We start from the raw sequence: 72,089 nt of genomic DNA on the forward strand, positions 1-72,089 counted from the left end.
TCAGGTCCACAGTAGAGGCAACATTGTATTCGTAGGAATATTTTTTCTTCCAATCTAAAGCGGCAGTGGCTGGTGGCATGCACTCATGGTACTTCCTCCTGGACTACATGTCCCAGCAACATCATGCGAGAGGCATTCAAGTCAAACCAATTTATATAATAAAAAAAAAACAAAAATTTCATGGAGTAGAAACTGCATTTATTTTTGGAGATACTCCCCTGCTACATTTATACACTTATGCTGGAAAGCTTCGGCACAGAAAGATTTGTCAGTACGCCTGAACCATCCTAGGACAGCCTGTTTCACGTTGTCATCTATGTGTTCAGATTTCCAACAGAAAATTTGTCTCTTGTGCAATTTCACAACAGGTTATGAGTAGATTATCCAGGATCAGGTGTTCCACGTGCTGAGTGTTCACAGGAATGACTGCTGTGGGCTGGGAATCACCACGGCTGAGATTGTTACTGACAGATGTACGGCCATCTTTGAATGTTTACACCATTGAAATGTAATACTGCAGCAGAGTGTCTGATCACTGTGCTGTGCTTGGAGTCTTCTGTAGATATCTGCGGTTTTACGCCTTCGTTCACAAGAAACTTCAAATACCACACGCTCTTCCATGCACACACTAACACTGTTGTCTTCCATCTTGATTAACGGTCTCTGGACTGGCCCGCGACATGTGCGCCGCCTATCAGTAATTGGACACACTTGCCACTAAGTACTGCCTGTAGTACCTCCACGCTGGCATACTTTTTTATACCTGTAAAATTAAAAGTCCCTGTTTGACTTGAACGCCCCTCTTACATCATAGAAAGTGCCGACACAACCAGGTCCAAACGTCCCTTGAAAGTGCCGACACAACCAGGTCCAAACTTCCCCTGAAAGTGCCGACACAACCAGGCCCAAACGTCCCCTGAAAGTGCCGACACAACCAGGCCCAAACGTCCCCTGAAAGTGCCGACACAACCAGGCCCAAACGTCCCCTGAAAGTGCCGACACAACCAGGCCCAAACGTCCCCTGAAAGTGCCGACACAACCAGGCCCAAACGTCCCTTGAAAGTGCCGGCACAACCAGGCCCAAACGTCCCTTGAAAGTGCCGGCACAACCAGGCCCAAACGTCCCTTGAAAGTGCCGGCACAACCAGGCCCAAACGTCCCTTGAAAGTGCCGGCACAACCAGGCCCAAACGTCCCTTGAAAGTGCCAGCACAACCAGGCCCGAACGCCCCTCGTACATCACAGAAAGTGCCAACACAACCAGACCCAATTTTAACATTGGGGGAGATGGTGACAACGCTGCTGGAATTTCAGCAATATTGCTGCAGCGTTGTCAGCCCTCTTTAGGAAATTAGTACTGTGCTGAAAACAGGCAGAATCTAAGAGAAAAAAAAAAAAAAAAAAAATAGAATAAAAGAGTTTGCAAACTTCAGAGAAGACAATCTGACAAATTTGTACTTTTTACATTTTCAGGGATAGTCCCAAGTTTAAGGATTTTTATTGGAAAAAAGTTCCCTAGTCGAGTCCCTGTTTACACTGGCAGAGGACGCATTTTCCAGACGTCTGCTTTTTTTCTTCTCGAACGTCTAAAGCCGCTAACCATCCACAGCTACCAGAACAGTGACTGCATCTGATTGGATACAATAAGGCCTCGTTCACACAAGTGGCCAGGGGGTAGTAAAATCAGGAGTTAAGCTGTGGTTTACCACCCGCTGACTGCCCACCTGAATGAGGGCATGCAGCTGCTCAGAGCTGTACATATTCCATGCTAAAAGTTAAACAGGATGCTGCTTTCGCCAATGGTACCGCCATCAAACACGACCCATTACAGTGAATGAAACCATGCAGTTGTGGCACGGTGTGTGTTAAAGCAGGTGTTGAGGAAGTGACATATTGCCTCCTTACCGCCTGTCAAATGCCCTCTGAAAAGTGATCCACTGCAAATCCTCTTTTTAAAGAAAGAAGCGATATTAGCTACACATGGGAATGAGCCCTTGCTGCTACAATAGTTTTCCCATCTGGCTCAGTTGATTTTTAAATCCCTTTTGTAGAACTTGGTGGCGATGGCAAGACTATCCGCAACTCGAATTTTCTGCAGGAATTTTTTTGAAAGATCACCAAAGTTTCTGCAACATTTCAATGACCCAAATGCCAATCTGAAAGATCCAGGTACAGAAATGGCTGATGACAGACAGAAATAGCAAATATCATACGAGATGATTCTCCACCTCGCACCGCTCTCTGCGGACAGAGATTTCAAGAACTGCGATCAGCACAAAAGAATGTCACAAACCAATGGCAGTCACAATGTTTGTTTTCTTTGTTTTGGAATGAGGAAAGGATAAAATATGACTTTTTATCTGTGTTCTGTGCTCAGATCGGGAAATTCTCACCACCATGTCCTGTCAGTGAAAAGGGATTTATGAAGTGGGGACAAACGCCGCAACAAAAATGAAGAAAGTTTGCAACCTCTGTCAGGTTCGTATTAGGACCCACGGGTGAGGTGTGTTAACGCACAGCAAAAAAAAATGCATCAACGCACAAGTGGTAATTTACATTGTGCAGTCCAATTAAAATGAACGGACTGCCAGCACACCAAAATGGTTCATTGCACGTCCGTCAGCAAGGTGTAGTCAGCTGCTATTCAGAATAAATGGCAACGCATTGAACCAACACATGTACCAAGCACTGCCGTGTCTTGCCGCAACCCAGAAGTGTGAATAGGCCGTCGCTGTGTAATTCCTTCTTTTCCTCCTTGTGCTGGGTGCCTTTTCATATATTGACTGGGACCGAGATTCAATGATTGAGCAGGCTGTACTTTGAGCCTAGGTTCACATCTATACAGGTTGCGGTTTGACGAATTTTTGCCAGTAGGAAAGAATGACAGTTTTGGGTTTGCGATAGCCATTAAGGTTAGCCATAATTGTTAGGGTTACAACACTAACCATTGGGGTTAGAACCCTAACAATTACTAACTCGAACCCGCTGTAGTAAACCGCACTTGGAAGGGGAAAAAAAAAAAAAGAAAAGTTTACTACTGCCACTAATAAATGATGGCATTGCAAGAGTGTCATGCAATTTTCTCACGTTTGCAGAAATGCATCTGAATGCAGCTGCCTGATTGCCCCAAATTGCTCCTCTGAATGAGGCCTCATGCCTGGTTCACACCTGTGCATTTTTTGGTGCTTTTTGCGGAAACGCACTAAGGTCCATTCAACCTGGTTTCCTATGGGACACGTTCACATCTATGGTTTAATAGACTTCAATGGAGACACTGAAGAAAAGCATGTAGTGATGCTGCCCAACAAAAAATTTACCAAAAAAAAAAAAAAAAAAAAAAAAAAAAAAAAAAAAAAGGGAAGAATAGAAACGGATCATAAAACTCATCAAAAACACATGTGCGAAAAACGCAAAAAATGCACTGCGCCAAATCTTGGGCCCAGTTCCTAGAAAACCTATGCAGTTTGCTTTTGATCCATTTCTGCAGCGAGTTATGCCTTTTTGCACACAAGACACAAAAAAGTGTCAAACACGAAAAAAAAAACCCCACAGAAACATGCACTACATGCTTTTCTGCAGCACCGCCATTTAAATCTATTGAACCAAAAATACACAGTTTTGCATTTAAAAAAGTCCCTGTCCCTTTTCAAAAAAGCAGCAGCTGAAAATAAAAGGGATAGATATGAAGTGTCCAGTAGGAAACCATGTTAAATGGATTTTAGTGCGTTTCTGCAAAAAGCACCAAAGAACGCACGAGTGTGAACCAGGCCTAAAGCTTGGTTCATACCAACGTAGTTTGCTTTAGAGCTATTTCTCCAGTCGTTTAGCAGGGCATTTTGTGTTTTTTATTTTGGTGAGTTTATGCTTTTTTGGGTCAATTTGTTGATGGATAAAAAAAAAAAAAAAAAAAAAAAAAAAACAAATGCTGTAAAAACACACATTTTTTCTGCAGCTTCTCCATTGAAGTCTATTGAACTAAAAGTGCACTGTTTTGTGTTTAGTCCCTGTCCAAAAATGCAGCAGTTGGAAAAGAAAAACAAAAATGAAATAAAAACAAAAAACATAGATGCGAACGTTTCCCATAGAACACCATGTTAAATGGACTGTAGTGCGTTTCTGCAAAAAGCACGCATGAGTGTGAACCAGGCCTAAAGCTTGGTTCACACCAATGCAGTTTGCATTTGTGCAGTGGTTTCGCAAGGAGTTGTTTTTTTTGATGAGTTTATGCTTTCACTGGTCGATTTGTTAGACAGATTAAAGAAAAAAAAAAATATATATGCAAAACGTGGCAAAAACACACTACATGTTTTTCTGCAACATCTCCATTGAAGTCTATTGAACCAAAAGTGCAGTTTTGCATTTAGTCCATGTCCCTTTCCAAAAACGCAGCAGCTGGGAAAAAAACAAAAACAAAAAAACACCACAGATGCAAACGTATCCCATAGAAAATGATGTTAAATGGACTTTAGTGCGTTTCTGCAAAAAGCACCAAAAAAAAAAAATCACATAGGAGTGAACCTAGACAGCGGTAAAAGAGGGGACCACATTTGAAGATTTTCCCTATATTCCTGTTCTGGTGACAACGACCGAAGTCACAGGACATATAGAGAATCTCTGTATTGGGCAGCAATAAGACACTGACAGAGGATGTAACCCCTCACCACAAAGTTAAAAGGGAAAAAAAAAAAAAAAGTTTTAGCTTTAGATACATTAATGAAATCTTGTAAATGTGTCATGTGATGTTTTATAGTCCCTGGTAGTGTGTGCTATGTACTGAGTGCAGTGTCACACCTCTGATTGTCAGGGAGGAAGGGTTAAGCCAGGGTGATCAGAGGTGTCACCTCCCTGGGTGGGGTGTGGGAGTAGCTGGGGCAGTGACAGGGCTTTGGTCGGACCCGTGATCTGGAACAGCCTGAAACAGGAAAGAGCACACATATGCCATTTGGAATGTATGACGCAAACTCCAGCCTTGAAACAAAGAAAAGGAAACAAGTCTCCTGGCTGAGCAGCCCAGAGCACACACAGCCCTCACTGAGCCATATTCATGAGCAGCTGCACTCACATTATACAGCCGAGCGGGTGGAGGTGTTTGCTCTATGGGTGTGAATAACAACAACAGCTTTAGAAGCAGGAACAGCCCTGTTTACAAATACATGAAAGCCGCCAGTCCTGGATGGTGTGACTAAGGTCCCAATCATACCAGGAACCATTCATTTCTTCATTAAAAACTAATTATGGGCGCACAGTCCTATTAACCTGGATTGGCTAATTGCCGCTGAATTAGAAAAGTGATCATAATAATACCGATACGCTAAATGTAGAAACACATCCTACAACCACCTCATTTAAAATTTCAACCCATTTTAAAATGATTTCGCCAACCACCAATATTGCAAATTGGGGAAAAAAAACAAAAAAAAAAAAACACACTACCTGTCAGGTTACTGAATAATCATGCGGAGGTTCTTTCAGCCTTGTGAGCTTACCACACTCTGAAAAGCGATCCACATCAGATCTCATCTCTTCAGAGGGCGGTATAGAGTGGCTGAGAGGCGTTCAGGAGGCACTACTGTCACCTGCTGAATGCCTGCTTTTTCCACACATTTATTTAACTTGCAGAAAGGCAATTTTGCAGGGCTGCTATGTAACTGAGCATCGGGCTCACGGTTGTGGTGTGCCCACATTGAACTCCATGGGTGAATGACAGGCAAGTTACAAATCATTGCAGCCACAGAATGTGTACAGCCCTGTCTGGCTGCATTGCTACAAATCAGGTGGGCATCTAGAGGATGGTAAAACAACAGCTCAACCAGGGATCCAGGGAATATCCGATTGCCTCTCGGGGGATCAGGAAGGAATTTCTTTCCCCTGCAGAGAATTGGATAAATTGGATCATGCTTTGCCAAGTTTTTTTTGTCTTCCGCTGGATCAATTGTGGGTATTGGATTATAACTCTTTTGTGTTGAACTGGGTGGACTTTTGTCTTTTTTTTTTTTTAGCCAGACTAAGGCTGGCCATACACTACAATTTTCTGTCCAATTTCCTTTAGATTTACATTCAACTGTGTAGTGCAAGGGCCTGCCTAATTGGATACAACTGAAAGTGTTTGGGTTTGATATCATATTATATGGTTTTTGGTAAATCTAAAGCAAAAACCTCAAGAAAGCTGTATAGTGTATGGCCAGCCTAACTGGAACTATGTAACCTACCCCACCCCCAGCCACCTGTCTGAAAAAGCACTAAAGGGTCCTTTACAGTAGCTGCAGCCCCTCTGTAAAGTGATCCACAGTGGATTGCTTTTTGGTAGGTAGTTGGGAGGTAATACGTTGCCATCTCAACCGGTTTTAACCCTGCAGGACAGTTGTAGCGGAGCTCCCTTCACTTGAATAATTTTCACCAACTGAAGCACACCACCACTGGTAAAAGGTCCAGATATGACTTTATTCCAATAAATGTCAGGGGGACAATCTATATTTTTGGTTCCCCCCCAACCTTTTTTTTTGTTAAATAGTCACATCTGGGCAATTCAGCAGTGGTGCAGCATTTCAAATTCCATTTTTGGCTATTGTATTCTGACAGTCAAGGCACCTACAGCTGTCAAGAGTACCATTGCCTGCAACTGATTGGATGTAGGTGCCGTTTGGCTGAGAAAATTCTGCCCGGCTCCTTCAACAAAAGTTTATTCAAAAATCCTGTTGGGTGGTGCGAATGGGGCCACTAACAGAAGGAAGTTCAGCAGGATTTACTGCATTTAGGGCCAGCCTATCTAATCAGGATGGAGTAGAGGAGTGGAAATGTTAAATATAGAAATCAGCTTAATTGCTTCTTTCACAAAGCCAACTGCTTTGTATGCAAAGAACAACGGACACACATTGCATGTAAAAGGATATAGGACATTCCACCCAACAAAAGCACACACAGAGTTCACACTGAACAATCAGCTGTCACAACTGCCAGTGTGACACAGAACGATGGAAGCCTCAGTGACGGGTCTCACATATTGGGCGAGATTTCCTGAAACTGGAGAGTGCCTGGTAGCCAATCAGCTGCTACCTTCAGCTTGTTAAGTTTTGACAATAAAACCTGGAAGCCGATTGGTTTCTGTGCAGAGCTGCATCAGATTTTGCACCTTGCAGTTTTAGTAAAATCAACCCCATAAAGTCCAGTCCAGGGGAATAAAGACAGGACTGAACACGGGTGAGCAATGATGCACTTAGATAAATCGCTGCAAGTGCCACAAAGTTCGGTCAGTCGCAGGGATTCCTACATTGATTCAGATGATGAACAGCATGCAAGGTAAAATAAAGCTATCCTGAGAGGAATACATAGGACTGCCATTGCTGATCTTTCTGAAAATGCTAATGATCTGGCAGCCATGCTGCTCGTCATAACATTTCTTGGAGGTTGACCTATAGCAATTAAGCATGTAATCCGTTCTTAAGGCTCCCTGCACACGGGGCATTGTGATAATGCTGGTAACGTTAGCTGTGTAAGGTCACATTAAAAACGTGCGGTTTTCAGTTTTGCATTAGCATTTAGCTGCGTTTTGCCACGATTAGCGTCGGTTTTTAACCCAGAAAAAATATTTTTTGGGTTAAAGGAAAAAAAAAAAAAAAAAAAAAAGTCCAAAAACACCGTTGTACCACATTTTGCCACATTAGGAGCATTTTTACAGCTAAAAAACTCCTGTAGAAACCCACTAGTCCTGGGGTTTTTTTTTCCTGGCACAAAAACTTTGATTCCAGTCTATGTGTGCATGGACACATAGGATAACATGCGGGGGGGGTTTACTGGCTATAGAAAAAAAAAAAAAAAAAATGTCAAAAGCCAAAAACAGCAGCTGTAAAAATGTCCAGTGTGCATGAGGACCAATTCTTTATGGTTGGAAAATCAGAGCCAGGCAGGCAGCATTTTCACAAGGTTCAGCAATGGCAGCCTCCGCATTGCCCTCAGCCCTTGGTCCTGGACGCCTCCTTTGCACGGTTTCATTTTTATATAAGAGATGCTATTGTGTCCAACGTAATCATGTCCCCATAAAAACAGTGCCTGTTCCCATCTCAGCAGGGTTTTTTTTTTTCTGCATGTTGTGAGGCCCATAGAAGTCAATGGCAGCGCATCTAAACGCATAAAATGAGTTTTGATGCGTTGACAATAGGTATTAACAAGCCTTGGCCAATGGCAGTCAACCCTATCCACTCCAAGACAACAAGCCCCCACCACCAAGCAACAAATCAAAAAGTAAATTGCACAAAAACATACATCAAAAATACACCAAATAATGCAGGAAAATTGAGCCATAAAAAGGGGTGAACCTAACTAAAGTGTTATGATATGGACAGTGCCTGCAGTGGGGGTGAATTATAACCATGGGGGGGACGACGACAAAAATCACCCTGCTGTAATCTCTACCCGTCTTACCATCTTTTTTATTGGAATCCCCTAGCAATCCTCCAGCTTTGGCATTTCCCATTTCAAAGCCCTATAACTGCCATCCAGCTTGGTATAATCACGTTCAGATATGACCCGTACTCGGCCCACCAGACGTCTGTGAATTAAAAAGCCCCCAATGTGGTCTCCAGGCTGGAGGTGTATCATCGCCTACAAAGCCAAAAGCGCAACACAGCGAGACAACAATCTGAAATCATCTCACAAGAGAAAGACAGAAAGTCCACTTAACCCCTTCCAGTCTGGGTAGTGCATGTTCCTCATAGATGGGGGTGGGAACCTTCCCCCCTTTAAAAAGTCCTTAGTAGCTTGGGGTGATGATCGATGGTATGTACTAACCCTGAGATCAGTGATCAATACACCAGACACTTGTACTGCCAGGGAAAGACATTTTTCCAATCTCCTGCATGTGGAAGGAAAAGGATTCAGTGCCGCTGTTCTCGGGGCACTGAAAATGACGGTGAACACACACACACACACACACACACACACACACACACACACACACACACATGGATGTGGTCTATACAGTGCAGGCTCCATGCTCCTTGTACCAGTGCTATGGCCACATCTGCTCCCACCAGTGCCCCGCTCATGGCAGACTGAAGGGCAGGCTGAGGACAAAGTTTGCTTTTTTTTTTTGTTATGACAGCACGTCGACAACTCCACAATGGGAAAGTCATCAGCAGATCCAGGGCCACGATTAATAAATCCAGGCAAAAAGCAAACGCTAATGTGCAAGTAACCCATCACAGCCCAATTAAATCAGTATACAGCATTCAAAGCAGTAACATCAGTCCAGGGATTCTCCTGATAAAAAGTATAGGACAGAACCACAACATCTGACATCATAAACACCAAACTTGTCCTCAACAAATCCAGAAGACCATACAAAACTCAAAGCAACCACTTATGATCAATCATAAAAACTGGTCATACCCTATACAATCTGACTCCTTTAAGATGACCATATACTATACAATCTGATTGTACAATCTTTTTTTCATCTACCATCATCTATGTACAGCCACGGGTATGTTTCACTGGATACAAATGGAATTGATTCCATAGTTTTGGTAATCCTAAAAGGAGATTTTACAAACATTGTATCATGTAGGGCCAGCTTTAGATTTATCAAAATTACCCAAACCTGAACAATCTGTTAAATTTGTATCCATACAGGAGGGCCCTTGCACTACACAGTTGATGTATATCTAATGAAAGTTGTACAGTCAGATTGTATAGTGTGTGGTCAGTTTTATATGGATCTGACTTCAGCAGAGTGATCCTGATTGGTTAATACGGACCAATGACACCAAGAAAAAAGGGTCCACTCACCTCAGAAGGCATGTGTCATGCTTGTGTACAATGCATGCTCACAGGTGTCTGGTGGTGTGATGGGTGTTACAATGTAGAATTTTTTTTTAGCTTAATGTCACAAAATCTAACCTGCTCTTACTTTTTATCAGCACATCGGTAGAGAAACGGTGTTCTCTATGAGCTGATCAACGCTGGCCGGCCAGCCAACCAATAAAACTGGTGTGAATGAGAGCCAAGAGTTCCATATGGAGGGGCCACACCACCCCTACCGGCCACCAGGGGCTGCGCCACACCACCCCTACCGGCCACCAGGGGCTGCGCCACACCACCCCTACCGGCCACCAGGGGCTGCGCCACACCACCCCTACCGGCCACCAGGGGCTGCGCCACACCACCCCTACCGGCCACCAGGGGCTGCGCCACACCACCCCTACCGGCCACCAGGGGCTGCGCCACACCACCCCTACCGGCCACCAGGGGCTGCGCCACACCACCCCTACCGGCCACCAGGGGCTGCGCCACACCACCCCTACCGGCCACCAGGGGCTGCGCCACACCACCCCTACCGGCCACCAGGGGCTGCGCCACACCACCCCTACCGGCCACCAGGGGCTGCGCCACACCACTGCACAGGAATCCTGGAAGGGTTACTCTTCATGCATCCAACATAAAGAATTGATCTCCTCTCCCTGGAATTAAAGGTCCTACACAGCTGTGTACACAGCCACAATCTCCTGTTATCAGGATGGACATGGGAATATGTGTATACCGATAACATCCCAAGGTAGACTTTTACCATGATATTCCACAATCAGTCCTTCAACTATGCCAGACTAAAAATTTATAAATGGCACACTTTTTTTTAATTACTATATTATTGTTATTTGTGAAAAAATAACTTCTTAATAAATTATTAAAAAAAGACACCAAACACAATAATAACAAAAAAAAAAAAAAAAAACTACTACTACCACCACCAAAAATACTAAAACAACATTATCATTGTTCTAGAAGAAGTGACATCTCAGAAGTGCAGTCAGAGGACAATAAGTAGAAGTCTGGGGGAGTCGCAGTGGTCCCAGCAGTGATGAAGGAACTCCCACAGAGCAGATTTGCTGGGACCAGAACTGGTGATCAGGCACAGACAGTCCCCGGTATAGGACACATCCCCCCTCCCAGTACAGGACATGCTCTCCCTGCTATAGTACAGTTGGTCCTGGATGTCAGGATATAAAAGGTGATGAAGAAATGTAAAAGAAATAGAAGGAATCCCTGTGATGACTCCACCATTGTGTCCAGATCTGCAGAATTGGTCCAAAACTACTGTGATGTCTGTGTGGGGGGGAAATGACACAAAGCTCTATACAGGGAGAAGATCCATGGATAACACACAGGAGATACCCATCCATACCATGTGTCCTCCACCACCAGGACAATCCTGCCTGTGTGTATGGAGGGGGGGGGGGGTATTAAACAATCACACACACACTGATCAGAAACACCAGCAGAGGTAGGTGGTAGAGAAGATGGGAGGTGCAGAGGGGGTGAGTAGTGGTAGGCAGAGATAGGCAAGTGGTGGTAGAGATGGGTAATAGTAGCAGAGGTAGGCAGAGTGATAGGTAGGTGGTGGTAGAAGGGATAGGTGGCAGAGTGGGTAAGTAATGGTAGGTAGTAGTAGGGGGTAAGTGGCAGTGGTAGTTAGGTGGTAGGGTAGGTGGCAGAGGTAGCCAGTTTGGTAGGTAGTGGTACAAGTAGGTAGTAGTAGTAGAGTAGGCAGTAGAGTGGCAGAGTAGTAGTAGTAGAGTGGCAGAGGTAGGTAGGTGGTTGTGGTAGAAGTAGTAGTAGAGTAGGTGGCAGAGGTAGGTAATGGTAGTAGTAGAGTAGGTGGCAGATGTAAGTAGGTGGCTGTGGTAGAAGTAGTAGAGTAGGAAGAGGTAGGTAGTGGTGGTAGAAGTAGGTGGTAGCAGTAAAGTAGGTGGCAGAGATAAGTTGTGGTAGGTAGGTGGTTGAAGTAGTAGTAGAGTGGGTGGGAGAGGTAGGTAGGTGGTGGTAGAAGTGGGTAGGTGGCAGGAGTAGGTAGTGCAGTGTGCTCCGGTGTCCCCAGCAGTCAGCGCTGTACCGGCTACACAGAGCGATGTCCCGGGATTGGAATGGCCGCAGCCAGGTAATCGCTCCTAAGTCCATGGACAGCCCCGAGGAGCCATCAGAGTGCGGAGATCGGAGGCCGCTCCCCGGGAGAGGAGATCACTTACTGTTCGGGGCTCCTCCTGGCTGAGGACGGCGCGGATCCCAAAACGGTGTGAGTGTAGAGACGGTCGGGGCTCATTTCACGGCCAGGATGGGAGGTCTAATCAGCGGCACTCAGCCGGCAGGGTGGGGCAGGGCCGGGCACGCCCATTGGGTGGAGGATGGAGCTGGGTGGAGGCTGGGACCAGTCAACATTGACACTTTATAAATATATATTTACAGAGAGCCGCCGGCCATCCCCCCTCCTCCTCCTCCGATCTGTCTTCTCCGCATCACACTGCCCTATACACTGCACAACCAGGGGGACTACAGATCCCAGCAACACCCCAATACCAGAGCACGCTGCCCTATACACTGTACAACCAGGGGGACTACAGATCCCAGCAACCCCCCCCCCCAATACCAGAGCACGCTGTCCTATACACTGTACAACCAGGGGGACTACAGATCCCAGCAACACCCCCCCAATACCAGAACACGCTTCCCTTATCTACTGTACAACCAGGGGGACTACAGATCCCAGCAACAACCCCCCCCCCCCCCCCCAATACCAGAGCATGCTGCCCTATACACTGTACAACCAGGGGGACTACAGATCCCAGCAACACCCTCCCCAATACCAGAACACGCTGCCCTATACACTGTACAACAGATCCCATCAACACCCCCCCCCCCCCCCAATACCAGAACACGCTGCCCTATACACTGTACAACCAGGGGACTACATATCCCAGCAACACCCCCCCCCAATACCAGAACACGCTGCCCTATACACTGTACAACAGATCCCAGCAACACCCCCCCCCCCCCAATACCAGAACACGCTACCCTATACACTGTACAACAGATCCCAGCAACACCCCCCCCCCCAATACCAGAACACGCTACCCTATACACTGTACAACCAGGGGACTACATATCCCAGCAACACCCCCCCCCCCCAATACCAGAACACGCTGCCCTATACACTGTACAACCAGGGGGACTACAGATTCCAGCAACAACCCCCCCCCCCCAATACCAGAACACGCTGCCCTATACACTGTACAACCAGGGGGACAACAGATCCCAGCAACCCCCCCCCCCCCAATACCAGAACACGCTGCCCTATACACTGTACAACCAGGGGGACTACAGATTCCAGCAACACCCCCCCCCCCAATACCAGAACACGCTGCCCTATACACTGTACAACAGATCCCAGCAACACCCCCCCCCCCCAATACCAGAACACGCTGCCCTATACACTGTACAACCAGGGGGACTACAGATCCCAGCAACACCCCCCAATACCAGAGCACGCTGCCCTATACACTGTACAACCAGGGGGACAACAGATCCCAGCAACCCCCCCCCCCAATACCAGAACACGCTGCCCTATACACTGTACAACCAGGGGGACTACAGATCCCAGCAACACCCCCAATACCAGAGCACGCTGCCCTATACACTGTACAACCAGGGGGACTACAGATCCCAGCAACACCCCCAATACCAGAGCACGCTGCCCTATACACTGCACAACCAGGGGGACTACAGATCCCAGCAACACCCCCAATACCAGAACACGCTGCCCTATACACTGTACAACCAGGGGGACTACAGATCCCAGCAACACCCCCAATACCAGAGCACGCTGCCCTATACACTGTACAACCAGGGGGACTACAGATCCCAGCAACACCCCCCCCAATACCAGAGCACGCTGCCCTATACACTGTGCAACCAGGGGGACTACAGATCCCAGAAACACCCCCCCAATACCAGAACACGCTGCCCTATACACTGTACAACCAGGGAGACTACAGATCCCAGCAACACCCCCCCAATACCAGAACACGCTGCGCTATACACTGTACAACCAGGGGACTACAGATCCCAGCAACACCCCCAATACCAAAGCACGCTGCCCTATACACTGTACAACCAGGGGGACTACAGATCCCAGCAACACCCCCAATACCAAAGCACGCTGCCCTATACACTGTACAACCAGGGAGACTACAGATCCCAGCAACACCCCCCCAATACCAGAGCACGCTGCGCTATACACTGTACAACCAGGGGGACTACAGATCCCAGCAACACCCCCAATACCAGAGCACGCTGCCCTATACACTGTACAACCAGGGGGACTACAGATCCCAGCAACACCCCCAATACCAGAGCACGCTGCCCTATAAACTGTACAACCAGGGGGACTACAGATCCCAGCAACACCTCCAATACCAGAGCACGCTGCCCTATACACTGTACAACCAGGGGGACTACAGATCCCAGCAACAACCCCCCCCCCCCAATACCAGAGCACGCTGCCCTATACACTGTACAACAGATCCCATCAACACCCCCCCCCCCCCAATACCAGAACACGCTGCCCTATACACTGTACAACCAGGGGGACTACAGATCCCAGCAACACCCCCAATAGCAGAGCACACTGCCCTATATACTGTACAACCAGGGGGACTACAGATCCCAGCAACACCCCTCAATACCAGAGCACGCTGCCCTATATACTGTACAACCAGGGGGACTACAGATCCCAGCAACACCCCTCAATACCAGAGCACGCTGCCCTATACACTGTACAACCAGGGGGACAACAGATCCCAGCAACCCCCCCCCCCCCAATACCAGAACACGCTGCCCTATACACTGTACAACCAGGGGGACTACAGATCCCAGCAACACCCCCAATACCAGAGCACGCTGCCCTATACACTGTACAACCAGGGGGACTACAGATCCCAGCAACACCCCCAATACCAGAGCACGCTGCCCTATACACTGTACAACCAGGGGGACTACAGATCCCAGCAACACCCCCAATACCAGAGCACGCTGCCCTATACACTGCACAACCAGGGGGACTACAGATCCCAGCAACACCCCCAATACCAGAGCACGCTGCCCTATACACTGTACAACCAGGGGGACTACAGATCCCAGCAACACCCCCCCAATACCAGAACACGCTGCGCTATACACTGTACAACCAGGGGGACTACAGATCCCAGCAACACCCCCAATACCAGAGCACGCTGCCCTATACACTGTACAACCAGGGGGACTACAGATCCCAGCAACACCCCCAATACCAGAGCACGCTGCCCTACACACTGTACAACCAGGGGGACTACAGATCCCAGCAACACCCCCAATACCAGAGCACGCTGCCCTATACACTGTACAACCAGGGGGACTACAGATCCCAGCAACACCCCCAATACCAGAGCACGCTGCCCTATACACTGCACAACCAGGGGGACTACAGATCCCAGCAACACCCCCAATACCAGAGCACGCTGCCCTATACACTGCACAACCAGGGGGACTACAGATCCCAGCAACACCCCCAATACCAGAGCACGCTGCCCTATACACTGTACAACCAGGGGGACTACAGATCCCAGCAACACCCCCCAATACCAGAACACGCTGCGCTATACACTGTACAACCAGGGGGACTACAGATCCCACCACCACCAACACCCCCAATACCAGAGCACGCTGCCCTATACACTGTACATCCAGGGGGACTACAGATCCCAGCAACACCCCCAATACCAGAGCACGCTGCCCTATAAACTGTACAACCAGGGGGACTACAGATCCCAGCAACAACCCCCCCCCCCCCCAATACCAGAACACGCTGCCCTATACACTGTACAACCAGGGGGACTACAGATCCCAGCAACGCCCCCCTCCCCCAATACCAGAGCACGCTGCCCTATACACTGTACAACAGATCCCATCAACACCCCCCCCCATACCAGAACACGCTGCCCTATACACTGTACAACCAGGGGGACTACAGATCCCAGCTACCCCCCCCCCCCCCAATACCAGAACACGCTGCCCTATACACTGTACAACCAGGGGGACTACAGATCCCAGCAACAACCCCCCCCCCCCAATACCAGAGCACGCTGCCCTATACACTGTACAACCAGGGGGACTACAGATCCTAGCAACACCCCCAATACCAGAGCACGCTGCCCTATACACTGTACAACCAGGGGGACTACAGATCCCAGCAACACCCCCAATACCAGAGCACGCTGCCCTTTACACTGTACAACCAGGGGGACTACAGATCCCAGCAACGCCCCCCTCCCCCAATACCAGAGCACGCTGCCCTATACACTGTACAACAGATCCCATCAACACCCCCCCCCCCCATACCAGAACACGCTGCCCTATACACTGTACAACCAGGGGGACTACAGATCCCAGCTACCCCCCCCCCCCAATACCAGAACACGCTGCCCTATACACTGTACAACCAGGGGGACTACAGATCCCAGCAACAACCCCCCCCCCCAATACCAGAGCACGCTGCCCTATACACTGTACAACCAGGGGGACTACAGATCCTAGCAACACCCCCAATACCAGAGCACGCTGCCCTATACACTGTACAACCAGGGGGACTACAGATCCCAGCAACACCCCCAATACCAGAGCACGCTGCCCTTTACACTGTACAACCAGGGGACTACAGATCCCAGCAACACCCCCCCTATACCAGAACATGCTGCGCTATACACTGTACAACCAGGGGGGACTACAGATCCCAGCAACACCCCCAATACCAGAGTACGCTGCCCTATACACTGTACAACCAGGGGGACTACAGATCCCAGCAACACCCCCAATACCAGAGCACGCTGCCCTATACACTGTACAACCAGGGGGACTACAGATCCCAGCAACACCCCCAATACCAGAGCACGCTGCCCTATACACTGTACAACAGATCCCATCAACACCCCCCCCCCCCCCCAATACCAGAACACGCTGCCCTATACACTGTACAACCAGGGGGACTACAGATCCCAGCAACACCCCCTCCCCCAATACCAGAACACGCTGCCCTATACACTGTACAACAGATCTCAGCAACACCCCCAATACCGGAACACGCTGCCCTATACACTGTACAACCAGGGGGACTACAGATCCCAGCAACACCCCCAATACCAGAGCACGCTGCCCTATAAACTGTACAACCAGGGGGACTACAGATCCCAGCAACAACCCCCCCCCCCAATACCAGAACACGCTGCCCTATACACTGTACAACCAGGGGGACTACAGATCCCAGCAACACCCCCCTCCCCCAATACCAGAGCACGCTGCCCTATACACTGTACAACAGATCCCATCAACACCCCCCCCCCATACCAGAACACGCTGCCCTATACACTGTACAACCAGGGGGACTACAGATCCCAGCAACACCCCCAATACCAGAGCACGCTGCCCTATACACTGTACAACAGATCCCATCAACACCCCCCCCCCCCAATACCAGAACACGCTGCCCTATACACTGTACAACCAGGGGGACTACAGATCCCAGCAACACCCCCTCCCCCAATACCAGAACACGCTGCCCTATACACTGTACAACAGATCTCAGCAACACCCCCAATACCGGAACACGCTGCCCTATACACTGTACAACCAGGGGGACTACAGATTCCAGCAACAACCCCCCCCCCCCCAATACCAGAACACGCTGCCGTATACACTGTACAACCAGGGGGACTACAGATCCCAGCAACACCCCCCTCCCCCCCCCCCAATACCAGAACACGCTGCCCTATACACTGTACAACCAGGGGGACTACAGAGCCCAGCAACCCCCCCCCCCAATACCAGAGCACGCTGCCCTATACACTGTACAACCAGGGGGACTACAGATCCCAGCAACACCCCCCAATACCAGAACACGCTGCCCTATACACTGTACAGCCAGGGGGACTACAGATCCCAGCAACACCCCCCAATACCAGAACACGCTGCCCTATACACTGTAAAACCAGGGGGACTACAGATCCCAGCAACACCCCCAATACCAGAGCACGCTGCCCTATACACTGCACAACCAGGGGGACTACAGATCCCAGCAACCCCCCCCCCCCCATACCAGAACACGCTGCCCTATGCACTGTACAACCAGGGGGACTACAGATCCCAGCAACACCCCCCAATACCAGAACACGCTGGCCTATACACTGTACAGCCGGGGGGACTACAGATCCCAGCAACACCCCCCATTACCAGAACACGCTGCCCTATACACTGTACAGCCAGGGGGACTACAGATCCCAGCAACACCCCCAATACCAGAACACGCTGCCCTATACACTGCACAACCAGGGGGACTACAGATCCCAGCAACACCCCCAATACCAGAACACGCTGCCCTATACACTGTACAACCAGGGGGACTACAGATCCCAGCAACACCCCCCTCCCCCCCCCAATACCAGAGCACGCTGCCCTATACACTGTACAACCAGGGGGACTACAGATCCCAGCAACACCCCCTGCCCCCCCAATACCAGAACACGCTGCCCTATACACTGTACAACCAGGGGGACTACAGAGCCCAGCAACCCCCCCCCCCCCAATACCAGAGCACTCTGCCCTATACACTGTACAACCAGGGGGACTACAGATCCCAGCAACACCCCCCCCCCCCCAATACCAGAACACGCTGCCCTATACACTGTACAACCAGGGGGACAGATCCCAGCAACACCCCCAATACCAGAACACGCTGCCCTATACACTGTACAACCAGGGGGACAGATCCCAGCAACACCCCCAATACCAGAACACACTGCGCTATACACTGTACAGCTAGGGAGACTACAGATCCCAGCAACCCCTCCCCGCTGTGATTGGCCAAAGCATTGCACATGACCAGTGCATTGTGGGGCGCAGTGCATTGTGACCAATCGCAGTGCATTGTGGGGCATTGTGACGAACGCCCTTATGGTTCGTAATTTGTAATTAACTTACATGTATCAATTACCAGGTGCTGACAATATAGAAATCACACCGGCAACCAGTTAAATTGGTGAAAAATTTACTCAACCTTTCTGTTGTGTGACTCTGTGTGCCACATGGAGCTTAGAGAAGAGAAAGAGCAGCAAATAATTGAGGATTTGAGAACAAAAATTGTGGAAAAGCATGGACAATCTCAAGGTTACAAGTCCATCTCCAGAAATCTTAATGTTCCTGTGTCCACTGTGCACAACATTGTCAAGAAGTTTACAGCCCATGGCACTGTAGCTTATCTCCCTGGATGTGGACGAAAGAGAAAAAAAAAAGATCAAAGATTGCAATGAACGATTGTTTGAATGGTGGAAAAAGAGCCTCGATCAACTTCCAGACAAATTCAATCTGACCTTCAGGCACAGGGTACAACTGTGTCAGCTTGCACTGTACGTTGCCATCTGAATGAAAAGGGATGCTATGGTAGGAGACCCAGGAGGACCCCACTGCTGACACAAACATAAAAAAGCCAGACTGGAGTTTGCCAAAACTTACCTGAGGAAGCCAAAATCCTTTTGGGAGAATGTGCTGTGGACAGACGAAACAAAATTACAGCTTATTGGTAAAGCCCATCATTCTAGTTTTCAGGAAAATTAATGAGGCCTTTAAAGAAAATAATACATAAGAATGTTTCAGGCACTGGATGTCTTGACTGTGCATGGCATTATGAAATCTGAAGACTACTAAAGAATTCTGGGGTACAATGTAGGGCCCAGTGTCAGACAGCAGGACAATGACCCAAAGCACATGGGACAAAGCACCTAGAAATGGTTTCAGACAAAGCACTGGAGAGTACGGAACTGGCCAGCAATGAGTCCAGATCTCAATCCCATAGAGCACCTGTGGAGAGAACTCAAAACAGCAGTTGGTAAAAGGAACCCTTCCAATCTGAGAGACCTGGAACAGTTGGCGAAAGAAGAGTGCTCCAAAATTCCAGGAGAGGTGTAAGAAACTCATTGATGGTTACAGGAAGCCATTGATTTCAGGGTGTGCTACCAAATATTAAATTGAGGGTGCTAATAATTTTGTCCAGTCCATTTTTGGGGGTTTGCGTGGAATGTGGCAGTTTTGGCTTTTTGTTTCTCCACTTTTTTTCTGTCTTACCAATACAAACAAAAGAAATAAACATGAGAATGTCTAAACATTTGTAATTGCAACAATTTTCTGGGCGAAATGGTGCATTATCTGATAGAAATCTGACAGTCATTCCACAGATCTTCAATGGGGTTTAAGCCTGGGCTCTGACTAGGCCATACAAGGATATTCACCTTTTTTCTCCTTCAATCACTGTGTGAAGGTAAATCTTCTTCCCATTGTCAACTTTCTGGCAGAGGGCAGCAGATTTTCTTCAAGAATTTTATGTTATTTTGCTCCGTCCATTTTTCCTTCTATTCTGACAAGTGCTCCAGTCCCTACTGTAGAGAAACACCCCCATAACCGGATATTGCCACCTCCATGCTTTACTGCAGGAATGGTATTATTTGGATGGTGAGCTGTACTGGATTTCCTCCAGACATATTGTTTAGTGTTGAGGCCAAATAATTCAATTTTAGTCTCATAGGACCAGAACACGTCTTTACTTGTGACCTCAGAATCTTCAAGGTGCGTTTTCGCAAAGCTCAGTCATGACTGCATGTGGCCTTTCTTGAGGAGTGGCTTTTTTCTTGCAACCCTCCCATACAAGCCACATTTGGGGAGAATTCATGATATTTTTGACACATGCACATCTCTTTGTCAAACATTCCTGCAACTGCTTCAGAGTTGCTGTAGGCCTCTTGGTAGCCTCTCCGACCAGTTTCCTCCTGGCTTTTTCATCCAGTTTGGAGCAATGTCCTGATCCAGGGAAGGTCTGTGTACCAAATACCTTCCACTTCTTAGTAATAGACTTCACTTCAACTTTATTCCAGAAATCGTTTGACAGTGCCTTGCCACTCATAGTTGATTGTTTGCTTCGGTTGCACTATCAAGGACTGAAATGCTCCAGGAAAGCTCCTTTCATGCTGAGCTAATCAAAATAAACACAATCACAGCTGAACGTCATATGGCATTGTGTGCCATTAGGAAGGTGTTTAGCTACACCTGATTGATTTTACAAGTCATTTTTAGGAGGGGGGGGTCCTTTTTCCAACTTAGTGATTCTGTTTTTGAATTTTTTTCTGACTTGTTGGTGTTATATCTTTCACTTGGATGTTGTATGTTGCACTGAAATACGGCTGGATATAGCAAACACTGTCTGACTTCATTTCAGACTGCAAAGCTACAAAATGTGATTACTTTAAAGGGAGCGATTCTCTTCTATACCCACTGAATGTGTGTAATGTGTGTGGGTGGTGGTGGTATCATTGTATATATGTGTGGGTGGTGATGGTATCAGTGTATATATGTGTGGGTGGTGGTGATGGTATCCGTGTATATATGTGTGGGTAGCAGGGGCGGACTGACCATTTGGAAACTCAGGCACTGCCCGAGGGCCCGGTGTCAGTAGGGGGCCCCATGAGATGCCCCTGGTACCTTTTTCATAGGCTTTTTTGAGTTTGGGCAAGGACACAGGGGCCCCATGATCCCCTATTGCCCGGGGGCCCCATGAGTTGTCAGTTCGCCCCTAGTGGGTAGTGGTGGTATCAGTGTATACAGTATATGTGTGGGTGGTGGTGGTGGTATCAGTGTATATATGTGTGGGTGGTGGTATCAGTATGCATGTGGTTCATGATGGTTGGACTATCATTGTGTATGTGTATGGGTGGTGGTATCAGTATACAGTTGCAAGAAAAAGTATGTGAACCCCTTGGGATTATGTGGAGTTTTGCATGAATTGGGCATAAAATGTGCTCTGAACGTCATCTAAGTCACAACAATAGAAGAACACAGTCTGCTGAACATAATACTACACAAACATTAGATGTTGCCATGGTTTAATTGCACATAACATGTAAACATTCACAGTGCAGGGAGGAAAAAGTATGTGAACCTTTGGACTTAATAACTGATTGACCCTCCTTTGGCAGCAATAACCTCAACCAAACGTTTCCTGTAGTTGCAGATCAGACCTGCACAACGATCTGGAGTAATTTTGGACCACTCCTCTTCAAAAAACTGTTTCAGTGTAGCAATATTCTTGGGATGTCTGGTGTGAATCACTCTCTTAAGGTCATGCCACAGTATTTCATTCGGGTTGAGGTCAGGACTCTGACTGGGCCACTCCAGAAGGCGTATTCTGTGCTGTTGCAGCCATTGTTTTGTTGAATTACTTGTATGCTTTGGGTCATTGTCCTGTTGCATCACCCGTCCTCTGCGGAGCTTCAGTTGGCGGACAGATGGTCGTAAGTTTTCCTGCAAAATGTCTTGATAAACTCTGGAATTCATTTTCCCATCAATGACAACAATCCATCCAGGCCCTGAGGCAGCAAAGCAGCCCCAAACCATGATGCTCCCTCCGCCAGGTTTTACAGTGGGGATGAGGTTTTGATGTTGGTGTGCTGGGCCTTTTTTTCTCCACACATAGTGTTGTGTGTTCTTCCCAAACAACTCAATCTTGGTTTCATCTGTCCACAGTATATTTTGCCAGTAGTGCTGTGGAACATCCAGGTGCTCTTTTGCAAACTTCAAACGTGCTGCAATCTTCTTTTTGGACAGCAATGGCTTCCTCCGTGGTGTCCTCCCATGTACTCCATTCTTGTTTAATCTTTTCCTTATTGTAGATGTGTCAACAAAAATGTTAGCATGTGCCAGAGATTTCTGTAGGTCTTTAGCTGACACTCTGGGATTCTTCTTTACTTCATGCAGCATTCTGCGCTGTGCTCTTGCAGTCATTTTTACAGGACGACCACGCCTAGGGAGAGTAGCAACAGTGCTAAACTTTCTCCATTTGTAGACAGTCTGTCTTACCGTGGACACATGAACATCAAGGCTTTTGGAGATACTTTTGTAACCCTTTTCAGCTTCATGCAAGTCAACAATTCTTGATCGTAGGTCTTCTGAGAGCTCTTTTCTGCGAGGCATGGTTCACATCAGACAGTGCTTCTTGAAACCAGTAAACCCAAAACAGGTGTGTGTTTTATAAGGGCAGGACAGCTGTCAGCAACACATCCAATATCATCACACTGATTGGAGTCAAGGTTGGCTCACTCCTGGCTTCAATTAGCTCTGGGAGAAGTCCTTAAGCTAGGGCCTCACATACTTTTTCCTCCCTGCACTGTGAATGTTTAAATGTTATGTGCAATTAAACCATGGCCACATCTAATGTTTGTGTAGTATTATGTTCAGCAGACTGTGTTCTTCTATTGTTGTGACTTAGATGACGTTCAGAGCACATTTTATGCAAAACTCCACGTAATCCCAAGGGGTTCACATACTTTTTCTTGCAACTGTATATGTTTGTGAATAGTAGTGAGGTATCAATATATATGTATGTGTGTGTGGGGGGGGGGTATCAGTGTATATGGTGGTAGAATCAGTGTGTATGTATGTATGTATGTAGGAGGTATCATTGCATATGTGGATAGTGGTGGTGGGGTATCAGTGTATATGCAGTGTGTGTGGTGCTATCAGTATATACGTGTGGTGGTGGTATCCTTTTATGTGTGTGTGGGTGATAGTGGTATTATTAATTACCTGTGTGGATGTGGTGGTTCTATCAATATATATATTGGTGGTGGATCTAACACTGCATGTGTGAGTGGTGGTGGCGGCATCAGCATATATGTGTGTTGGTAGTGGTATTGCTGTATATATGGGTGTTGGTGGTAATGGTATCGGTGTATATGTGAGTGTTGGTGGGATTATCATTGTGCATATGTGTGTGGTGGTATCTGTATATATGTATGTGGGAACTGGTATCATATATACATGTGATGGCAGTCAATATGTACACTATGTTGCCAAAAGTATTGGGACACCCCTCCAAATCATTGGATTCAGGTGTTCTGATCACCTCCATGGCCACAGGTGTATAAAATCAAGCACCTAGACATGCAGATTGCTTCTACAGACATTTGTGAAAGAATGGGTCACTCTCAGGAGCTCAGTGAATTCCAGCGTGGTACCGTGATAGGTTACCACCTGTGCAATAAGTCCATCCGGGAAATTTCCTTTCTACTAAATAGTCCATGATTAACTGTTAGTGGTATTATAACAAAGTGGAAGCAACAGCAACTCAGCCACAAAGTGGTAGGCCACGTAAAATGACAGAGCGGGGTCAGAGCATGATGAAGCGCACAGTGCACAGAAGTCACCAACTGTTTGCAGAGTCAATAGCTAAAGACCTCCAAACTTGGTGTGGTCTTCAGATTAGCATAACAACCATGCGTAGAGAGCTTCATGGAATGGGTTTCTATGGCCGAGCAGCTGCATCCAAGCCTTACATCACCTAGTGCAATGCAAAGCATCAGATGTAGTGGTGTAAAGCACGCAACCACTGGACTCTGGGGCAGTGGAGATGTGTTCTCTGGAGTGACGAATCACTCCTCTCTTTCTGGCAATCCGATGGACGTGTCTGGTTTTGGCGGTTGCCAGGAGAAGGTACTTGCCTGACTGCAAAGAGCTTCAAATGCATCCGAAGTGCGTTTTTGTGGTGTGAACTGGCCCTTATTATAGGTGATTGTGCAAAAACCTTTGCACAATCACCTATAATAAATAAAATGATAATACTCCTAAATGGAACTTAAACACATATCAAAATGATAGACTGAACCCTTGCGCCAAAGAAATAACAATCAAATAAATGCTGCTGTTCAAAAATGACAAAACATCAAACAAAACTCATAATATAACAGTGCAAATATTAATGCAAAATAAAATATATTATAATTTATTTAGCATTATTATTTGCGCTGTATTATATTATGAGTTTTGTTTGACATATCAAAATTGTTGCTACTATGTCTCAATATGATCGCGCCACACATACGTATATCAATAAACGATAAAACCCAGGACAGCGCTACATTCAAAACATCATAGTTCTCACATGTAACAAGTCCTTCTTAACATCCAGTTTATCAGTCCCATCCAAGTGCACAGAACAGTGATATCACCGTCTTGTAAGATACTGCCACCTTCAGCCTCTCACCTTATTAGGAAGACCTACTTGTAACTTCGGACGAATTGCGCCTTTAACCCTTTTTCCCTGGGTTATGGGGATAGTCCTCCCGAATAGATGAGAGGCTGAAGGTGGTGGTATAGCCCAAGGTGGTGATATCACATTTACCTGTTTTGTGCACTTGGATGGGACTAATAAACAGTTTGGATATTAAGAAGGATTTGTTACATATGAGGACTATGATTATTTTTATTATTATTATACAGTATTTATAAAGCGCCAATAGTTCGCTTAGCGCTGTACATTACAAAGGGGGACAGAACATGTGACAGAACAACAATACAATGCAAAACATGAGGGGATTGAGGGCCCTGCTCTTTCGAGCTTACAATCTAGGAGGGAAGGGATGGTGGCACAGGAGGAGATAGCTGTGGGGGATGGAGTGGTAGGTAGAGTGGAGGAGGTCGGCAAGTTAGCAGGGGGTGGGGTAGGCTTCCCTGAAGAGATGGGTTTTCAGGGTGCGCCGAGAGGAGAGTAGGTGATAATTTGATGGGTTGTGGCAGAGAGTTCCAGAGGATGGGTGACACCCTGGAGAAGTCCTGGAGGCGGGCATGGGAGGAGACCAGGGAACTAGAGAGAAGGAGGTCTTGTGAGGAGCGGAGTGTGCGTGCTGGGCGGTACTTGGATATTAGGTCAGTGATGTAGTTCGGGGCAGTATGGTGGATGGCTTTGTACGTCAGCGCTAGGATTTTGAATTTGATCCGTTGGGCAATCGGAAGCCAGTGGAGGGATTGGCAGAGGGGGGTGGCGGAGATGGAGTGGTTGGAAAGGTGAATGAGTCTGGCAGCCGTATTCAGGATGGACTGAAGCGGGGATAGCCAGCGGCGAGGCAGGCCAGTGAGGAGGGAATTGCAGTAGTCAATTCGTGATATGATGAGGGAGTGGATGAGCTGTTTAGTGGTTTCTGGGGTTAGGAACGTGCGTATTTTGGCGATGTTGCGGAGGTGGAGTCTGCACGAGTTTGTTAAAGATTGGACTTGGGGCTGGAAGGATAGGTTGGAGTCCAGAATGACACCAAGTACTCTGGCCTACGGGGCGGGTTTAATGTGGCATTCTTGGATGTGATAAAGAAGTCAATGGGGGGTGGTGCCCGGGCTGGGGGAAGACCAGAAACTCGGTTTTGGAGAGGTTCAGTTTAAGGAAGTGGAGCGACATCCAGTCCGATATGTCGCTCAGTAGGTGGAGACTGAGGTGGTGAGGTGAGGGGTTGAGAGACAGATTTGTGTGTCGTCGGCATATAGGTGGTAGTTGAAGCCGTGAGAGTGTATGAGTTGGCCAAGGGAGGAGGTGTAGATGGAGAAGAGAAGGGGCCCGAGGACGGAGCCTTGAGGGACCCCAACAGAGAGGGGGAGTGAGGGGGAGGTGGTAGCATTATAGGTAACGCTGAAAGAGCGTTGTGACAGATAGGATGACAGCCAGGAGAGAGCAGAATCTCCGAGGCCGAGGGAGTGTAGTTTTTTGAGGAGGAGGGGGTGGTCAACTGTGTCGAAGGCCGCAGAGAGGTCAAGGAGTAGGAGCACTGAATAGTGGCCATGATATTTTGAATGTAGCACTGTCCTGGGTTTTATTGTTTAACAATAAGATTGTATTCCAAAACTGAGCTCATACTATTCCCTCCAGCCCGTGCCCCCACCCCTGACTTTTCCATCAAGATCAATAACACAATCATCAGTCCCTCCCCTCATGCCAGGTTACTAGGTGTAATCCTGGACTCCCATCTGTCCTTTCAGTCCCAAATCCAATCACTATCCAAATCTTGTAGACTTCACATCCGCAGCATCTCCAAGATATGCCTGTTCTTAACCTCGGAAACCACTAAGCAACTTATTCACTCCCTTGTTATATCTCACCTTATTGTAACTCCCTCCTCATTGGCCTACCTAATCGCAGGCTATCCCCTCTTCAGTCTATCATGATTACTGCTGCCAGACTCATCCACCTTACTAACCATTCTGTATCTGCCACCCCTCTCTGCCAATCCCTCCATAGGCCTCCCATTGCCCAACGGATAAAATTCAAAACATTAACAACATATAAAGCCATTTATAACTCTGCCCCAAATTACATCACCAATCTTGTCTCCAAATACCACCCAAACTGTAGTCTCCGCTCCTCTCAGGATCTTCTCCTCCCATGCTCATATCCAGGACTTCTCCAGAGCTTCCCCCATCCTCTGGAACTCTCTACCACAATTTATCAGGCTATCGCCTACTCTGCTCACTTTTAGGCACTCTCTGAAAACCTCTCTCTTCAGGGAGGCCTATCCTGCCCTCAGCTAATAATTGAATCTTCTACTCTTCCAACCAGTCCATCACCCACAGTTACTACCTTTTGTACCACTAGCCCCTCCCTCTTAGATTGTAAGCTCCAACGAACAGCTCCTATCCCTCTTGTATTGAACTGTATTGTCTCCCGTTATATTGTAAAGTGCTGAGCAAACTGTTGGCGCTATATAAATCCTGTATAATATTGTTAATGTATAGTTATGTTTGTGTCGATACTGGTTAGCCATCCTTGAATACCCCGTGTCCAGGGGTGAACTGACCATTTGAAAACTCGGGCACTGCCCGAGGGCCCGGGGTCAGTAGGGGGCCCCATGAGATGCCCCTAGTACCTTTTTCATAGGCTTTTTTGAGTTTGGGCAAGGACACAGGGGCACCATGATCCTCTATTGCCCGGGTGCCCCATGAGTTGTTAGTCCGCCCCTGCCCGTGTCTATATATATACACACACACACCTTTTTTTTTCATGCTTCTATCAGTATATATGTATGGTGGTGGTGGCACCAGCATCCACGTATTTATATTTGTTAGGGACAGGTGTAAGATTAACTAATTATACCAAAGCAGGTACTAGTGATCATCAATTTCATATGTAGGTTGAAACTCAGACAATAACTGAAAAAGAAACAGCTGTGTGGGAGGCTTAAAACTGGGTGATGAGCAGCCAAACTCTGCTACTAAGGTGAGGTTGTGGAAGATAGCTTCATCTCACAGGTCATAAACCATGGTAAGACTGAATACAGCAACAAAACCCGAGGTAGTTATACTGCATCAGCAAGGTCTCTCCCAGGCAAAGATTTCAAAGCAGACTGGGCTTTAAGATATGCTGTTCAAGCTCTTTTGAAGAAGCACAAAGAAATGGGCAATGTTGAGGACCGTGGACACAATGGTTGGCTAAGGAAACATATCATACTTCACTTTGACATCCGAAGATGTCTAGCAGTGCCATCCGCACAAAACTGGCGGAAACCAGTGGGACCCAGTTACACCCATCTACTCTCCAAAAAGTATGGCCAGAAGCGGTCTTCATGGAATAATTGCAGGCAAATAGCCATACCTCTGACAAAGAAACAAGGCTAAGCGACTAAACCATACACTGAAACATAGGAACTGGGGTACAGAAAAATGGCAGCAGGTGCTCTGGACTGATAAGTCGATATTTGAAATATTTGGCTGTAGCATGAGGCAGTTTGTTCATCAAGGGCTGAAGAGCCATACAATAATGAATGTCAGCAGGCAACAGTGAAGCGTGGTGGAGGTTCCTTGCAAGTTTGGGGCTGCATTTCTGCAAATTAAGTTTGAAATTTGGTCAGGATCAATGGTGTCCTCAATGCTGAGAAATGCAGGCAGATCTTTATCTATCATGCCATACCATCAAAGTGACTTGTGATTGGCCCCAAATTTATTGTGCAGCAGGACATCGACCCCAAACATACAGCCAAATGTTATTAACAACTATCTTCAGTGTAAAGAAGAACACTGAGTCCTGAAAGTGATGGTTTGGCCCCCACAAAGCCCTGATCTCAACATCGAGTCTGTCTGGGATTACATGAAGAGACAGAAGGATTTGAGGTAGCCTACATCCACAGAAGATCGGTGGTTACTTCTCCAAGATGTTTGGAACAACCTACCTGCTGAGTTCCTTCTAAAACTGTGTGCAAGTGTACCTAGAAGAATTGATGCTGTTTGTAAGGCAAAGGGTGGGCACATCAAATTATTAACACTTCACTTTCTGAAAGCTTTCTGAATTTACAGCATTCACTCCTGCCTAAAACATTTTCTCAGTACTGTATGTGTGTGGTGGCATCCATGTATATTGCATGATATCATTAATTACCTGTGTGGGTGGTGGTGCTTCTATCAGTATACTGTACATGTGGGTGGTGGGATTATCACTGTATGTGTGGGTGGTGGACAGGTATCAGTATATACTGTATGTGTGTGGGTGATGGTGCGATTTCTGAAGATTTTCAACGATTTCATGCGATTTGCATTGTGATTTCCATTATATTCTATGTATGTGAAATCGCAATAAACTGCAGAAAAAGCAATTTAAGAACTACTTTAGAAATCGCGCTGCAACAAATCGCACATGTTAAGACACTGACATTCACTAGATGTGATTTCAGGTGCAATTTTAATTCTCACCTGAAATCACACCGATATGACCAGGCACTTTAGAAATGGACTATTTACACAAGATCTGTGGCTTTGTTGGCAGCTATTTCTACTGCAGCCCCAATGCATAGACAAGGCAAAATGCCCGATTTCCTCAGTGTTGCTGTGGTGTGTGCTGCACCTGCATAGGAGTCAATAGAGCCTTAGGCTTTGTTCATACAGTGCATTGCAGGAAGGTGTGCAAAATCACATGCTTTCCTGCAATGCACAAAAACATGCTGCCCCCTGACAAATGCGTGGCAGTTCCATTTATTCCTAGTGGCACTCTCATGCATCTTGCTAACGCACACACAGGGGCTTCTTTTGCACATTTCTCACACGTAGCACAGCCCATTGAACTGAATGGGCCACCCCAAATGCAATGTGGAAATGAGCAAAAAAAAAAAATCACACTCGTTCTTTTACATCTGCTTTATTCTACACAAACATGGGGCTTTTGTCCATGTAAATACGCTGCGTATTTTCTGGTGCCCAGAATGTCCTGGTGCTGAATGGCTGAAGGTGGCTATATGCCGCTAACATAAAGTAACGCACACACACAGATTTGATGTCCTGAACGTGTCCTTGTGCATAAAGCCTTGCAATTCATATTTTTTTGGATTACACACTAGGGATGCATTCACACCTGAGCGATGAGACTTGCTGCAACTTTTGGATCGTTTCTTGTACGATGATATAAGGCAGCCCATTCTCTTTTTTTTTGGTACTTGCGTTCCATATCTTTGCACTTTTTGTGCGACAAATGAGCAGCAAACTAAAGGGACTGCTGCCTGCGTTTGGAGTACCATTAAGGAATATTGGCACCCCAAGTGCATTGCACATTTTAGTGCATTTTCCACACATGTCTAAGGGCTCATGTACACTGCAGCTGATAAACTCACATTCAGGAGCTTTTTTTTTCAGCAGCCCCTGAACTCCCTAATGTTTTCCTATGTATTTATGTACACATAGTTGGTTACAGGCAGTTGAGTTTACAGTTGTTTTTTTGAACGCACCAAACTTGTGTTCAGGAGAAGATTTTACCGGCATTTCAAAATGCTTGTAAACGCAGTTAACTGCGTTTACAATCGTTTTTTAACTGTTCCATATCCAGATGCTGTCCAGAGCCTTTTTTCATCATCGGAAATGGATGCAAAGTGTTTTCCATGTACTAAATGGACCTAGTACACCAGCGCAGTCAGTTCCAGGTTTCGCATGAAGGAAAAAAAAATGGTAGAACGTGCCGCATTATGTTCATGATGGGATCCATAGTGAATACAACCAGAAACAGGTCATCTCAACACATACTGCGCTGTCTGTTTCTGCTCACTCTATTTCTCTCAAAATGTCTGAATTAGTAAAAATTTACTATTTTCAGTGCATTCTGGGCATTTGGGAAGGTCTCCTGAGGTTCTCTTTTAAAAATGCTTCTAAACGCAAATAAATGTGGGTATGCAAAACGCAGCTAAACTGGTGTTTTTTTTAACCTACGTTTTCCAGCAGTCAATTTCCATTGTTCAGAAGAGTTTTCCAAATGCCCCGTGTACATGAGCCCTAAAAATGCATGCAGAAACGTGTTTCTGCTACACCCTCAGTGTGTGAATGCAACCTTGCTAAAAAAAGGAGAGAATTGAATGTTGAACTGTATTTTAGTATATTATCCCATAAAGCCACATGTAATCACAAAAATTAAAATGATCTATCTAGCTGTCTATGACATTGGGATTGCCATGAATAAAGTCAGTACTCCAGTAGTAAGCAGACTCCCGATTACTGATTTTGTGCATCAAGAAGTTATTTGTGCTCAGCTCCAGGCTGAAGAGCGGTTCTCCTGCGTCCTGAGCACACAGATGGGCACAGATACAAGCTAACCACAGGAGAGAGGAGGGATGGGAGGGACCACATTCTTGTTTTGGGGTTTCTGGGAGGGAGGGAGAGGTGTGCATTTGGCACAGCTGCTATAAAGTACTCCACCTTCAAAAATGCAACAAAAACAACACGCAGCAACACCCAGGGCTGAAGGGGAAGGAAGGGAGGTGCTCTGAAACCCAGCACTGCGAGTCTTCAAATACATCTCTAGCACACTCATATCACTGGCCTCTTAACCCCTTAATTACTACTGTCCGTTGTCCCCGTCCATCCGGTTATACATGCTCCTTGGGTATTCATAATGCAGCATGCTCTGCAAAATACTGAATATTTCATCATTCCGATCATGATGTAAGAATTCTGGAGATTTGTCCATTTAGTTATACCTCCCAATAAATTGAGATTACTTTTAGCTCTGTGGGTAAAAAGGGCCTGATCATTACTTTCAGTACCTTTTGCATCATACTTCAGATTTATTGTGTCATTTTCTTATTTAGTTAATGATTATTAAAACATTGGTGTCCAGCGTGTTTTCTTACTAAACACAGATAAGGTTCAGGGCATTTTCGCAGCACACATGATACAATTGATAGTACGAAACAACGCAACCGTGGTGGCCTTGCTATATTATTTTTCTGCTAATTTAATATACAAATATATTGAATTAGATTGAATATAAATAAATGAAAAACACTAATAATTGATATAGTTATTAGTTTATTTAATCCATTATTTATCATCTATCTATATTATTTAGTAAATCTATCTTTATCTATAAATATCTACCATTTGAATAAGTCAAGGGCTAACCTCTGAAAACTGATGTTATTAGTGTTCATTAAAGTTATAAATAATTTGGGAGAAAATTTGGCACCATCGTTCTAAAAGCTATTCTTTTAATTATATACAGTAAATCACTTTTCTGCTAATTTGATATAAAATATAACAAAATGATTTAGTTATTTTATTAAAGCAGTGTGTTATCATAAAAATATCTATTTATCTATCTATATCAATTGACCAGTCAATCAATCTTTAACTATCACTATTTATCAAGTTTTCATTAGTGGTATAAATAATTTGGGGGACAGTTTGGCACCAGCATTCTAAAAGCTATTTTTAAAATAAATATTTATGTCAGATGATTACCAGATAAAATGCACCTTGTTATTTTTTAGTATTGTAAAAAGCCTCCATTAAAACGTGTTACAATGACAATGACAAAAATGTAAACTAAAATGAAAAAAAATAAATAAAAAAAAAATAAAATTTAGGGCAGCCTTCCTTGCATTTTTTTTTTCAGGGAACCCCTCATGAAAATAATTATATTGCGTTAATTGACATATGTGCAGTGCGGATTGAAACTCAGATTTCATAGCTAATTGACACAGTAGCAGTTTACCGGTTCAGGTCAGGTTTACATCAGGTTCAGGACAGGATCAGCTCAGGATTATATCCTGTTCACACACGTCAGGTTTAGAAACGGTTCCCATAGAAGTCAATAGTCTGTAATCTGCACCCGAACCGAACCACACTGCTCAGAAATCGTATATGACTCTTTTAAACTGCACTGAATCTGCACCGGTCATATGTGAACAAACACCATAGGAAGCAATCTTTATTCACTGGTCATGCAGATTGGATGCCAATCTGCATACATGTGAATGGGTACAGTTCGTGGAACATTACTGTGATCACTAAATTGTAGAATGTTGTAAATATATAAATAAAATGGCAGGACAGCCTGGGCACTGTACAACAGTTTCAGTAATCTAGAAACTAAATGAAGAACAATAGTACATAATAATATGGAAACTAAATTAAATTATAATAAAAAGAAATATGGTGTTCCCTCACGTACATGCAATGTGGTGTCTACATGCAATGATGGTCAGTGTAGGTAGAAGATCAATTTGCCATTGCTCACAGCTCAATGAGCACCTAGTAACCTTAGGAGGAACCCTAGTTGAGAAAGGCTGATTTATGGGATTTTTTACATTCGGTAAAATTCAATTTATCTGCACCCCCAACCTTTACTAAATGTAATGAAAGACTTCAAATGGAGATTTGAGCTTTTATCTTTTTTGCCCTTCTTACCCTTGGCCAGAACAGCATTTCTTTTATAGTGCATATCAGGCTGGCATGGCAATAGAAAATATTACTCATGTCCGCAGTTTGGGGTGCGTGTCAGAGATGGACATTTTAGCTGAACCTGGTGAAATCTTTTTGGAAGAATTTGGCTACTGCAAGTAAATGTTGATCTGGCTCAGGCATCAACAAACAGAGGGTCAAGTCTAAATCAGTGGCCAGTCATTCATTTTAGGAAATTAGTAAGCATGCAGGGGAGCGGGGAGCAGCAATGATAGGCTGTGCAATATAGAATGTCTGGCAAATTCTAATACAATTTAGGTTTGGGCAGTGGCTGGATTATTATAGAGTGGGATACTAAATTCCCTTTGGGTGTGGCCATATTGTTACACATTTTGAATAGTTAGAGTTGCTACCTCTATTTAGCTTCTTGCAGTAGTTTTTGATGATCAAAAGCTGAATTCCAGCCAAGCTTGTTCTTGCTCTAGGTTTGAATAGAGTGAAAAAAAAGTGTACATTTTTTATTAGTCTAGCCATAGACGATTCAAATCTTGGCCGGTTCAGCAGGAGCGGGCCGAGATTTGAACCATGTATGGGCATGCTGAATGTAGCCAAGTTGATTGTCCAATCAAACTGGGTACAATCAGCCTGCCGGATTTGACATGTGATTATTGCTAGTGGCTGTTATAGCCACTAGGAATAATCACTGTGTTCTCCCATCTCCACACTGGGAGAACACATGGCTCAGTGGGACAGCTTAGCCTCTCAACATTGTGGTTTCAGGAAAGAAATTTCCCTTCTGTCTGATCCCATCCAGCTACTACTCACTATTAACTTTTGGTTTGTACATTGACAATACTTCTGCTTATCTGTTATCTGACCCTCACTTGCTCTCTCCCTGTTGGGCAATCAAGAGGGTTGCAACCTGTGCAGCCATCACCATCAGGAAATCTGGTGAAGACCAGACAGTGCCTAGACTCTGTCTCAGGCAAGCTCACATCATACTTCATAAATCTGTATTTTTTTACTACTACACACACAATCTTTGTTTTACAAAAAAAACATTTAATGCACAACAAAAGATTCCTGGAGCAACCTGGCTTAGCTAATAGACAATAAAAAAGTAGCTGCCTGCCTAGAGGCACAGTTTGTCTAACTGAAACCTAAGGGGAAACCTTGACACTGAAAGACACTGCTATAAGCCATTTATATTTGTGTGTACATTACAGCTTGTGCTACGGAGGTCTGTAACCACAGACTAATATTTTCAAAAGGGCTAAGAATGCTTGTGAACCAGGGGTGGACTGACAACTCATGGGGCCCCCGGGCAATAGGGGATCATGGGGCCCCTGTGTCCTTGCCCAAACTCAAAAAAAAAAAAAAAGGAAGAAGTGTACCAGGGGCATCTCATGGGGCCCCTACTGACCCCGGGCCCACGGCCAGTGCCCAAGTTTCCAAATGGTCAGTCCGCCCTTGTTGTGAACATATGGAAAGGGGCAAAGAGCTCTAGCTTCTCTCTAAGAAAACCATCCAAATGTAATATTACACAATATCAGCTTGAACAAAATTACTATATAGTCACTAAAAAGTGTATGAAAAACCCAAACTTTTTTTTTTTTTTTTTATAAAATAAGTGACAGAATTTACATCAGGTTTTTAATGTATCGCTGTCCCCACAGGAATCCCTTGGTAGATTGGGTTCTCTGTTCTTCTGCCTCCACTCTGAGAACAACCTAAACCCCACTGATACATCAGGTTAAGCAAATTGTCACAGTCTGGGTCGGGTTCAGAGACCAGTTGCTATAACAGTGTTAAGGCTTACCTGAAACCAGCAGGATAGGTACACAGGCAGGTCACCCTGGGACAGGACACAGGCTCACCTGAGGTGCGGGGTCTAAGCACCAACCGGTTTTCACCAGAGCTCCTAATGGTGGAGATGGATTTGGCTGCGTGTTGGTACCAGGTCACAGATCTCAGGATCACCCCACCAGGGAATGAGCAAGCCAGAAACCAGTAGCAGATCGAACAAGTTAAGGATCAAGCAGAAGCGGAGTCAGTTAACAAACCAAGAGTCGGTCACAAACGGTAGTAGATGAGGATGAGGCAAAATCGTAGTCCAGGAACAAGCCAAAGGTCGGTAGCGAAGGTATAGACGGCAGCAGGAGAGACAAGCGGGATATTGGCTGGTGAAGGCACAATAATCTGGCAAAGAGGAAATGCAGAGGCATGGCTTTTATCAGGAAGTTCATGGGAGGAGCAAGGGGTTCAAGGTTCAAGACAAACAGGGCCAAGGCAGGATCATCCAAACAATTGTCAAGGGAGCTGTCCAGAATTCCAGTTGGCTCAGCAAGAAGAAACATTGCCTCTCACTGCAGAAGGCCCAGGTTCAAACCCAGGCTCTGACAGTACTCCCCTCCTCACAGGACGTCCCCTGGATGTCTAAGGACCAGGTTTGTATGGGGAAACCTCTGGTGGAACTCTTGTTAATCTAGGAGCATGAACATTTTCCTCAGGCTCCTAAGAATTTTCCTCTTGCCCATATCCTTCCCATTGGACGAAATATTGTAATTTTCCTCTAAACATCCTAGAGTCAAGAATCTTCTCCGCCACATATTCTTCTTCACCCTGTACCTCAACAGGTGGAGGTGAAAGTGATACATGAAAAACAGGGTGAATCTTCATACTGTCAGGAAGATTTAAGCGAAAGGTGACTGGGTTGATCTGAGCAGAAATCTGGAAAGGTCCCACGAACTTTTGGCCCAACTTTGCAGATGGAACATGAACCTTCAGATTTTTGGTAGATAGCCAAACTTTGTTGCCCACATGAAAGGTAGGAAGTGATCTGCGATGACTGTCGGCAGCCTTTTTATAACATTCCTGAGCCTCCAAGGTCTCGATCAACTTCGCCTGAATCTCATGCAATGTAGTTAATCTGTTGGCAACAGCAGGAATTTGAGTTGCGATAGGGAGATCAGGAATAAAAACTGGATGATACCCTGTATTAAGGAAAAAGGGGCTTTTTCGAGGTGGAGCTATGTTTAGTATTGTTATAGGCAAACTCTGCCGTAGGTAAATAGTCCACCCAGTCATCCTGAAGATAACTGACAAAACACCGAACGTACTGTTCAAAGTTTGATTAGTCCTCTCTGTCTGACCATTAGACTGTGGATGAAAAAGCAGAGGATAGGATAACTGTTACGCCTAAAGCTGAACAAAAGCTTTTCCAAAAATTTTAATGTAAACTGTACTCCTCTATCAGATACCACATCATCAGGAATTCCATGTAATTTAAAAACATCTCGAACCATCAATTCCGCAGTTTGTTCAGCAGAAGGTACCCATTAACAGGTATGAAATGAGCCATTTTAGTAAGGCTGTCGATAACTACCAAGATAGTAGTAATTTCTTTGGAGGGAGGTAATTCTACTACAAAGTCCATAGAAATTGACCCCCAAGGTCTTGATGGAACAGGAAGTGGCTGGAACAACCCCAAAAGGAGAAGCTCGGGGTGTCTTATGACGTGTGCACGTCAGACAAGAGGCCACGTAGCGTTTGATATTCTTCTTATAAAACTAGGCCACCAGAAGGAACATGACTGAAGGTAATCAGTTTTTGAAATTCCAAAATGTCCTGCCAGTTTGGAGTCATGAACTAAATTTGAGGACTTCCACCCGAGCAGACTCAGGTACATAGAGACGATGTGCTAGAGTCCAAAAGCCGTTCTTGTACTCAAGGTTTATGTCCTTAGGAGGATCACTGAGAAGTGGGTCAGTCTCATACCCCTCTTTGAGAAGACTCAAGAATGTCTTTGCACTTGTGGCCACTAGGAAGTTCTTTTGAGTTAGGATTAAACATTCGGAGTTACCCTCCTGGGGAGGCTCAGACAGCATCCTTGATAAAGGCATCGGCCTTACCATTCCTCGATCCAGGTCGATATGATATAACAAAATTGAATCTGGAAAAGAATAAAGACCAACGTGCTTGTCTAGAAGACAATCTCTTGGCCGAGAGAATGAATTCCAGATTTGTATGGTCAGTGAGAACAGTTACAGGATGATTAGCCCCTTCTAGCAGATGCCTCCATTCAGAAAAGGCTTCCTTAATTGCCAGTAGCTTTTTATTCCCAATGTCGTAATTCCTTTCGGCTGAGGACATCAAAACGAGAAAAGTAGGCACAAGGATGAAGCTGCATTTTTTCATCACTTCGCTGAGACAGGATAGCTCCCACGGCAGAATTGGAAGCATCCACGTCCACTATAAAGGGTATTTCAGGATCAGGATGTACCAAAATTGGCGCAGAAGTGAAAAGAGTTTTCAGCTTTTCAAACGCAGCCTGTGCCTCAGGGGTCCACACAAATTGTACCCCTTTCTTTGGCAGCTGTGTGATTGGTGCTATCACTTTAGAAAAGTTTCTTATAAATTTTCTGTAGAAATTGGCAAACCCGACGAAACCTTGAAATTCCTTAACATTTCCAGGGGCTGACCAATCTACCACTGCTTTGATCTTCTCGGGATCCATGCTCACTCCCTCTGGAGAAATGATATAGCCGAAGAACTGGATCTGGCTTTGTTCAAACTCACATTTCTCCAATTTAATGCAAAGTCTATTCTTCCTTAAGCTTTCAAAGACAGTGCAAACATGTTTGCGGTGCTCCTCCCAATTATCAGAAAAGATAAGGATATTTTCCAGATAGGCAATTACAAATTGGTCCAACAGATCATGAAAAACATAACTGATGAAATGCGGAAACGTTGCAAAGTCCAAACGTCATCACCAAGGATTCGAAATGCCCATACCGGGTTCTGAAAGCGGGTTTCCATTTGTCTCCTTGACGAATGCGGACAAGGTTATATGCCCCTCGTAAATCAAGCTTTGTAAAGATCTTGGCAGAACGAAGTCTTTCCAACATTTCAGAGATCAACGGTAATGGATAGCGGTTTTTAATAGTGATTTTATTCATGTCTCTGTAGTCAATGCATGGATGCAAGGTGGAGTCTCTCTTTTCAACGAAGAACAGGGCTGCTCCTGCAGGAGATGTTGAGTGTCTAATAAAGACCTTCTCTAAATTCTCAGCGATCCACACCCTGAGTACTTTTAGTTCAGGTTCTGACAGATTGAAAAGGCGGCCAAAAAGGTATTTCTGCCCCTGGGAGCAGTTCAATGGGGAAATCATATGGGCGATGAGGGGGTAATTGATCGGCATTTTTCTTGTCACAGACATCCCAGAACTCATGGTATTGTGGGGGCAAATTGTCATATGACTGGATAGCCCCTATATGTTAGGGATCCAGGTATGACCAGAAATGTGTGGACTGACACAGGGAAGTAGTAGGCTTCAGGAACACAGGCGTAGTCAGGGCTGGAGAGGTGGAATGGTCAGGCAGGCCGTTAGGGAATGTCAGGCACCGCCCGGCGGGATCTCTAGTACTCAGAACGGGATTCCCCAGGGCGCGGAGTCTAAGCCCCAGTCTGCCTTTTCACCAGAGCCCCTGATGGTGGGGATGGACTTGGCGCAGGACTGAGACCAGGTCGCGGCCCCTGAGTGCACCCAACTGTGGTAGAGGGGTTCGCCGAGGGTATGTACCATGGGAAAGCCTGACGTGAAGAGGCTGGCAGACCTGGTAACAGGGACAGATCCGTGCGGGATGGATGGATGGATCGTCTGGGTAGCATCAGGCATAGTCAGGCAGGCCAGGTCAGCAACGTGCGGGCAGCGAGGTACCGGAGGAGCAGGCAGAGAATAGTCAGGGTCACAAGCCGGGTTCAGTAACTCACGGGTAGCGCGGTACAGAGGATCAGGCAGAAGGATGGTCAGGCAAGCCAGGGATCAAGCAGGAGAAGTCAGCAGAGGTCAGGATCAGGCAGGGTTGGCAACAAATCAGATAGTCAGCAGAACAGGAACACAGGATACCAGGTACAGGGGCTCATGGGAAACAATACACCAAGGCCCTGATCACAGGCCTGGTCCTACTTAAATACACCTCCTGCAATCAGCTTCACCTGATGGCTGATTGCAGGAGTGAGCTTCTGGTTGCTGAGAGCACCCGCTGGTCAGCCCTGGTACTGCAGCCCACACGGCAGGAGAGTCCCACCACCAGTGCTGATTCCATTCCTGACACTATATCACTTTGCAATTCTTTGGACGGTAACGAACTTGGTCGGCAAAGTTTTTTGAAATATTTTTCACGAGGTGGGGGGATGTAAAATCTATAGTCCGTGCTCCTCAGTTGACAGAAGGATTGTGAATGGAGAACCAAGGAATGCCCAGGATGATGGGAAACTTGGGTGACGTAATCAGCTGAAAGCTGATGGTCTCACAATGGTCAGCCTCAAACGACAGTACCAGGGGAACCATTTTATGGGTAACAGGTCCTGAAGATAAGGGTGACCCATCAACTGTCTCCATATCAATAAGGGTAAATGTATTTCTTGCTTGGATATTATTGTTGTGGGCAAACTCTATATCCATCCAATTGTCTGAATCTCTCCCTGTTGCCTATCCACTATGCTTTCTAGTTTGGCAACTTTTTCTTGATGGGTAACCCCGAATTCCTGCAGCTCAGCAATTTTCTGTCAAAGAGGAGCCACAACGCTTGCCATAGCGGCCTCCATGTTTGGGCCAGATTATTCTGTCATGGTCTGGGTCAGGTTCAGAGACCAGTTGCTATAACAGTGTTAAGGCTTACCTGAAACCAGCAGGATAGATACACAGGCAGGTCACCCTGGGACAGGACACAGGCTCACCTGAGGTGCGGGGTCTAAGCACCAACCGGTTTTCACCAGAGCTCCTAAATGGTGGAGATGGATTTGGCTGCGTGTTGGTACCAGGTCGCAGATCTCAGGATCACTCCACCAGGGAATGAGCAAGCCAGAAACCAGTAGCAGATCGAATAAGTTAAGGATCAAGCAGAAGCAGAGTCAGTTAACAAGCCAAGGGTCGGTCACAAATGGTAGTAGATGAGGATGAGGCAAAATCATAGTCCAGGAACAAGCCAAAGGTCGGTAGCGAAGGTATAGACGGCAGCAGGAGACAAGCGTGATATTGGCTGGTGAAGGCACAATAATCTGGCAAAAAGGAAATGCAGAGGCATGGCTTTTATCAGGAAATTCATGGGAGGAGCAAGGGGTTCAAGGTTCAAGACAAACAGGGCCAAGGCAGGATCATCCAAACAATTGTCAAGGGAGCTGTCCAGCATTCCAGGTGGCTCAGCAAGAAGAAACATTGCCTCTCACTGCAGAAGGCCCAGGTTTGAACCCAGGTTCTGACACAAATGGATACTGCACTGCTACCGGGAGCATAAATATAGATACTCTGCACACAACCAAGGTTCAGTATCAAAAAGCAAATATCAGACTGGATAGCAGTAAATGAAACCAATATATTGTCACGGGTTGCAGTATACACATAAATTAGTAAGTAAAGGATTTGTTTAGTCACAGCTCACTAGACAGTGGGGTTGATTTACTGAAACTGGAGAGTGCAAAATCTGGCGCAGCTGTGCATGGTAGCCAATCATCTTCTAACTTCAGCTTGTTCAATTAAGCTTTGAGAAAAAAAGTTGATCAGTTTCTATACAAAACTTCTCTAGATTGTGCACTCTCCAGTTTTAGTAAATCAACCCCAATGTGTTTAATAGTCTATAGTAGCATACAATGGAGTTCTATGCAGCTAAATTAGAGTAAAACTGGTAATCCAGAAAATCAGCAATAAGTAATGGCATTAGAAAACAGTAACAACAATCAATACTGAGATAACTCCTACTGTGATCAGTAGGCTATATGCATTTAAGAGTGCATTCTATATAAATAGCAGCAATGAAATTCAAGACTCCCTAAACAGGTAGCTCTTACTATGGATAATAGGCAAAGTTCTTGTGAAGCAGCTATCTGGGTGAACAGTCTGTAGCCCTAGTTCTTCATCCAGCTAACATTGGGGCCCAGTCCCCCCACACTGACACAATGATGGGGCACTATTCCTCCCACACTGACACCAATGATGGGGCACTATTCCTTCCACACTGACAGCAATGATGGGGCACTATTCCTCCTACTGACACAATGATGGGGCACTAGTTCTCCCACTGACACAATGATGGGGCACTATTCCTCCCACCAATACCAATGATGGGGCACTATTCCTCCCACTGACACCAATGATGGGGCACTATTCCTCCCACTGATACCAATTATGGGGCACTATTCCTCCTACACTGGCAACAATGATGGGGCACTACTCCAATCCTCCCAGCTCCAGCAGAAATAAGCCTGAGCTATATTTGGAGTGAGTCGCTCCCTCACAGCACACCGATCAGCTGTCTTCCTCGTGCTGCTGCTCAACTCCTCCTCTCTGCCTGTGTGTTTACCCTGGCCTACAGATCCGGCGGCCAATCACCGACCATGGGGCGGAGCTTGCAGAGGGAGGAACAGGCTGCCATAGGCTGTCCAGTGATCCAAGGGGTGTGACCAGATAAGAGAGGGGCAGGGTTGGCATGTGACTGGGCTGGACTGGGCTAATCTGGCAAGCAAAAATCAGATGGAAGACCCAGGAGAAGGAAAATTCCTGCCCACATTGTGGCATCTGCCAGAATGAGTGTAGGATACCAGACATCCTCTCTACCCCTCCTCCAGCAGCATCTCGCCTTCGCGGGTTGGATCAAATTGGGAACACATGTAAACCTACATAACGGCTCCTGTCCTAAGTGTCACTGCTGCAGGAAGGGGGGAAGGGCAGCACCTTGCCGCCCCCCCTGAAAAGTGCCGCCCTAGGCAAATGCCTTGTTTGCCTTGCGGCAAATACACCCCTGTCTCTGTCTCTAGCCAAACACTTATCTACATTAACATTGTCTACGTCCCTGCTGGGAAGATTCACCTCTGTATTTGTCCTAGTAACCACTGGCTCCAGAACACAAAATAATGGGAAATATAAAATGTTTGAGCTGTCACAGGAACAGGTAAGGGGAAATCATCTAATGGGGAAATTTGTTCTGATGACAGCTGTCTAAGAGAGAATATCCTCTCACTTTGTAGAGATCTCATTTTACTTCTTGACATGTCCCTGGCAGAGGAAGTTAAAGTAACAGATGTATTAACCTTTGGATTTTACACTTTAAAGTAGAAGGAAAGGCCACAAAATATTCCACATTTTAAATATTGCCTCACCATTGCTCTGAAATTCCCTGCATACATTTTCTAATAAATAAATAATTGTAATGTAATTTTTTATTAAGTTCTTCTATGCAGATAGTCTGTGTGTCTGTGGAGGGCCAACATCTCTGCTGAATCCCATAGAGAAGTATAGTCATCCTGCTGGTGTCCCTAGTTCTAAGGCATTGCTGGATAAAGTTCATGACCACCAGCTGCACAGGAGGTAGATAGAGCTGGAACTTTGACCACATAGAAACACCTTCAAAAAATGTATTTACACTGTGATTTCACAAAGAAAACATATGCAGGGAATATTAGAGCAATGGGAAGGCAACATTTAAAGGATTTTTGTTTTGTGTACCCTTTACGTTTGCTTTAAGCCCAATTAACCAATGTTGCTGATAAAATGTCATAAACCAGGGTTACTGAATTAAAATTCACGGAGGTCCCATCAGTAAAATTTTATTCCAGAGGAGATCCAAATTGCATGTTTGTGTGATGTCACATCACAGCCCCTCTTATTTCACAATCCCATTCTTACATCAATTCCCTCAGTCACCCTGCATATCACGACCCTTGCTTCCCCTTCACAGTAGTGTTATTAACCCTCTTTCACAATGGTATCCTCTGCCCCCCTTCACAGCACCTCCCCACAGCAGTGTCCTCTGCTCCCCTTCACATCTCAACCCTCCACAGCTCTGCCCCCGGAACCTCTGGAAAGCCTTCATATCACAGCCCCCTGCACTTCAGGCACCCCTTTACATTAAACAGCCCCCTGCAGCTCTGGCACTCCTTCACATTACACAGCCCCCTGCACCTCTGGTCCCCGTCACATTACACAGGCCCCTGCACCTCTGGTCCCCTTCACATTACACAGCCCCCTGCACCTCTGACCTCCTTTTCATTACAAGACTCCCTGCACTTCTGGCCCCCTTTACATTACACAGCCCCCTGCACCTCAGGCACCCCTTGACATTACACAGCCCCCTGCAGTTTTGGCACTCCTTCACATTACACAGCCCCCTGCACCTCTGGTCCCCTTCACATTACACAGGCCCCTGCACCTCTGGTCTCCTTTACATTACACAGGCCCCTGCACCTCTGGTCCCCTTCACATTACACAGTCCCCTGCATCTCTGACCTCCCTTTCATTACACGACCCCCTGCACTTCTGGCCCCCTTTACATTGCATAGCCCCCTACACTTCTGGCCCCCTTTACATTGCATAGTCCCCTGCACTTCTGGCCAACTTTGCATTACACAGCCCCCTGCACTTCTGGCCCCTTTTATATTACATAGCCCCCTGCACTTCTGGCCCACTTTACATTACACAGCTCCTTGCAGCTAATCCCCCTCCTTCAAATTATACAGCCTCTGCAGCTCTACCTCTTCCTCCCTTACGTGAGCCCCCTGCTCTCTTGGACCCTTTTACATTACACAGCCCCCTGCAGCTCTGGCACTCCTTCACATTACACAGCCCCCTGTACTTCTGGTCCCCTTCACATTACACAGCCCCCTGCACCTCTGCTTCCCTTCACATTACACAGCCCCCTGCTCCTCTGACCTCCTTTACATTACACAGCCCCCTGCACCTCTGACTTCCTTTACATTTCACAGCCCCCTGCATCTCTGACCTCCTTTACATTACACAGCCCCCTGCACCTCTGACTTCCTTTACATTACACAGCCCCTTGCACTTCTGGCCCCTTTTATATTACATAGCCCCCTGCACTTTTGGCCCCCTTTACTTTACACAGCCCCTTGCAGATATTCCCCCTCCTTCACATTACACAGCCTTCTGCAGCTCTGCCCCTTCCTACCTAACTTGAGCACTCAGAATGGGAAACACAGCAGTGCTAAATAGAGAGCAGGAGCTGCTGGAGTTAAGTTTCCATGTTAAACAAGCTGGTGATTGGTCGCTATGACCACCTAGCAACCAATCACCTCCTGGTTAACTTGGAAAGTTAACTCCGGCAGCTCCTGCTCCCACCCTAGTTTCAGCGCTGCTGAGCCTGCCGCTGTGTGTACAGAAATGTTCTGCCTCCTGCTCTCCGCTCTACTGTGAAGGTGACTGCAACAGAGGCAGGGAGAAAGAACGGGCTCCTAAATGGCAGGACCGGTGGTAAGGATGGGACAGTGACTGGGTCCACATCCGGACCGCAGTCCGCCATTTAAAGATGCCTGCCATAAACAGTTGACCCTGGTATTTAACAAAAAGCAGAAAGACCCTTCTGGCCCCTCGGAAGTAGGGGGTCTAATTTTGTGATAGTTGCATTCCATGATCCCATTCCACTGCACTGCTTTAGTTTGTGAATGCTATTTGAAATCTAACCCAAAGGCCTCAGCTGTATTGTTTTGCCACTATGTAATTATCACTATATACGGTCTATCAAAGATGGGTTGTAATGTCTGCCAGATCTTGTTCCAGTAAAATGGTACGTAATGAGAACACAGGGGAAAGATGTGTTGTGAGAGGAGATAAGTCAAATGATTTTTTAATATAAAGTTCAAATGTGTCTTCCATTTAGTTGTTTGTGCTTTGTTTTGATAGCAAAATATATTATCTTATTTTCAACGCACATTGAAAGAATTATAGGATTGTAGCCATTAATTTTAAAATAGTAACAGAGATTCATAGAAATAAGGCGAGTGGGTGTGGGTGGGGTTGGAAAACATAGGAGAGAACATGGTAAAAAATAGAAAGTTGGGAGGATGCGTCTGGTCACAGTGTGGATTGCCAGGTGATGTCATCACCAAAAGATGAATTTCTTGCTTGGAGTCACACATGAAGAGGGAAGATGCAGCTTCATGAAGACAACACAGATCAGAGGAGTTCCAAGCTGAGCTGAAAAAAGAATGCCAAATTTATCAAGTACTATTTTATTGCCATTGCAAAGTGAATAGATCCTTCGGGTCAGCAAAGTCAGTGAAGTATATAGTTCTGATTTTATGCTCTTTGTTCACTTTCTTACTGTAGCCCAACATATTGTGGAGGTTACATGATGGCATTGTAGAAATACTCCATTAGGAGTTGCTGGAGATTTGGGTCCCCCTATAGTCCTGCACAGCCAGGAAACATGCATTTCCTTCAGACCTTGCATTCCAGAGACAGTAAACAGTCCTTGAACTTGTTTTTTTGGAGTTTATTAGGGGATGATAGCTTGGATAGGGATGAGATGTATATGGAATTGCCCAAGAAACTGTGAGCTAGCCAGCCTTTCCTTGTGTACCTCTCCAGACCCAAGATGAAATCTCCTCTTCACCCAGCTGCCTGAGGAATCCCTGGCTAATAAGTCTCAGAAGCTGCCACCTTAAATAAAAGCAGTCCCAGATGGGGTCTAGTCAGGTTTCCCACCTGAATGCCCTTTCCCCTTATCCGGCCCAGGGGGTGTGGGGTTACTCACTCGGTCTCTCCTGTAAGCTTGTGGGTTGATGGCTGCCTTCAGGCCTTACGGTGGGCTGGCTCCTTCCCTGCTTCCCAGGCTGTCCTCTCTCAGGAGACAGTGAAGCTGAGAGATCCTCCCTTCCAGCTCCTCTGCCTGTAGGTAGACCCGTCTCCTGGATCCCCTCCCAGGCTCCACACACCATCCTGCTCAATTCATCTCCCACCTGAACTCTCAGGCTTTGTCACTGTTAAGAGCTGTCCTGACCCCATGCCAAGCCTCCTGCTTGGGGATTGGTCAAGATCCCTTGAGAGTGCAGATCAGCCACCCCTCACCCCAGCCCACTGAAATCTATAGACTTCTCCATGTCTCTAGATTAGGGGGAAGTTCCAGAGAGCTGGTCTGCAGAGCCTCTGAGCCCTGACCGAAATTTAACTCCCTCTGACTTTTCCACCAGGCTGCTGTTCAGCCTCTAACTAAAAAAACAATCCACTAGCTCCCTCTAGCTACCTAGGAGGATGCTTCATTATTTTGATTAGAATGCACACAAGTTAAGTGAAGGCCCATCCCAGGCAGATATAAAAGACAAAAATCAAAGCGGATCTGTATGATAAGCAAATTATAAAGGCTACCTGTGTCCTTGCTGAAGAGATTACCTCTACACAAAGTGAAAGTAAATCTCTTTTATTGTGATTAGGGTTACTGTATCGGACCCCAGACACCCATGACTGGGTATCTCCGTCAAGAAGCTGCTTCTCAGGCTCTGGAACTCGAGACCAGTGACTCTGGCTATTGCTACCCCAAGATCTAGATGACACCAGATTTGAAGTAAGCCAGAGGTAGACTAGTTTATTTTAACACAGACACAAGATATATACACTCAGAGGATAGTCCATCCTCCCTGCATAATGACACAGGGCGGGACAATCTACATTTAGTAACAAGAGACACACAGGTATTCAAACTTCACACCAGCAAACAGTCCCATCAGGAGGGAGGGCTGCTGGAGACGCCCCCCACTAAGCTAATACACATAAACACATACATCCCATAATAGTTTGCTCCCAAGCAAGACAAACAATAGAACAATGGGATGCAGCTACACAACACCAAACAATCCACAACCCTCACCCCACTTATCTCCTAACAGGCACAGGGTGACTTACAGATAATAGGGATATGGGGAGCTGAGACAGGGGTCTCCCCACCTTTCCAAAGTAAGCTCGGTTCCATGGGCCCTACACTCAAAGTGACTCCAGTCACAGTCCCCTGCAACTGGACTTTGCTGCAACATTCATCTGGAGGTATCTCTATTGATAAGTATCTATACTTGGATATATATACAAAATTCCACCAGGACTCCTATTGGGCCCTTTGCTGATAAGACTTGTTTGTACATTGAATGTACAGTAAGTACTGTTTTTGATCTCTTCTTATATAAAGCTTGCATGATTTCCATACTGGTGTGCATCTGTATGTTTATGGTTAAGCTTATATGCTGGTTTCAGTAGTTTCTCTGCTCCCAAATTACTTTGTTTATGTAGCACCCTCCTAGTTTAGCTAGGGGGAGCTAGACCCTGATGGTTAGTAAGAAGATAATTAGCAGCTCAGGCAAGATTGTCAGAGGGGTCAAATTCTGGTCAGGACTGAGAGACTCGGCAGGCTAGCCCTCTGGAATTTCCCCCTGCTCTGAGGCTTTCAGATGAGGGCCTTGGAGGCAGTGGGCAGATCTGAGGAGTGGCTGGCTACACTCTTGAGGGACCTCAGCCAATCCCCAATAGGAGGTTTGGCAAGGGGCTAGGATTTCCCTAAAAGTGAAAGAGCCTGCTCAGTAGCAGGATTGTGGTGGTGGGAGAAGTGTAAAGAGTTGGAGGAAGATGTGAGGCTGGAGGAAGAAAGCTGCCAGGAGGCCTACTGGAATGGGATCTGCCTGCGAGCCTGGAGCTGGAAAGGAGAAAAACTTGGGACTCACTGGCCCCCTGAGTAGGATCACTTATATGGTAGGGAAGGAGCAGCGCAGCTTATAGGCCTGGTAGCAGCAGCCAACCCACAAGTGGTACAGGAGAGGATCCTAGTGAGTACACCTGCACCTGCAGGGGAAGGAGCACTCTGTTGGGTAACCAGATTAGCCCCCATCTAGTGACTGTTCACTTCAATTAAAGGGACAGGAGCTAGATCCCCTGCTCAGGAAGAATGTCTCCAGATTTCTGGGTGAAGAGGAGTTTATCAAGGATCTGGGGTGGTACAACTAGGAGATGCTGGCTAGCACTCCAACAGAGATTGCATCAGAGAAGAGAAGCTTGTGAATAGTTCAGGAAGGTGTCCTCAGATATCGGTTCCTTTGGGCATCCTATACCCCCCCTTACCCTATCCAGGTTCTAATCCCCTCAATAAAATAACAAAACAAATGCTAGAGAACTGATTTCCATCTATATAGAGCTTGTGTGGAAAAATGCTAAAATTCTGGCTGCGCAGGACTATAGGGGGACCCAAATTCATCAGCAATTCCTATGGGGGTAGTGCTACATTTAGATTGCTAATGGAGCTAAGTTAATTTTATTTTTAGATAGAGGCTGAGTAACAACCAGGGAGAGATAGTCAGGGGGTCAAATTTTGGTCAGGGCTGAGAGGCTCTGCAGATCAGCTCTCTGGAACCTCCCCCTGATCTAGAGACTTGGAGAAGTCTCTAGAATTCAGTGGGTGGAGGTGATGAGTGGTTGGTCTGCACTGTCAAGGGATCTTGGCCAATTCCCAAGCAGGAGGCTTGGCATGGGGTCAGGGCAGCCCTTTATAGTGGCTGAGTCTGCTCAGTAGCAGTAGGTGGAAGATGGAGTGAGCAGGATGGTGTAAGGAGCTTGTGACCCCCAGGAGAGGGGCCTGCCTACAGGTGGAGGAGCTGGAAGGGAGGATCTCTCAGCTTCACCCCTTGAGATAGGACAGCCTGGGAAGCAGGGAAGGAGCCAGCCCAGCGTAAGGCTCAAAGACAGCCAGAAACCCACAAGCTTGGAGGAGAGACTGAGTGAGTAACCCCAAACCCCCTAGGCCAGATAAGGGGAAAGGGCATTCAGGTGGGAAAACTGACTTGCCCCCATCTGGGACTGCTTTCATCTAAGGTGGTAGCTTCAGGGACCTCTTGGCCAAGGATTCTCTTAGGCAGCTGGGTGAAGAGGAGATTTTATTTGGGGTCTGAGGTGATATACAAGAGAGACTGGATAGCTCTCCAAGAAGAGAAAACCCTTCTGACTATGTGTACATAGTTCCATGAAGCTGTCCTCAGTTTTACAGTTCCTTGGGCATCCCATGTGTCCCTAACCTCCATCCAAGTTTCAATCCCTTAATAAAAACCAGAAAAACAAGTTCAAGGACTGTTTGCTGGACTGGCAATGTAATAATTATCAAACCCACTTTTCCACTTAGCAATGGTTCTGGTTCTCCTCTTTACCTACAGGTAAATTCTATTGGGGGGGGGGGGGGCATTTCTCATAATTCCCACTAAGAGAGGGCTACACTAGGTTGTGTTTATATGTGAGGCATGTGATATCCTTTATGAGGGGGGGTTATATCTGTGTTTCAATTTATGATTTTTTTAATATTAAATCATAATACATTTTCTGATTCCTTTTTTTCCCTGAGTATCTTAATACTTTTTATCATGGAGAATGTTTTCTAAATATGTTTGATAAGATTAGAACATTACTTCAGAGATATTATTCTTTGTTCTTTTGTTTTGTAGCCAGCACCTTCTGTTTACCCTGCAACATCTTGATGGTTGGAGCGATCAGGGACGCTTGAGTCTTTGTGCCTACAGACTCCTAAAATGCAAGTTTGGTCCTGCTGACATTAGTTATGGTGCCTGACCAAATTGCATTAGTTCATATTCTGGATGAACAATGCCTTCCATTCCTGATACGGCTTGTAGCAGTTACTCCCTTGATTTATATTCCTGTGAGATTGGTTCCAGCATATGGGATATATCTCTGCTGACACATTTGGTAAGAAAACTCTCATTTTATGTCACAGGATCAGAAAGAGTGTGGTTGAAGAATTACATACTTTTCTATCTCAGAGCCCAGCCAGGGACTCATTTAACCCCAGTGAACTGCTGATCACCCTGGGAACAAATCATGTACGAGGTTCAAAGCTATGATATGCCTTGTTTCACTTCAGCGAAATTATAAGAGCTCCCAGAGGATTGGGAGGAGAGTGTTACCCAATATCAACCATTATTGTTTATTGTCCAGGCCCAGCGAGTTGTGATTCAGCTACAGGATTAGAGGGTGAGGAATTTTCTTTTTTCTCATTTTTCTTGACATTTCCCTGTGTTTTCCTATGTATATAGTGGTTTTAAAACACACACATGTACACATATATAAGGGGCTGGTGCAAAATCAAATATACATTAAGTTCCACGCCCAAACTTTAATTACAGCCAAATGGAATGCTACAAAATGATAAGTACCTCATGTAAAAAGATGTCAAGTCTTACAGGTGAAACTCAAAAAATTAGAATATTGTGCAAAAGTTCATTTATTTCAGTAATGCAACTTAAAAGGTGAAACTAATATATGAGATAGACTCATTACATGCAAAGCAAGATAGTTCAAGACGTGATTTGTCATAATTGTGATGATTATGGCTTACAGCTCATGAAAACCCCAAATCCACAATCTCAGAAAATTAGAATATTGTGAAAAGGCTCAAAGTGTCCCACTCTAATCAGCTAATTAAGCCATAACACCTGCAAAGGGTTCCTGAGCCTTTTAAATGGTCTCTCAGTCTGGTTCAGTAGGAATCACAATCATGGGAAAGACTGCTGACCTGACAGTTGTGCAGAAAACCATCATTGGCACCCTCCATAAGGAGGGAAAGCCTCAAAAGGTAATTGCAAAAGAAGTTGGATGTTCCCAAAGTGCTGTATCAAAACACATTAATAGAAAGTTATGTGGAAGGGAAAAGTGTGGAAGAAAAAGGTGCACAAGCAGCAGGGATGACCGCAGCCTGGAGAGGATTGTCAGGAAAAGGCCATTCAAAAGTGTTGGAGACTTTCACAAAGAGTGGACTAAGACTGGAGTCAGTGCATCAAGAACCGCACACAGACGAATCCTGGACAGGGGCTTCAAATGTCGTATTCCTCTTGTCAAGCCACTCCTGAACAACAAACAACGTCAGAAGTGTCTTACCTGGGCTAAAGGAAAACAGAACTGGTCTGTTGCTCAGTGGTCCAAAGTCCTCTTTTCTGATGAGAGCAATTTTTGCATCTCATTTAGAAACCAAGGACCCAGAGTATGGAGGAAGAATGGAGAGGCACACACTGCAAGATGCTTGAAGTCCAGTGTGAAGTTTCCACAGTCTGTGTTGATTTGGGGAGCCATTTCATCTGCTGCTGTTGGTCCACTGTGCTTCTTTAAGTCCAGGGTCAACACAGCCATCTACCAGGAGATTTTGGAGCACTTCATGCTTCCTTCCGCAGACGAGCTTTATGGGGATGCTGACTTCATTTTCCATCAGGACTTGGCACCTGCCCACACTGCCAAAAGCACCAAAACCTGGTTCAATGACTGTGGGATTACTGTGCTTGATTGGCCAGCAAACTCTCCTGACCTGAACCCCATAGAGAATCTATGGGGCACTGCCAAGAGAAAAATGGGAGACATGAGACCGAACAATGCAGAAGAGCTGAAGGCCGCTATTGAAGCATCCTGGTCTTCCATAACACCTCAGCAGTGCCACAGGCTGATAGTTTCCATGCCACGCTGCATTGAGGCAGTAATTGCTGCAAAAGGGTACCAAACCAAGTACTGAGTACATATGCATGCTTATACTTTTCAGAGGTCCGATATTGTTCTATGTACAATCCTTGTTTTATTGATTGCATGTAATATTCTAATTTTCTGAGATTGTGGATTTGGGTTTTCAAGAGCTGTAAGCCATAATCCTCACAATTATAACAAATCACAGCTTGAACTATCTTGCTTTGCATGTAATGAGTCTATCTCATATATTAGTTTCACCTTTTAATTTGTATTACTGAAATGAATGAACTTTTGCACAATATTCTAATTTTTCGAGTTTCACCTGTAGAACCTGGCATTCAATACACTCACCTTATAATTCATAAAGAGTGGCGCCAAGGGCGTCCCTAGGGTTGGTGTCACCCGGTGCGATAACACTTGGTGACACCCCCTCCGACTATCCCCACAGAATGGATCGGATCTGAGGATTGAGCATAATGGATTGGACTCCGATCCATTATGCTCCCCAATCCGCAGATCCGATCCATTCTGCGGGGATAGTCGGAGGGGGTGTCGGCTTTCTTTACAACTTGCCTTTTTGTGGAGCGAGTCCGGTGTCACCCCTTGCGGTAGGTGTCACCCGCTGAGGCGCGTACCCCCAGCACCAGCCTCGGGACGCCACTGAGTAGCGCAGACACACTTTAGAAGAGGGTCATGCCTCTGTGCAACAAATGTCACTCAATGCAACAGATTCATGTACCTGAAAAAGGAATTTGTCCCGTAGATGCTTCAAAATCAGCACAAATTATTGACAGTTTCCCTAACTCCAAAATGGTGGTATTTCATATTGAATTTGTTGCTGCCATAGTCAGGGGTGTATTTACCGCAAGGCAAACAAAGCATTTTTCAAGGGGGCAGCGCTGCGCTCCCTGGCAGAAGTGACGCAGTTGGCAAGGATGGGGAACAAGTGAGGCACAGGCATAACAGTGTGGACTGCTGGAGAGCATCTGACCCTCGTTCCCGGATACATTATCATATTTCAGCACAGAAAGAAAACATTTGGCTTTCCTGATCATGGCTTCCGGGGTGGCCAGCGGGTGAGTGCTGGAATCGATTTTACTCTTGCCTAGGGTGGCACACAACCAAAATATACCACTGACCGTAGTGACAAATTAGAAAGCGTCACAAGAACTATTTGAATTTGTGGCATACAGCAGAAATATCTCTGAGTGGGTATTTCTCCCTGAAGATGTCAAGAGATGAACCACGTTGGGGCGGAGCTACAGACAATGACATCATCCCACACATGGTCTGCACATTCACTGAGCTAGCTCGTGGAGCGAGCAGCTGCATAAGGACAGAACGCTATTCTTTGATGTTGGGGGACAACACGTATTAATGTGAGTGTGCATGTGTTTTTGAGCATTTTTAAATATAAAAAAGGATTTTATGCTATGGCACCCTTTTGTTTTTTTTCCTTTTGTCTGTATATTATGAGAGGTGTATGGAGGAACAGCGAAGGTGGGGTGGAATCCCGTTGGGTGAATAGAGCACAATTTGACCCATATTGTATTAAGGGTCAAAATATCTGGTGTGTTATGTGAGGAGGGAGGTGGAGTCACAGATGGGTGAATGGATGGCACAATTTGAAAAGGATCATTGAAGGTTGTGAAACAGAGCTCATAAGAGGGACACCAGCAATGAACGTTTCTTTCTGTGGGGCACTGAGCATTTTATATACAAGACTGAGATTAAACACTTGTAGTGTTATTTGTGGAGCACCGGTCAATTAATTTATTGGGAACATTTGTGTTTTGCATTGTGCACTTTCATATTTGTAGCACTATTGTGTTATGTATGGAGCTCTGTATATTTATGAGTTTATTATACACAGTGCCTTGAAAAAGTATTCATATACCCTTAAAAATTTCCACATTTTTTCATGTTACAACCAAAAACGTAAATGTATTTTATTGAGATTTTATGTGATAGACCGACACAAAGTGGCATATAATTGTGAAGTGGAAGGAAAATGATAAATGGGTTTAAAAATTTTTTTACAATGAAATATCTGAAGAGTGTGGCGTGCATTTGTGTAGAAGCACCTCTCACTGGAATAACAGCTGCACGTCTTTTTGGGGATGTCTCTACCAGCTTTGCACATCTAGAGAGTGAAATTTTTCCCCATTCTTCTTTGCAAAATAGCTCACACTCTGTCAGATTGGATGGAGAGCATCTGTGAACAGCAGTTTTTAAGTCTTGCCACAGATTCTCAATTGGATTTAGGTCTGGACTATGACTGGGCCATTCTAACACATGAATACGCTTTGATCTAAACCATTCCATTGTAGCTCTGGCTGTTTAGGGTCGTTGAGACTGGGGTGGAGGTTCCCCTTCCAGCAGGACAAGTCTTTTTGATCTAAACCATTCCATTGTAGCTCTGGCTGTTTAGGGTCGTTGAGACTGGGGTGGAGGTTCACCTTCCAGCAGGACAAGTCTTTTGCAGACTCTAACAGGTTTTCTTCTAAGATTGCCCTGTATTTGGCTCCATCCATCTTCCCATCAACTTTGACCAACTTCCCTGTCCCTGCTGAAGAAAATATCCCCACAACATGATGCTGCCACCACCATGTTTCACAGTGGGGATGGTATGTTCAGGGTGATGTGCAGTGTTAGTTTTTAGCCACACATAGCGTTGTGCTTTTAGACCAAAAAGTTCAATTTTGGTGATGTGCAAAGCTGGTATAGACATACCCAAAAATACCTGCAGTTGTAATTGCAGCGAAAGGTGGTTCTACAAAATATTGACTCGGGGGCTGAATACAAATGCACACCACACTTTTCAGATATTAATTGAAAAAAATTTTGAAAACCATTTATCATTTTCCTTCCACTTCACAATTATGTGACACTTTGTGTTGGTCTATCACATACAATCCCAATAAAATACATTTATGTTTTTGGTTGTAACATGACAAAATGTGGAAAATTTCAAGGGGTATGAATACTTTTTCAAGACACTGTATTTCTGAAAGTATTGCTTAGGTTACTTGAATTTAGCGCTAGAGTCCCTAACACAACAATATTGCCAGAAATGTGTTGCAAAAGCCAGAAATGTGTCTCCCCTTCAGTCTCTTGCAGTGTTGTATTATCTTCATACATGGCAGTGCCCATTTACCGCTCCTCTGTGGCAGCCCCTAGTAGTTGCAATAGATCTAGACTCTCCAGCATAAAGACATACAATATAATGGATGGTAGCTGTGCATTGTGAAGATATGCAGTAAGCACCACCTCTGCCCCATAAATGAGGAAAATTGTTATAAAGCTCTTGTTCCTGCCTACACGTGTAGTATAAAGCCACAAACTGATTCCATAAGAGCTAAAAAAAGGAGGATTTTTTACTTACTTGTAAAATCAGTTTCTGATATATACTGGGTATATATGGTTCCCCATGGATTCTCCATTTTCATCTGGGAATTTGGGCAAGGTTTTTGGAGGTTGCTGTGGAGGCATCCTCTAGGTGACTGCTTTTTTTTTTTTTGTGAACAGGGTGTTTTCAAAGAAGATCTCTAGGATAGGCAAAAAAATATCACTCATTAGTACACCCCCCCTACACAAAACACTAAACAGTTAATAAAATGTTTTAAATCCTGACCATTTAAGAGAAAAGGCTCATTGAATTCTCATGACCTTATTTCTGTAATTCAAAAGAGAATCTTTTCTTAATTCAAAAGCATCTGCTCTGCCATGGAGGAGGTGTAACAGCGAAGATTACATCACATCCTCTCCTCTTTCTCTTCAGTAAAAGTAAACTACAGTTTCCATCAATCACAGGGAATTATAGTAACATGTACACTAGGCCTGTACATGTTGAATGTGTCTGAGAGTCTCAGTCCACCCACCACTGCAAGTGGGGCTGAATTACATCACTGCTTTCTGGAGAAAGAACTTCAGAAGGGATGTGCCAAGACCAGTGGCTGGAGGAATAGGAGGAATAGCAGCATCAGTCTTATAAGCAGGAAACTAAATTAATGGTTTGTTTTGAAAATTAACAGGCTATATAAGAGCAACAAGAGTGAACAAGAAGATGGATGACATATTCAGTGAAGGTAGGAAATCAGCAACAAGGACATGTAAAGATGTTTTTGCCTGGAGTTCTTCTTTAAATATGTACAGTTCTTAATCTCACCATCGCCAGTGCCTTACATTGCTGGAATTCTTTTGTCAAACAGAACATTTGCCATTTCATTTCTCCCCCTGCAAAACCTCCTCTAATGTAAATGAGTGGTAACAGGGACATATTGGGAGAGAATAAATATGTGATAATTAACTACTTCGATATCAAACACTTCACCCCCATTCTGTACAGGCCAATTTTCAGTTTTCAGCGCTATCACACTTTGAATGGCAATTGCACAGTTATGCAACACTGTACCAAAATTAAATTGTTAAAATTTTTCTGAGACAGAGGTTTCATGTAGTTGTATTAAATCACCCCTGGGTTTTTAATTATTTTGCTATATGAATTAAAAAATACAGAAAATGTTTTACATTCATTTGATAGAAATATCCCAAATCAGTGTATATTATTTAATCTGTGTGAAAGTTATAGAGTCTACAAACTATGGGATATATATCTGAAAATTGATCAATCCTGATGTACTGACTGCCTCTCATTCCTCGAGACCCTAAAATGCCAGGACAGTACAAATACCCCCCAGACGACTCCCTTTTGATTGTTATAACATATGTTATAATGTAAGTTCTTGAAGAGACATTTAATACAGAAAGGAGAATCCTTGTTCCAGGCAGTTGTAGTGACATTACCTGACTTTTTCAGATCTGCCTTTGCTAGGTGATGTTGGTCAGGTTTCATTTTTTCATTTCAAGGATGAATAAAGCCCAACTCTGGGAAATTTGGAGATTCTCTGTAGCAGTGGAACTGCGCACGGACTGCAAGGATTAACTGCTCGTTTAGGTCTATGGGAGAGTAAGATACTTACCTGATCCTCTGCTCCCCTGGCAGCTTCCGCTCCCCCATTCTCCAGCAGTGGACTGTTCCTTAGTATCATCACATCGAATGCAAGGCTATGGATCCTACATTGGTCTTTATAACGTCAGGATTGTAGATTACTGGAGGAGAAGGTGCTGTGCATACCAGTCCAGCAGCACGGAAGAGCAGAGGATCTGGTAAATTAATTTTTTGAGTAATTTTTTGATGCCCCTGAGACCTAAATGTGAGGACCGTCCCTTTGTGATAACATTTTGCCCTTTCTGTTCTGTTTTATCCCCTTGTTAAGTGGTCCCAACTGGGACCCCATCTTTTTCATGGAGATGTCTCTGCTTGGCCAGATGGATATACGGGACCTCCGAAAGCCAGCTCTCCAAAGCCTGCTTGTCGCTCTGGGAGGTATCGCTGGCTCCAAGACTAGAGAGGAACTGTTGGACGAGATTATGGCCCTGGACCAAGCGGATGCGCACCCCGCTTCACCTGATGCACACTCCGCTACGCTTGAAGTGAACACCGCTCCGCCAGAAGCGAACTCTGCTTCACGGGAGGAGTTGAAGGAACAGAGCAGCTCATCGGCCCCTGAAACACCAGGTCTGCTTAGCACCATACGGAGACCCCTATACCATTCAGATTTACAAAAAGAGGTGGAGTGGCGTTTGGCTCTGTTTGGAAGCACTCCCACCTCCGAACAGATTTCCAAGGCCCTGGATGATGTCACCCAACTGCGGCTTAGTCACTCCCGGTCAGAAACCGAGGGCTTGGTCTGGGAGGGGATTACCTCCTGCCTTCTCCAGACTGCAACCGGACCAAAGAAAATTCCCTATGCTGCTTTTTAAACTTTCTCGGAGGCAGATGGGGACATTGACAGCTTTTTTCAGGACTTTGAATGGTTGTGCACCGTCCATGGTGTGGCAGCCCGAGACTGGGTCCCCATTTTGAGCAGCAAGCTAACTGGTCGGGCTGCAGATGCGTTCAGAATTGTACCCGACAGCTACTGCTTGGGTTACGATTATGTTAAGGAACACTTGCTGGCCCATTATGCTCCCACCCCAGAGGTGTACCGCCTAAAGTTCCGGACACTCAAGACGAAACCCCAGGACACCTTCACTGATGGTGACATCAGTTACAACATGCTGCCCGCAGCTGGGTCCAGGGGTGTCAGATCACCAAGCTGGAGGAACAGTTGCAACTGTTGTTACTGGAGTAGTTTTACAATGGACTTCCAGGGGATGTTAGACATTGGGTCTGGGACAGACACCCCCTAACCTTAGCCAACGCTAGTCGCTGGGCAGATGAGTACCTGGACAACAGGAGGCTTACCGAGCCTGCCATTCCCCCTGCACCTCGTCCACAACCAGTGGTGCCCTCTCCGGTCACCCGAGAATGCCTCAGACCACTCACACTTTCTGACCCAAAGCGGTCTGGCCCACACTGTTAAGGCTGCAACCAAATAGGACACATCCGCATTCATTCAAGGCCCCAGATCAGCCAACCCCCTCGGGGAACTTCCAACCGACCCACCACTCCCTATGTCCGAGCCTCTGCCTACTCCCTACAGGACCACCCCAGTGACATCACCTCTTCATGGAGGAATTTTACAACCGAGGATGAGGACATCAGGGTCTTTCATGAGGCTAACCCTCTCCAGGCTGCCACCCCAGACAATCGCCGACATCACCAGCAGGTTGTCCATGTTAACGGCCGTCGGGCCCAAGGATTATGGGACACTGGGTCCACGCTCACCCTAGTCCAACCCCAACTGGTACCAGACTGGGCGGTCTGTGGCCATATGGGTAGCGGGAGGCCATGTCTACCAAATTCCTACCGCAAGGGTTCATCTGGACTGGGGGGTCGGGGCCAGGGATGTTGAAATTGGAGTAATGAAGAACTTGCCAGCTGAGGTTCTCCTTGGAAAAGATCAAGGAGTCCTGGTCTCCACTTTTGGCACTGAGACCCCTGCTGAAGCTCATGCGGTCACCACTCGCCACCAAGCTAGAGAGTACGCTGCCACTCCACCTGTCGAGGTTCCGGTAAGAGTCGAATACCCACCCCCTGCTGAGCTTGTCCCTGCCCTGACTTGGGATTCCCACGCTGATTTCGCTAAAGAAATAGCCAGTGACCGGACCTTAGACCCCTATAGACAGAGGGCTGGGAGTGATCCTGGGGGATTGGGAGATGTGAGGTATGAGTGGGACCAGGGCAAGTTGTACAGGATCCACGGGGGAGCATGGATGGGCGCTGTCCAAATGCCTCACTGGCAGATGGTAGTACCGAGGAAGTATCGGAGTGATCTCCTCCAGATTGCGCATGATATTCCCCTTGCTGGGCATTTGGGCAACCGACAGACCCTGCATCGCTTAACCCAGAATTTCTTCTGGCCAGGAGTATTGGGGGACGTTCTGGACTACTGTTGGTCTTGTGAGGTCTGCCAGAAGGTAGGGAAGCAGGGAGACAGGCCAGGGCCAATCTGAGGCCCCTACCCATAGTCGGGGAACCTTTCAGTCGTGTCGCCGTGGACCTAGTGGGGCCCCTGAAATGGCCTAGTCCCACAGGCAAGAAGTATATCTTGACCATTGTCGACTATGCCACCCGGTATCCGGAGGCCGTAGCGCTGAGAGATGGGCAGGCAGAAACAGTTGCTCAAGCCCTGCTGCAGAACTTTACTCGGGTAGGATTTCCTCGGGAGATCCTGACCGACCAAGGCACGCAGTTCACGGCTGAGCTTACCCAATAACTTTGTAAGTTGTGTGGGATCAGATCGCTATACAGCTCTCCCTACCACCCCCAGACCAATGGGCTCTGCGAACGGTTTAACGGTATGCTGAAACAGCTCCTCCGAACGTTCACCATGTCCCATAAGGACTGGGAGCGGCATCTCCCCCACCTCCTATTCGCCTACCGAGAGGTATCGCAAAAGTCCACTGGGTTCTCTCCCTTCGAGCTGCTGTATGGCCGGAGGGTTCAGGGACCCCTGGATCTCCTATGCGAACACTGGGAGGAAGCAGTGGCTGAGGAGGGGACCTCGGTGGTGGCCTATGTGCTGGAGCTCAGGGAGAGGCTACAACGGTTGATGACCCTAGTATGGGACAACCTTGAGGCCGCCCAGAGCCGACAGAAACGGTGTTATGACTGGTCTGCCCGAGACCGAACGTTTCACTTAGGACAGTAAGTGTTGGCCTTGAAACCAGTCATGCAAGAAAAATTACAGGCTGCCTGGCAGGGCCCATACCAAGTGGTGGAGCAACTCTGTGATACCACGTACATTGTAGCTCGCTGTTCGGATGGAAGGATCCGGCAAACCTTCCATGTGAATATGCTGAAACCATTCATCGAATGACAGGAGGAGAGTGTAGCTGCTATTTGAACTCCGGCTACCGATGACTCAGAAAAGCTTCCATAAACCACCATAACTGCCCACTGGGTAGACATACACGGTCAGGCCCTCCTGAAGCAGGCGGCCTACCGAGTGCCCGAGTCCGTCAGAGAAGGGATGAGAAGAGAGATAAAGAAAATGTTGAATTTAGGTGTGATAGAATCCTCTGACAGTCCCTGGGCCGCCCCAGTAGTCCTAGTACCCAATAAGGACGGAACCATCCGGTTCTGTGTGGACTACTGCAGGCTCAATGACCGGACCGTGACCGATGCATACCCCATGCCCCAGATAGACGAGCTGCTGGACCGGATGGCCAGAGGTAATTTTCTTACCACTATCGATCTCTGCAAGGGGTACTGGCAGATTCCGCTGGATGCAGACGCGGTACCAAAGTCGGCATTCATCACCCCGTTCGGCTTGTACCAGTCTGGGGTCATGCTGTTTGGGATGAAGAACACCCCGGCTACCTTTCAGAGAATGGTAGATAAGCTGCTGGATGGGCTGCAGTACATCTCCTGCGCCTATCTAGACGATATAGCTATCTACAGTGATAGTTGGGAGGATCACCTCCGACACCTCAGGGAAGTGCTTGATCGCATTGGGCAAGCAGGGCTGACCATCCGACCTGACAAATGCCATGTTGGGGTGTCCGAGGTCCAATATCTAGGACATCGGGTAGGATATGGGAAGCAACGACCGGCACCGGCAAAAGTGGAAGCGGTAGCAAATTGGCCTACTCCCCGAAAAAAGACCCAGGTCCTTGCCTTCCTAGGCACTGTGGGGTACTACCGTAAATTCATCCCCAACTACAGCGCCATTGCTAAATCCTTAACGGATCTGACCCGGAAGAATCTGCCCTGACAGGTTGTGTGGTTCCCAGAGTGTGAAACGGCTTTCCAAAAGCTCAAACATGATCTGAACCATGCTCCCGTTTTGGCTGCTCCTGACCCTTCCAAAAGGTTTTGTGTTCACACAGATGCCTCCACCTTTGGATTGGGCGCTGTTCTGAGCCAAATCGGGAAAGATGGGAATCACCATCCAGTGGCCTACCTAAGTAGAAAGTTGTTACCCCGGGAGGTGGCCTACGCTGCTGTGGAGAAAGAGTGTCTTGCCTTGGTATGGGCCCTCAAGAAATTGCAGCCCTACATGTACGGGCGCTCCTTAACCGTACTCACCAATTACAACCCCCTGGAATGGCTAAACTGGGTCAATGGTCGTCTGCTGCAGTGGAGCTTGGCCCTCCAACCCTATAACTTTACCATCCAGTACCGACCAGGGAAGCAAAACGCCATTGTGGATGTTTCCCGGCAAGCCGAGTTGGAGAAGTAATCCTCTGAACCGACCAGCCCCAAGCGGACCCGTTTGCAGGTCTCGCCGGGTCTGGCGGGTGTTACGCAACGGGGAAGCTTTGTGACGAACCGTCCCTTTGTGATAACATTTTGCCCTTTCTGTTCCGGTTTTATCCCCTTGTTAAGTGGTCTTCCCATGCTACCTTTTTAAAGCTGTATATGTTTAGCAGCTGTTATGTAGACAGGAATTCTACACTATTTGTTTAGTTTATGTGAACTTGTAGTCTTTCACTTCTCTAGATTGCATACTGTGTTGTTGTGTTGTAGAGTTTTGTTGTGGGTGGGGAAAACCCGGTGCAAGACTGTCTGGTGGGGGTGAGGGTGAAGCTGTACATACTGAGCTGTGTTCAATAAAGATTCATTCATTCACCCTACACGAAGTTCCGACTCGTGGTTTGGGATATCAGGGAAGGATTGTCTTTGAGCTCTAATACCTGCCTTGGCAGAGCGCTGGAAGACTTGCCGGAAAAGGGGACCATTGGCTGAGACGCAGAGCACGAGGAAGTCCTGGCGGAACGATTCCGCCACACTAAACTTGTAGGTACTCTTTGCAGTGTGGATGTAGCCTCACTGCAAGGGGGAATCTTCACATTTTCTGAAGTAAAAAACATCCCCCTCTGGGTGAACTATGTACATTGGATTTTAACAAACTTTGTTGCAAAATCCGACCTTTAGTTATTCTGAAAAAATAGCTGTTTGTTTGTCTGCACCCATGCACAAAATTAATGTAAATGAGAGTGATTTTATAATTATCAATCAGCTGCTGCACTTGCATGGTTCTAATGAGGAAAGTGGCAGGGTCTGCATCCCTTTAGGCTTGAATTTCTGTTGGGACATTTTTGTTGCAGCTTTCTTTCAGGGGTATTTGATCGCATTTGCTGTTTTTATTTTTTGCGCTATAAAAAAAAAGCCCAACAATTTTAAGAAAAAAACAATATTTTTGACTTTTTGCTACTAAACATGTCCAGTAAAAAATTAAAAAAATCAAATTTCGTCATAAATTTAGGCCAAAATGTATTCTTCTACATGTCTTTGCTAAAAAAAATCCCAATACGTGTAAATTAATTTGTTTATGTGAAAGTTATAGCATTTACAAATGGCTGTATAAATACTGGAAATGTTTTTTTATTACCAGTAATGGCGGCGATCAGCAACTTGTAGCGGGACTGCAGGACTACGTCGGGCATTCTGACACTGAGGGGAACTGACTTGATTTCACTAACATCCCCAGTGACACCAGCACAGTGATCAGTGCTAAAAAAAAACCCTGACACTGTACTAATGGCACTGGGCAGGAAGGGGTTAACATGAGGAGCGATCAAAGGGTTAATTGTGTACTGGGTGTGTTTTACTGTGGGGCCTTGTGTTTGTGCTTCACTGTGAGCACACTGCTTTGTATGGCTGTGCTGTGCACAGCCATGCAAAGCAGTGTGCACGAGCTGACAGGGAGAAGAACTGTTTTGTTTACAAACAGTTCTCCTCCCCGTCAGAGGTCCTTGGTAATAACTGGGCGCTGACGAGTAATCACCGGCCGGGACCCTGTGATTGACAGCTGCGAATGGCATGGGTAGGGCGCGCGTGCGCCTTACGCTTGCCCCCTACCTGGCACACCCGTGCCGCCCTGTAGCAGTATTTCTGCTATAGAGCAGACAAGAAGCCGTTAATGATATAATAATTAATAGGAAACTGCATTCATTTGTGCCTGTTATATCTTCCCAGAGTTCAGGATTTGATTGGATTGAACTCTATGGGTAAGTTCACACTTTTGTGTATTTTATTTTCTGAAATACTGTGGACAATGGGAGAATTCAGTGTATAGCAAAGTCTACTGTCAATCCATCTATCTGCTGCTTGAAACATGCTGGGCTATGTGTGACCCTGCAGGCTGCAGAAACAGCACTCCACCCATTTCCAGGGAAATAAATATGACACTGATTAAATCTGCAGATAGGAGAGACTGCATATTCGAATCCCTGTCATCAACTTCTGCCCTCTCTAACCAATTCAGCAGCCACAGCAGGCACTCCCAGTTTCAGACTTCATTCGATATCATCCACAGCAAATAATGCATGAAACACAGACCTAAAAAAGTCCTAAAATATTCATACCAAATGTAAAGGTATTTATCTAAGGATACTATTTGTTTTGGTATGCATTTTTGGAAAGTCTAAAAAAACCATTTAATATTAAATTATATTTTTATAAAGTTAGTAAAACAGGAAAAGAAGCTTCTTTTGATAGTGACCAGTTTCTTGCGATTCTAGGCATCAGCTAACCAATAGACACACTGCATTTTTTTAACGTGTCCTCAAACATTATCATCACAACTACTTTGTACATCCAGGTGAATTATACCTTGTTTTTTTTTTCAGGATAAATTGGGCTTTTTTTTATTAACAAAGGAAAACTGTCCCAAAACAGTAAAAAAAAATATTTGTGTTTCTTGTTACTATCATTACCTCTCACCAAAGAAAAATCCAAAATAAATGTTCCAGCTCTTGACAATCGCAGCGATACTATATATGTGTATGTTATTTATTTTTTGTACCGGTACTACAGCCCAGAAACAATAGTGCACATTTTGGGTTTTTTTTACCTAAAACTCACTGACACCAATTTAAAAATAAATAAATAAAAAATACTGACCTTTGACCCTGACCTTTACCCAAACACTAACCCTGGCACTGAACTAGATCAAACCTTTATCTAGGTATTTTTTCTTTTCTTTTTTAATATTTTTCTTTTTTTTTTTTAAACAATTGTTTTTTTTTCTCCCTGCAAGGAGAGAGAAAGATACAATGTATCTCTCTCCTCCATTCAGAGAGGAAAAAAACCAAGAGGGGTGGGTTTCACAGTGACTGATCTCTGTGATAGCCAGTCAGAGGTTATCACAGCGATCATATGACCCAGATTCGGGAGTCCTGTATCCCGATCGTTAGAATGGGACCCAGGGCTCTCAGTGACACCCCGGTCTGTGTGCTGGGATCGCGCTGTGCGGCGCACTCCCAGCACAAAGACAGGTACGCAAATATGTGGCCCCATGGAAAACAGCCCAGTTCTGTGAGGCCACATATTTGTGTGACGTCGGCGTCAAGGGGTTAATATTCATGTTACCTCAGAGGTAATGATGGGTTGACATCACTTTCTGGATGCCTCCTTTTTCTTTCTCTTCTTTTTCTTTTTTTGTTTGTTTTTGATTTATCTTAATTATGGGAAACGATGGCCTTGATAGCAAATACTTTTATCATTGCATAACTGTACAATTATGTGCCTACTAGGTGATGAAGGATAGGAAGACATGCTGTTACCATTAATGCCTGATGGATATAATGCAATTTTGCGTTGGATGTCAAGTGATTTCATTGCTGTTATTTTTCAATAAAAACATATTAATTATAAAAATGCACTGGTACAAACATGTCCTTATTTAAGGTGAAGAAAAAAAATCACTATTTGCATTGTCAACATATACAGTAGTTGATAGAATCAACTATTTCACCTAGTCGTCCATTAATCATAACAATATTTTCAATAACGGGACCTTCAATAAATTGTGTACCTCTTAGGTCAGTGGTGTATTTAGGTTTTCGTGCTGCCCTAGGCAACACAAAAATCTGCCCCCCCATGGGGAGAAACTGACAAACACCTCCCTCCCCCACGGTAAGAGCCTGACATTAACCAACAACACCCCACCCAAGAGAGCCTTCCACTACCACCGCCCCCCATACACTGGCAACCCACCCCACCCCAGCAAGAGATAAGACACTCACCTTCACAGCTCCAGTCATCCCCATGAACAAGTGTCAGACTCTGCATACACCATCAAGCAGCCCACAGCCTCTCTTCTCAGATCCCACCTGGTCCCCATACTGTGTGTCTGTGTGTGTCCTTTCTTCCATCCCTTCTTTCGGAGGACGGCTCTGCCCCCCGGAAAAATGCCACTGCCCCCTGAAAAAATGCCGCCCTAGGCAAAAGCCTTGTTTTCCTTGTGGTAAATACACCCCTGTCTTAGCTATTGTTTTGACCTGTTGGGTTTGTGAGTTGGACCTTCTACTTTGTTTAGCGATCAGTGCTAAAAAATTGGTTGTTTACTATTGCTTCTGTATCTCTCATACCTTGCTAATTATTTATGATATCACTGTATACATCAGCATTCTACACTCATTACACCATAATAACAATTGTTCCTCATAACCACGATCATCATCCTCGTTCATATCAAAGAAATGTTAATTATCACTATCAGCCTCAAATGAACCATTTCATGAGTTTGCTTAGGAGAGTAGTTTTATTTTGATCTTGATACAGGCAAACAGCTTATCTTTTCGAATTCGGTTGAATTTTTTTGAATTCAGTTGAAATCTTTTCGATTTCAAATGATTTTTTGAATTTCGTTGAATCAATTTCGAATTCGGTTGAATCAATTTTGAATTTGGTTGCACTAATTTCGAATGGGAATGACTTCGAATTTGGTTGAAATCTTTTCAAATTGAATTTGAATACGAATTATCGAAACGAATGGAACTAATGTACCGAATCCAGCTACAGGAAATTTGTTAGATTTTGAATCTAAACAAAACAAATTTTTTCACTTTGAACATGTCTATTGTTGTATATTAACACATCATGCAGTTTTAGTTTATCTATAAAAAGAAAATCTGATAACTACAATTTGCCAATCCACTTCATAAACCTGACACATACTAGAATAACTCATAAAAAGAATAGCATTGTGTTTTTAGTGGCTCGAGTGTTTATTTAGTACAAATAGATTTTGATTTCATGAATGTGGGGTGAGCAAGCCTTCTCTAGGTTGTAGTGGAAAAACAAGTTATACAGTCATCTGATTTAAAACAAAAAAACAACCATTTTTGTGTTCGTTCAGAGCCTGCATGCATAGGCGGTAGTTGTGTTTATGGAGATATGCCATTGTTCTGAAGATAGCATTCACTCACTAGGTGCACTGTCAGCCTATTAAGGTGACATCACTGGCAGCAAGAAGGAAATGACAGATCTTCAGGGAATAGCTTCTAAATGACACAGTGATTTGTATGATCGACAGGTACTCTTTACATGAATGAACGCACATGACAGCACACCTGGCTACCTGCTAGTCATCATTATGTTATGAAATAATCCATGTTTTTGAAGACATGCTGATTACTTATTTTTAAACAAAGAACCGAGTGACATAAAAAAAAAAACAACTAAAGAAAGGTTTTTGACAGTGGCTTTTTTTGAAGATGTGCAGTGGTCGGGGTGGACTGACAACTCATGGGGCCCCCGGGCAATAGGGGATCATGGGGCCCCTGTGTCCTTGCCCAAACTCAAAAAAACCTATGAAAAAGGTACCAGGGGCATCTCATGGGGCCTCCTACTGACCCCAGGCCCTCAGGCAGTGCCCGAGTTTCCAAATGGTCAGTCCGCCCCTGGCAGTGGTACATAAAACCTAATCAAGCAGTCAGTATACAACAAGGTATATAGAATACACAAAGAACCTAAAGCAGAAGAGTCCTACAATTAGCATCCTGGTAAGATTCTGTGTTCTACCCAAAACACGACCCAAGCAAGCTAGTCAAACTAGAACTTCGTGTGATCCTAATGCCGGTGTTCAGCTGGGGAAGGGAGGGGGGAGACGAGGAGGACAAGGGGAATAAATTGGGGAGAGGGGGGGAAGGTGAGGAGGTGGGGGGGAAGGGGGACAGGGGGGACAAGGGGAATAAAGTGGGCAGAGAGGGGAGGGAAGGTGAGGAGCAGGGGGGAGAGAAGGAGGAAAGGGAAGGCAGAGGGCATGGGAGGAGATTAGGTGGTGCAGGTAGCAACACAGTGTTCAGGTGCTACAAAAATCTGCAGATGAATAATCAGAGACACCACCACCTATAATGTAAGACCCAGTGCTTCCACCCACCCAGCCCAGATTTTATAGACAATTGTGGCTGAATAAAGTGGGGAGAGAGGGGAGGGGGGGGGGATAGAGAAGGAGGAAAGGGAAGGCAGAGGGCATTGGAGGAGATTAGGTGGTGCAGGTCGCAACACAGTGTTTGGGTGCTACAAAAATCTTCAGATAAATAACCGGAGACGCCACCACCTATGCTGTAACCCTATGCTGTGAGACCCAGTGTCTCCACCCACCCAGCCCAGGTTTTATCAAATTTTGCTGGAAAATTGCGGCTTATGTATGTAAGCTTACAGAGAGGAAGAACACCATTAACCACTTGTGATCCAGAGGATTTGCCCCCCTTCCTGACCAGGACATTTTTTGTGATACGGAGCTGCATTAATTTAACTGACAATTGCGCGGTCATGCAATGCTGCACCCAAATACAATTTATGTCCTTTTTTCCCACAAATAGAGCTTTCTTTCGGTGGTATTTGATCGCCTGTGCATTTTTACTTTTTTGCACTATGAACAAAAAAAACCCAACAATTTGGAAAAAAAACAATATTTTTGACTTTTTGCTATTAAACATGTCCAGTAAAAAAATTTAGCAAATCAAATTTCATCATGAATTTAGGCCAAAATGTATTCTTCTACATGTCTTTTGTTAAAAAAAAATCCCGATACGTGTAAATTAATTGGTTTACGTGAAAGTTATAGCGTCTACAAATGGCGGTATACAGTATATACTGGAACTTTATTTTTTTTTTTATTAGTAATGGTGGCAATCAGCAACCTACAGCGGGACAGCGGGACTGCGGTGGGTATTCTGACATTGGGGGGAACTGACTAACTGCCACTGACATCCCGAGTGACACAAATACAGTGATCAGTGTTAATAAAAAGTGCTGACACTGTACTAATGGCACTGGGCAGGAAGGGGTTAACATCTATGATCAAAGGGTTAACCGTGTGCCGTTTTACTAAGAGGATGTGTACTGTGTTTTACTGTAACCGCACTGCTTTGTATGGCTCTGCTATACAGAGCCATACAAAGCAGTGTCCAGGAGCTGACGGGGGAGAGGTCTGTGTTGTTTATACACAGGTCTCTCCCCCGTCGGAGATACTTAGCGATCACCGGGTGCCGGTGAGTAATCACCGGCCGGGACCCGGTGATTGACAGCCGAGGCCGCGAATGGTGGCGCGGGTAGGGCGCACACCCCCCCTACCCAGAACTTCAAAATCACATATATATATATACAGTGAGGTGGACAGGTGTCTTTAAAGAGCTCAGAGAGGTGCTACTAAGTTAGAATAATGAGTGGAGTAGAGGTGGACTTTTTAAAGGCACAGTAACAGTCTCTTAGGTGTTCAAATACTTATGTTCAGCAGTGCAAGACAAATCAATTCTTTAAAAATCATACAATGTGATTTCCTGAATTTTTTTTTTAATTCTGTCTCTCAGAGTGGGAATGCATCTACAATGTGAATTTCAGACCCCTCCATGATTTCTAAGTGGGAGAACTTCGCAGGGTGTTCAAATACTTCTGTTCCTCACTGTACATGATTTTGCACACCCGTGCTACCCTGTAGCAGTATTTCTGCTATAAGGCAGCACGGAACTGGTTCATTGCTGCCTTCCAACCAGAAACCATGAGTGGGGTTGCCAACTTCCATCTCAACAAAATTCTTGTCTAGCTTAAGAAGTAGAGAAGACAAACATCTTACTATGCTTAGGTGCCTCCACAAGATCACTAAGTCCCAACAGCAGTATTAGTGGGTCCATAGGAACAGATGGGTTACTAACTGCATTGACAGTGCTCCAGTCCGAAAGGGACTCAGCCTTGAGCATGACCAAAACATATGGCCAAATGTGCCCTCAGTCATATCACAGTGGGGGCACTGCCAGGATGAATTGCAGCCAGTCGCTGAGAAGTCTAGTATACTCTAAGGGTAAATTTCAGTTGTATAAAGTGATCTCTGGCAGAGATTATAGTGGCGAGATATTGCAAAAGGCAGTCCTCCCAGTCATCTACCATCAGGGACAGATGGTCCGCGTGCCATTTATTATAGATTGACTTCCATCTAGTCAGAGGGGATAGCAAGGAGTGGATAGGGGACAAAGGTTTAGGCAGGTCTTCTTCTATCAACAAACTTACACTAAAGGAAGGTTTAGTGCAGGGAAGTTGTAGGTCAAGTTTGCTCGAGCATTAATTAATTTTTACTGTTTAGTAGGGATAAACAAAACTGAGAATGTTTAATTCCCTCAAATTTCTGTGAAAACTGGCAGATTTCAGTGAAATTTTATAACTTAGGGAAGAAGAAATTAAAGCAGTATTTAATACAAAAATGTAAAATATTACAGCTTAGCAAAACTAAGATATGGTGGATGCATTAGTTTTCTTTTTTTGTAGGCTTTCTTCCCCTTGATTTCACCTGGTGATCCTGCCAGTAACACACTTCCTGCCTTAGGGTGTCTACATTCTGGATGAATTAGTAAAGCTAACACCTTTGGACAGCAGCGTTGTCAGTCTGGAGAAGTGTTAGACTACCAGATTTAGACAGATTTGCCTACAAAAATGAAACTGAGCTCCAGCTACCACTTTATAAACAGTTACAGCCAACAGATTTTTTGCTTTTAGGGATAAAAGTTTTACATGAAAAAATACAAATTGATTATTGTAAGCACACCTGTCAGTGGTAAATGGTTTGTCTCATCCTTCTAACTGCCACTTTTGCTGGGAGCTTGTTCTGTTAAAATAAATTTAACAAATAACAGATTTACTGGCAGGATCACTAGGTGAAAATAAAAGGAAAAAGGCAAAAAAACCCCACTAATGCAGCCACCACATTTAAGGATTGATTGTTGAGCTGCAATTTAAAGTGTTACTAAACCCATGACCTGCATTCACTATATCTGGTCCCCCACAGTACACAGAACATGGAAATGCAATTATTTTAATAAAAATAAACTGCTAAATACCTTTTCTAATCAGTAGTTAGAACAGTCTTGTGAATATCAATGTCCGGCAGAGCACTGGTTAAAGCTTGTAGGAGGAGTTTTCTTTCTCCTTTAATTGTCCTATGAAGCTGCATAACCCCTGACCCTCTGTCTGGAGAGTGCTCATTGGCCCTGTGCTGATAACATGCTCTCTCCCAGGAAACAAAACACTCTAGCAATACACACCAAATTGAGTATGTGCAGCTTTCCCCCAAGACTGTGTTCTGTCAGCAGATGGATTGGAGACAGTAGAAGAAGGGGAGGATCAGAGAAGACAGGATCAAACAACTTTTTTACACAATGCAGAGGATTAACCCTTTAGGTTCCACAGTGAGTGTAACAAGCATGATTTACTGCATAGACAGACTTATTTTACTGTTGTGGGTTTTGTAACACTTTAATAATTGTTTGGTTTTGGGTTTAATACCACTTTAATGGCTCTTGAGGGTTCGTGTACTAAACCCCCTCCCCCCCAGACTCATTATTCTACACTTTTTACAAGGTACAAAAAAGTGAAAAAAAAGTAAAATAAATATTTTAGAGCAACCGTACATATCTAATGAACAAATGCACAACAAATTGAAAAAAATAAATATACAAATAAAATCAAATGAAACAAACTAAATTAGCCCAAACACACCCAAATATCCATACCCTTTCATTCATAAAAACAATATAGTTTATATTTAAATTTTGCCTAAGCATGTTACTAACAGAAATGAATAGTTTCCTCTGGTGATTTTTTCTGATAACAAAATCAGTATTTATGCCAGAATCACTCTGATCACCGCAAAGTAAGATTTCAGAGTTAAAGAACAAATCTGCTACATACGATTTGATTGTGTACTGACCTCTAAAAACAAGCTATTCATTAAAAAAATGATTTACTGTTCAGCACGTCATAGACGATACGTTAGCTGACTAGAAGGTAAAAGTTTAGTTTAGTTTGGTTTGGTTCAGTTTGGTTTAGATTTGGACAGAGTGGAGATGGATTAGAACACCTGTCTGGCTTTTATTGCTCTCTGCCCCCCCCCCCTCCATTAAGGAGATTCCCCCTCTCTATTTGTCCTGTTTAACATCGAAAGGGAAAGTAAAATAAAATTCAAAATTTTCCCAAAGGAGAAATTTAAAATCAAATTTGGGGTTGTCCCCTTCTCAGAGGGGAAATCTTCCAATGCTCCATCAGCTAGTCCCATTCTATGTTGCCCATTCTATGTTGTTATCTTCCAATTATAGATAACAGAGGTAGGCTTCCCATCGGGGCGGACTGATCATTTGGAAACTTGGGCACTGCCCGAGTACTCAGGGTCAGTAGGGGGCCCCATGATTTGCCCCTGGTACCTTTTTCATAGGCATTTTTGAGTGTGGGCAAGGACACAGGGGCCCCATGATCCCCTATTGCCCGGGGGACCCATGAGTTGTCAGTTTGCCCCTGCTTCCCATATACAACAAAATTGTTGTGGACGTTACAATAAAACATTGGCAGCAAAAGATTGTATGCAGTACCGGGACAGGGTCACCCAGTGCCCAAGGGAAATTTGCAGAATTGCACCCCCATGCCCCACTATTAATACATACTGTAGAATGAGTGTGCCACCCTGCATCTATTCTTTGCCCCCTTTCTTCTCTGTGCCCAGGGCAGCTGCCCCTTCTGCCCACCCCTTGTCCCTGCCCTGATTGCATGGTTTCTAGCTTTTTGTGCATTTTGTTGTGAGAAAGCAAAGTTTCCAGAGGGTCTGCAGTGGCATTTCTCTTGTTTATGAGTTCCACTGCCAGTCTCAGGCGTGGATGGTGTCTCATGGAATAGAAGAAGCTATCCCAGATCTTTGTATATATATATATATATATATATATATAT

At 45.4% G+C, this 72,089-nt stretch overlaps 1 long non-coding RNA gene across 1 annotated transcript; it reads left to right on the top strand.

Moving 5' to 3' along the window:
* Window positions 1-11,313: 11,313 nt before the first annotated feature.
* Window positions 11,314-20,008, top strand: LOC149434831 (uncharacterized). Its single transcript, XR_016308611.1, has 2 exons — window positions 11,314-12,061; window positions 18,847-20,008. It is a non-coding gene; the product is annotated as an uncharacterized LOC149434831 (long non-coding RNA).
* Window positions 20,009-72,089: the final 52,081 nt, after the last annotated feature.

Source organism: Staurois parvus, unplaced genomic scaffold (assembly GCF_062004578.1).
Source record: "Staurois parvus isolate SC_StPar_1 unplaced genomic scaffold, SC_StPar_1.0 ptg001664l, whole genome shotgun sequence".
In the NCBI taxonomy this organism is placed as follows: domain Eukaryota; kingdom Metazoa; phylum Chordata; class Amphibia; order Anura; family Ranidae; genus Staurois; species Staurois parvus.